We start from the raw sequence: 72,089 nt of genomic DNA, 5'->3' as shown, positions 1-72,089 counted from the left end.
TAAAACCAGTCAGCTTGGGAGCCAGGGTTATACGTTTAACTCCACTTTCATTTTTCAAGTCAGCAGTTAAAAGATTTTTAATTATGTTAGAATTTTCTTCTGTTTGGTCTAGAAATGCACCAGGTTCCATAGCTACATCCTTTGTAGGAGCAGCAGTTAAGACTGGTGCAATCTCCCCTGTGGTGTGCTTGGAGCCAGCTTTTGCACGTTTGGATTTGCCTGTTACCAAGAAATAGTTAAGCAACGGATTCCAATACTAGAGGTGGGTAGTCAGTATATAAGACTAGGGCTGTTCTTTATGATCAGAGAGCACTAGATTCTAATACAACTACTGCTTTACCAGTATGTGAGATGGTGGCTGTACTAGTTGAGGTAGTTGGCTTCTTCCTTTTTACAGCTGGCTTTCGCTGAGGTCCCTCCCCCTCAGCTGGTGTAACACCAGAGGCAGTCGGTTGGTTCACTCCACCTCGAGCAGCAAGATACTCAAGCATTCCTGGTGTCAAGGCATTATATGGAGCAGCAGGAGCATCTTTTGGCATTCCCCCTTGTTTTAGAGGCAAGTCGAATGATTCATCAGCAATCTGCTGGTAAGCTTCACCCAGCTCATTTTCAAAAACATGGCTCAAAAACCTTGGAAATGGGATTAAGTGTGTTCATTTGGGTGCAAGCACCATTTCCCTTAGCCTTAAGTAAATTTCATCGGCATAATCAATATTTTGATTGAACAGCATCCCGTGACCAATCTTCAGCTCAAAATCGGAGCACTGATCAAAGCTCCCGGACTTCTGACTGATGCAATGAGTCAGCAAGCCAAAGAAGTAATTCCACAGAGGTGGCATCTGCTTCCTAAAGGGCGTATGAGCCACTTGTCCATCAAACCCTATAATTTCCAGTACTTCTCTTCTAAACTCATCACTGGTTGGTGAATTAACAAATGGACCAATATGTAATTGGAGAGCACGTCGGATGGCATCAGCAGTGATGGAGCAGGGTAGGGTTTCAGTCACCATGCCACGAATACATGGAATGTTCTGTTGAGTGGTGGCCGTGGTGGCAGTATACGAGAATCTGGTAAAACAGACCGGATAAAAACGAGAAGGAATACCGGTAATAGCTTGAGCCAGTGGTGATTGTCTTATGTAATTGATAAGCGTATCATAGCCCATGTTGTCTTTGGATTTAGGAATTGAAAGGGCATGAGCAGCATTGCCTCGCGATAGGCGAATGGAAGAGTGTTCTGGTGCATTTGTAGCCCTAACATGGTTTGGGTGTAGGTTGAACAAAGGGCCCTGCACCACTTGTTCTTCGATGACCGGTGGTGGTTGCTGTTCCAGTTGTTGTTCCTCTAGCTGGTTTGTAGCAGGTGGTGATTGATGTTGTTGTTGTTCTGCCATTGATGATTTCGTAGAAGATGGATGTATGAATTGATTTGAAGATTTGGGGATTTTTAGAGAGAAGAGTGTGAATTTGAAAACTGAATAACCGAAGGTTATTATGGAAGATAAAACACTCTTTTAACCATTGTGATTGGATAAAAAAGGCAGGAGATAGAAAAAGGCAACTGCTGTTATCAGGCGCGTGGGCAGATGTGACAGACTGGCACACTTTTGAGGGGACACAGACTGTTGATTTGATGTATATATGGCTTAACCACTCATACCTCCCATTCAGCATTAAATGCAGCAGGTTTTAATTCAAAAAAATGATTTAAAAACCACAAAATAAGTTTTGTATTAAATACAAAATACTTGGTTACATTTAATATGTTATGAATTTAATTTAAATCATTGGGAGTAAATGAGTTTCAGATTTAAGGAATCATTTAATTTTGTGAGCTATTTATTATTTCAATTAAAAACATTTTGAGTAACCAAAGTATAAAAGACCTTGTTGTACTGAGTGTTTTACATGTAGGCAGTAAGTTAACAAAAATGACTTACTGGTTTGCCCTACATGTTGTAGAGCCAGCACACCAACAAAAATTGTCTTTTATTTAAAGTTCAAGCATACCCAGCTCAGAGATGAGATAGTTAAAACGTTTCTCATCTAAGGGCTTTGTGAATAGATCTGCTAACTGCTGGTCTGTTGAAATAAAATGTAGCTCCACATCTCCTTTTTGAACATGATCCCTTATGAAATGATATCGAACGTCAATGTGCTTTGTTCTTGAATGCATCACAGGATTTTTGGTGATAGCGATTGCACTCGTTTTGTCACAGTAGTTTGGAGTCTTTGTAACATGAACACCATAGTCTTTCAGCTGGCTTTGCATCCACAGTACTTGAGCAGTACAACTACCAGCAGAAACATATTCCGCCTCAGCAGTAGATGTGGACACAGTATTTTGCTTTTTACTCGTCCAGCTGACTAGCCTACCACCCAGTAACTGGCAACCACCAGTAGCACTTTTCCTGTCTATTTTACACCCTGCAAAATCAGCATCTGAATACCCAATTAGCTCAAAATTCTGGTCTTTGGGGTACCAAAGACTACGTTTAGCAGTAGCTTTCAGATACCTAAATATCCTTTTGACTGCTAGCAAGTGTGACTCTTTAGGATCAGCTTGATATCTGGCACAGAGACATGTGGCAAATATAATATCTGGTCTGCTGGCTGTGAGATAAAGTAGGGATCCAATCATACCTTTATATTCAGTGATATTGACTGGTTCACCACTGGGATCAGCATCTATTTTAATAGATGCTGCCATTGGGGTCCCTATATCTTTTAATAGGTTAGACCATATTTCTTTAGCATATCTTTGATATATTTATCCTGACTTATAAAAATTCCATCATCAAGTTGTTTAATTTGCAATTCCAAAATGTATTGCAAATCTCTTTGTAAGCTCATTTCATATGTCTTTGACATAAGTTTTGAAAAATCTTAACAATGTTTCTCATTTTTAGATCCATAAATAATATCATTCACGTATATCTGTACCAGCAAGAGATCACCATCTGTCTCTTTTGAGAACAGAGTGGTATCAATTGTACCAACTTTAAAACCTATGCCAGTGAGATACACATGAAGTGTCTCATACCATGCTCTTGGAGCCTGTTTGAGGCCATAAAGAGCTTTGTCTAACTTGTAGACATGGTCTGGATATTTACTGCTTACAAAACCGGGAGGCTGTTTGACATAAACTTCTTCTTGCAGCTTCCCATTTAGAAATGCAGATTTGACATTCATATGTGTGATGACCCGGAAATTTTTGAACAAATTTAAACTTTAATCTTTATATTATTCCGACACGATAAGCAAAGTTTGTTAAGTTGAATCTCAAAAATTTTAAACTATGTTCATACATTCATTTAACCTCGACCAAATTCCAATGATTCACGAACCATTATATGAACGGACATGATTATATATGTATATGTGTATATATTATAACTTGAAAACGTTAACAAAGTATTAGACGTATAATACTTTACACGAACGTATTTGTTTCGATATAGGTTTAATATAATTATCAATGGAATTAAAAGATAATATCAAATGATTGATTTATCAGATACATTGTATGATCGTGAGTCTCTCAATAGAGGTCCACTTTGATTTAGGAAACCTTTCTTTTTTAACGATATTCGGAATAAATGGTAAAGTGACCTACAAGTAAGAACAAATATGTCAATTAACGATTACTGGACAAAGGTTAGTAGAGATTAACTTTCAACACAATGATTGTCTCGTGTCTCTTGATAAAGTTAATTATTTAGTTTTCTTAATATTGAAAACGTTTTACGACATAGATGAAACCTTTTAAAGAATAATTTTGAATATAACTAATTCTGGAAAAACTAAATTATATTTATTCGATTTAGTTCAAATATATGAAAGCGTTCTTTGAAATAATAGATTTTTAATTATTATAACGTTTCGATAAAAAGATGTGAATGTTATTAGTTTTAAAGAACTATAGTTATTCGATTTAGTATGGACACGTTTTTCGATATAATAGAATTTGATTGTTAAAATCTTTTTATTAATTTTCAATGATATGAAAATGAAAATAAAGATAAAATAAAGATTTCTAATGAGCACTAAAAGACTACAACATTTCATCTCAAGATTTCAAGTTAAAATGATGGAAATCACTAAACCTGCGCACTTGCACGAGAAAAATCATAACTAAATCATACTGACTCGAAAAAGGGTGATTCCGGTGTCCAGACGTCCGTAACTCAAAAATCTACAACTTTCATGAAGACACTATACGCGGAACGCGTACCTATCTACGCGAAACGCGTAATGTTTGTCGACATAAAAAGTTTGTCGACATAAAAAGTGATGGCTGCTTACCTTTTTATTATTATTATATTATATATTATATTATTATATTATTATTTTACATATATATATATATATGAACGAAGTACTTATTAGGAACTTAAAAAAACACGCACACACTCACATAAATAAATCACTCTGTATATTTTCTAGCGTAAATTTTTAAATTAGTAGTATGGTACTGTAACAAGTGATACACGGGTATTTTAATTCGGGTTACAAACCGATTATAACTAAGGAAACTATGAGTTATTGCCAAGGAGGTTATGGGTAATATTCGGGGATACATTTATGAATCAAACCTAATGTTTATCATCTCCGTTACGTCTACGTACTTTCCTACAATATTGAATCTCAATATTGATATGTTGAGATCTACGATTATTTGATAATCCGAGTTTCGGTCACATTACGATGAACAACTTTATATGCTGCTAAGGTGAGTTTCATATGACCCCTTTTACCCTTTACATTTTTGGGCTGAGAATACATGCAAATGCTTTATTAACTGTTTTACAATAATTATATGCGTGAGTTTCATTTTCTCCCTTTTTAAATGATTTTGCAATATATATTTTTTGGCTGAGAATACATGCACTTTAATTTAAATACAATGGATACAAGTACATACTAAATTCTACACTGAGTTTGAACCGAAAATTCCTTAGCTTTGGTAACTAGTAACTGCCGGTTATAAGAACTGGTGGGCGCGAGTAGTAGTATATGGATCCATAGGGCTTGATATCCCCGTCCGAGCTAGAGCACTAGCCTTTTAACGGACGTATGCTATTTGAGAAGCGTACACATTGGTTTGCGTGTACTATTAAGATGATTATACAAAGGGTACAAATTATTAAACGTTAAGTTTAGTTACCAGGGTGCTCAATCTTGTAGAATATTTTGATAAACATTTCTGGATTAAACAACTGAAAACTTGTGATTCACCTTTATAAACAGATTATGCATAACACTAAAACTATGAACTCACCAACCTTTGTGTTGACACTTGTTAGCATGTTTATTCTCAGGTTCCCTAGAAATCTTTCGATGTTTGCTTATATGTTATACAAGCCATGTGCATGGAGTCATACATGATTTATTCAAGAAAACGTTGCATTCACAAAATCATCACCATCCATCTTATTTTGACTGCATTGTCAACGGAAGTACTATTGTAAACTATTATTTACGGTGATTGTTTATATGTAGAAATCATCAGATGTCGAAAACCTTTAATTTAAATATTCATATATGGTGTGCCTTTTCAAAAGAATGCAATGTTTACAAAACGTATCATATAGAGGTCAAATACCTCGCAATGAAATCAATGAATGATGTGTTCGTCCATATGGATTTGGAGCGATCGTCACAGTTGGTATCAGAGCGTTGGTCCTAGCGAACTAGGTCTTGCATGAATGTGTCTAACTGATAGTTGTTAAGATGCATTCGTAAGTCTGGACTTCGACTGTGTTTGCATGTCAAAAGTTTTGCTTATCATTTCTTGTCGGAAATTAACTGCTTATCATTCCTAGTCTAGACACGTCTTACTGCATTTATTGCATAAATAGTGTATAGACAAAAATTCATATCTTAGCGTATCTGTTACTATAAACTTTTCCTGACATCTTTCGGAAATTTCTCCGTGATTTATGAAATTTGATATTATATATACATATGTAAATTATGTATCGAAGAATACCAAACTAAATTCTATAATCTAATTCATATCAAAAATCATCTCCCTAATTATACAAGATGGATCCCGTATCTAGTTCAAATTCCTTAAACTCCGACAGCTATTCCGATATGGATATTCACCTGAATTCTGAAGATAGTGTAACCGGAATGGATCAACCAATTAGCCATCATCTATTCTGGATGAATTGGGGATGGGTTCGTAGTCTACTTAATCATTGGAGACCAGAAGAAGGTGATCCCTTCCATCCACCACATTGTCCTCTTGGCGAAGAACCTGAAGCACTTACCGGCGAACCTGTTCGAGACACCATTTTCTCTCTCATTTCCAGAGTATCTCGTCATGAAAATATACTATCTCAAATTCTGGATCTTATTCATCCACTCGTCCGAACCGCCAATCATCCCGGTGTAGTAGAAGAAGTCAACGAGCTTCGCGCTCGGGTAGTGGCTTTGGAGAATATGGTGCAAAGGTTACAAGCACCAGCAGCATCACCGGCATCAACAGTACCACCGACAACAACACCAACAGTACCATTACCACCACCAACAACATCCGCATTGCAAACCTCAACTTCACAATCTGTTCCACGAGCATCAATGTCATACGTACCGTAGTTACCAAGAAATACCCGCAACAATAACCGATGAAGTATTAACTCATTTTCCCTGAAGACATTTTATGTATATTTAATATATATGAATTTTGAAATCAAAATAAATCTTTTCGTACTAAGCTATTACGTGTGAATCTTAACTAGTAGGTACTACCCGGTTAGTTCATATTACTAATATGCAATGATGTACATCCTTCCTTAACAACTTAACCATCGTTAACTACAATCTCTGTTTCAATCTAATGAATTTCATTTCATAATAAACCAAGTGTATTATTCAATTACATAATTGATTTTACATTTTCATTTTCGATGTACTCGAAACTATCCAGAAAACATCATATGTGACTTGTAAGGTTCACAAGAATTTCACGAGCATCAACATCCTTCACCAAGGAATATCAATAAGAATAAATAATGAAGTATTGATTTCATTAGAGAAATACTCCACAAAGATTAAGTAATCTTTAATATTTTAGAGATTATTCATTTCTAATTCCAGCCAAAAATCAAATGAGCTTAATATGATATTAACTCATTAAATCTGTATTACATCTGAAGAAAATATACATACATATATTTTCATAAAAACGGTAATAAAAATTCTTTTGTACAAAGTATTAATTGTGAAATCTTTAACGGGTAGGTAATAATCGGGAAATATATAAGTTCACAATTAATATGTTATATTGTACATTCTTCAACTTTGATTCAAAAATTATTAACTATGCTCACAGCGATATACAATCGTTTTCATACAAATTCAATTACATATTCTGATATTGACGGATCAGAATCCAAGCCAAGATTTAACGGGTGACATCATTCTTAGATCTCTATATCTTTTAAAGCTATACTTTGACTTCAAAAAAAATGTGAAAGATCCTTTAGCATTGTTATTACCGAAAATAATCTTACAATCCCTTTTCAAAGTATCCAGTCTTACCACACTTCCAATCAGTCAACTTCAACTTTTTAGATTAAGCCTTATTGTAATCTTGATATATACGTTCTTGTTACTGGGGAACCTTTTATGTTCCACCACATTAGCAGTAAATTTACCAACAACTTCATTGATCCTTGACCTTCCGAAAAATCCTTATACTCATTGAAACCCTATCATGTACTCATCTACATCTTCTAACGGTAATTGCCATACTAACTACCGGGAATTAGCAATCAGTATTTCGAATTTTGAAGCAATTCTACGCCAACAGTTATATATAAACATATAATGTCTATCTCCTAGACTTACATACTTCGAATGTGAAGTTTCTGAAAAACACCCCAAACTGTGAAACTAGTCCTCCGAATTTTGGAAAAATGCTGATGAAGCAGCAAAAACTGTAAACGACGTTAACAGTCAAAAGTTTAATGATAAAGAATAGTATGGTGGTAAAGCTGAAAAAAAAAGAGAAGGTTTGGAACTGGAAAACGGATTGAGCAAACCATGAAGGAGGCTGTGGACAAATCACAAGGATGAAATCTACCTTCAAAGGATCCAAATGATTCAGTGTCTGCTAAAATCATTAGCAAACACCTTACTCCTCATTCTAAACCTTCACAGACAGATTTTCCGCATCATCCTCTGATAATAGAAATTCTAAGATATCATCGTATCTCTCATTATAAATATCCTCGATATTTTTGGAGATATCTTCATAACTATTCTTATCTGAAATCATTCATCTCTTCGCGCTATCTGTATTACATCATAAAAGAAACTATTTTAGTTTCTAAATTCTGAAACCTTCAAGTTTAAAATATGAATGTTTTGAAGTAGTGTTAGGAACTGAAGCATGAATTAGTATAATATAATGACACTTGATCAACGTGATTATATTACAGTAAGTCATGCTGAGTTTCTAATGGAACGTGATAAAGGTTCACAGATTTCACCCTCATCATGAACCATGTTACATAACTCTTTCATTCTATATAATCTCTAAATATATCAAGAAAATATATTTCTTGATGATTCGGTCTTTTCCGGATATTATGGTAATTTGATAAATCAAGATCGTGCCATTACAATTCCCTTCTTAGAACATTAACTATGTTCATTTCAAAATCCATACCTACGAATTCTGGACCATTATCCGCTTGACTTAAGGTCGGGAAGAGAAATCGAAAGCATGAAGCTCTGAAATATAATGGAAAATATAAAGCCCGATAACAACCCCGAAATTTACAAACCGTGTATATCGATGCGTATAGCAATATAAAGACACGGGAGAACGAAAAACACTATAACTCCAAGGTAATAGTAGAAGAAAATAACTTCCTCTGGTGGCAGATGAAAAAGAAGAATGAAGGATACGATAGCCAGGAAAATATCAATAATCAGAACTGGATTAAATATTTTCACAATCTATTGGGATGTTTGAAATAAGGAAGAAGATTATAGGAGTGGTGAAAATAAATGAAACGGAAGAGGTCAATTTATAGCGAAATATCAGACATAGCAATCGAGGCAGATTACGCATTTAATCAAAGGAAATCTTAATTTCCTTAAATTTTGAAGAATCAAATCTTATTATGAAGATTTTCTATTCCTTAAATTTCGAAAATCAATCATTACTACGTCAAGAGATAAGACGCATCTCTATTCTCTATTTCACTTTATTACAATAACTTCCCTTATACGCTTCGAGTAATTGGATTGTTTTATCCATATTATTCAACGGTGATAAAACTTTATTTATCGACTCATATTCGTCATAAAAACATTTTTATTGTTAGCCATGACGACCTCACTCAAATTTCGGGACGAAATTTCTTTAACGGGTAGGTACTGTGATGACCCGAAAATTTTTGAACAAATTTAAACTTTAATCTTTATATTATTCCGACACGATAAGCAAAGTTTGTTAAGTTGAATCTCAAAAATTTTAAACTATGTTCATACATTCATTTAACCTCGACCAAATTCCAATGATTCACGAACCATTATATGAACGGACATGATTATATATGTATATGTGTATATATTATAACTTGAAAACGTTAACAAAGTATTAGACGTATAATACTTTACACGAACGTATTTGTTTTGATATAGGTTTAATATAATTATCAATGGAATTAAAAGATAATATCAAATGATTGATTTATCAGATACATTGTATGATCGTGAGTCTCTCAATAGAGGTCCACTTTGATTTAGGAAACCTTTCCTTTTTAACGATATTCGGAATAAATGGTAAAGTGACCTACAAGTAAGAACAAATATGTCAATTAACGATTACTGGACAAAGGTTAGTAGAGATTAACTTTCAACACAATGATTGTCTCGTGTCTCTTGATAAAGTTAATTATTTAGTTTTCTTAATATTGAAAACGTTTTACGACATAGATGAAACCTTTTAAAGAATAATTTTGAATATAACTAATTCTGGAAAAACTAAATTATATTTATTCGATTTAGTTCAAATATATGAAAGCGTTCTTTGAAATAATAGATTTTTAATTATTATAACGTTTCGATAAAAAGATATGAATGTTATTAGTTTTAGAGAACTATAGTTATTCGATTTAGTATGGACACGTTTTTCGATATAATAGAATTTGATTGTTAAAATCTTTTTATGGATTTTCAATGATATGAAAATGAAAATAAAGATAAAATAAAGATTTCTAATGAGCACTAAAAGACTACAACATTTCATCTCAAGATTTGAAGTTAAAATGATGGAAATCACTAAACCTGCGCACTTGCACGAGAAAAATCATAACTAAATCATACTGACTCAAAAAAGGGTAATTCCGGTGTCCAGACGTCCGTAACTCAAAAATCTACAACTTTCATGAAGACACTATACGCGGAACGCGTACCTATCTACGCGAAACGCGTAATGTTTGTCGACATAAAAAGTTTGTCGACATAAAAAGTGATGGCTGCTTACCTTTTTATTATTATTATATTATATATTATATTATTATATTATTATTTTACATATATATATATATGAACGAAGTACTTATTAGGAACTTAAAAAAACACGCACACACTCACATAAATAAATCACTCTGTATATTTTCTAGCTTAAATTTTTAAATTAGTAGTATGGTACTGTAACAAGTGATACACGGGTATTTTAATTCGGGTTACAAACCGATTATAACTAAGGAAACTATGAGTTATTGCCAAGGAGGTTATGGGTAATATTCGGGGATACATTTATGAATCAAACCTAATGTTTATCATCTCCGTTACGTCTACGTACTTTCCTACAATATTGAATCTCAATATTGATATGTTGAGATCTACGATTATTTGATAATCCGAGTTTCGGTCACATTACGATGAACAACTTTATATGCTGCTAAGGTGAGTTTCATATGATCCCTTTTACCCTTTACATTTTTGGGCTGAGAATACATGCAAATGCTTTATTAACTGTTTTACAATAATTATATGCGTGAGTTTCATTTTCTCCCTTTTTAAATGATTTTGCAATATATATTTTTGGGCTGAGAATACATGCACTTTGATTTAAATACAATGGATACAAGTACATACTAAATTCTACACTGAGTTTGAACCGAAAATCCCTTAGCTTTGGTAACTAGTAACTGCCGGTTATAAGAACTGGTGGGCGCGAGTAGTAGTATATGGATCCATAGGGCTTGATATCCCCGTCCGAGCTAGAGCACTAGCCTTTTAACGGACGTATGCTATTTGAGAAGCGTACACATTGGTTTGCGTGTACTATTAAGATGATTATACAAAGGGTACAAATTATTAAACGTTAAGTTTAGTTACCAGGGTGCTCAATCTTGTAGAATATTTTGATAAACGTTTCTGGATTAAACAACTGAAAACTTGTGATTCACCTTTATAAACAGATTATGCATAACACTAAAACTATGAACTCACCAACCTTTGTGTTGACACTTGTTAGCATGTTTATTCTCAGGTTCCCTAGAAGTCTTCCGCTGTTTGCTTATATGTTATACAAGCCATGTGCATGGAGTCATACATGATTTATTCAAGAAAACGTTGCATTCACAAAATCATCACCATCCATCTTATTTTGACTGCATTGTCAACGGAAGTACTATTGTAAACTATTATTTACGGTGATTGTTTATATGTAGAAATCATCAGATGTCGAAAACCTTTAATTTAAATATTCATATATGGTGTGCCTTTTCAAAAGAATGCAATGTTTACAAAACGTATCATATAGAGGTCAAATACCTCGCAATGAAATCAATGAATGATGTGTTCGTCCATATAGATTTGGAGCGATCGTCACAATATGGAATACCCTAAAGTTCATCTTAGCAGTATATGCCAAGAACAATCTGATAGCTTCCATCCTAGCCACTGGAGTATAAGTCTCTCCATAATCCAATCCTTCTTCATGTTTGAACCCTTGAGCTCCCAATCTAGCTTTGTTTCTGATCACAATATCATCTTCATCCATCTTGTTCTTGAAAACCCACTTGGTACCAATGATTTTCTTAGTTTCATCATCAGGTTTAGGTACCAATGTCCAAACTTTATTCCTATCAAACTGGGAGATCTCTTCTTGCATAGCTCCTACCCAGCTTGGATCTTTGATTGCTTCATAAGGACATTTAGGTTCAATGGTAGACACAAAATTTACATGCATACAGAAATTGCTGGTTGCATGCCTTCTTGTTTTAACACCACTAGCCAGATTACCAATAACTTGCTCAATTGGATGCTCTTTTGTCCATCTAGTGTTATGAACAGGTGAGCTTGTCGTGGAACACACAGCATCTTGATCATCAGCTGGTTCAAAGGTATGAGTAGTAGTTGGAGACAGCTGTTCAGTATTAATGTAACCAGTACCAGCTTGTGATCCTTCAGAACCAGTAGACCTATGCTCAAGTTGTAGGACTTCAATAGAACCAGTAGGTCCACTAGGTTTAGACACATATGGAACAGAATATTCCATCTCATCATCAGAGAACTCAGCAACATGGATTGGTGAGGGATTTGCAGCTGGTTCCTCTTCATCATCAAGAGCTTGCTGAGTAGGCTCTTCAAACAATAACTCTTCATCTTCTTGACTGGGAGATGAGGTTGGAGCAGTTTCATCAAATGTAACATTAATTGATTCTTCAAAACAACCCCTTCTTTTATTGAAAACCCTATATGCCTTTGACATGTTGGAATATCCCAAGAATATACCTTCATCAGCCTTAGCATCAAACTTGCCCAGATGATCCCTATTGTTTAGAATGAAATAGGGAGTGCCAAATACATGAAGAAATGAGATTAAGGGTTTTCTTCCTTTGAGAACTTCATAAGCAGTTTTCTGATGTCTTTTCACTATTAAAGATCTATTCTGGGTAAAACATGTAGTGTTCACAGCTTCTGCCCAATATGAATTTTTCAGCCCAGACTCAGCTAACATAGATCTTGCTGCTTCAATGAGAGTTCTGTTTCTTCTTTCTGCAACACCATTTTGTTGAGGTGTTCTCACAGCAGAAAAGTTCTGTGAAATACCTTTATCAGCACAAAATTATTCTAATGTAGCATTTCTGAATTCTTTACCATGATTACTTCTTAGCTGTTTTACCAGTTGCCCATTTAAAAGCTCCATTCTTTTGATAAAATTGATAATTTCATCAGCAGCTTCACTCTTTTGCTTCAAAAAGAATACCCAGGTGTATCTGGAATATTCATCAACAATAACCAGTGTATACTTCTTTCCACTACAGCTGGCTACATTAACAGGACCAAAAAGATCCATATGAAGTAAATGAAATGGTTTCTCAACAGATGAGATTTGCTTTGATTTGAATGAGGCATGGTGATGTTTTACTTTTTCACAACCAGGACACAATCTTTCCTTTACATAAGACATGGTGGGTAGCCCAGACACCAAACTTCTACTGGATAATTTGTGAATATCTTTGAAGTTGAGATGTGAGAGTCTCTTATGCCATAACCATTTCAGGTTGTCTGCTGCCTTCGAATAGAAACAAGTATCAGTTGTTGTGACAGCTGTGTTCATGTCAATTTGATACATGTTTTCATGACGTTTTGTGAAAGGACCCATCCTAATCCATCCGGACGAAGTCCATATCGATTATAAACGATTCACAACAGTTGATTTCATCGCGAGGTACTTGACCTCTATATGATACATTTTACAAACATTGCATTCGTTTTTGAAAAGACAATCTTTCATTACATCAAAATTTGATGGCATGCATACCATTTCATAATATATCTAACTATAATTGACTTAATAATAATCTTGATGAACTCAACTACTCGAATGCAACGTCTTTTGAAATATGTTATGAATGACTCCAAGTAATATCTTTAAAATGAGCAAATGCACAGCGAAAGATTTCTTTCGTACCTGAGAATAAACATGCTTTAAAGTGTCAACCAAAAGGTTGGTGAGTTCATTACTTTAACACAGATAATCATTTCATAATTTTAATAGACCACAAGATTTCATATTTCCATTTCTCATAAACATACGTCCCATGCATAGAGACAAAATATCATTCATATGGATTGAACACCTGGTAACTGACATTAACAAGATGCATATAAGAATATCCCCATCATTCCGGGATCCTCCTTCGGACATGATATAAATTTCGAAGTACTAAAGCATCCGGTACTTTGGATGGGGCTTGTTGGGCCCGATAGATCTATCTTTAGGATTCGCGTCAACTAGGGTTTCTGTTCCCTAATTCTTAGATTACCAGACTATATAGGGTGATATTCGATTTGATAATTCAACCATAGAATGTAGTTTTGATCACTTGTGTCTATTTCGTAAAGCATTTATAAAAGCAGCGCATGTATTCTCAGTCCCAAAAATATATATTGCAAAAGTATTTAAAAAGGGAATAATGAAACTCACAATACTGTATTTCGTAGTAAAAATACATATGACGTCATTGAACAAGTGTAGGGTTGGCCTCGAATTCACGAACCTATATCAGTTATGTATATTAAAACACTTAATCATAATCAAACAAGTTTATATATTAATACTTTAATAATTTTTATGTCATGTTAATAAATAGATAAAGTGTAACCATTTTATATATATATTATATATTAAATTCTTATTAGAGTATTTTAATGTATATTATTTATTACAAATATTATATAATGTTTTAAAGTTAATATTTACCTATATAATTACATATACCCAAAAATATTTATATATGCCATGTAAAATAATTAATGTTAGATAATTGTAGATAATAACATTTTAAAGAAAATAGCATGTAATATTAATATAGTCATGATATATGTAGTAAAATATATTTTTATATAAGTATCTTTTGTTTGTTAAAATAATAATTATAATAATACTAAAATAATAATAATACAAATAATAAAATGTTATATGTTAATACCTATCATAATAATAATTATAATAATAATAATAATAATAATAATAATAATAATAATAATAATAATAATAATAATAATATTAAAGTTTTAAATTAATAAAAATATCATAAGTAATACTCATAATAATAATAATAATAATAATAATAATAATAATAATAATAATAATAATAATAATAATAATAATAATAATAATAATAATAATAATAATAATACTAGTTATAATACTTATATTTATGATAATAATAATAAATACAATTATGATACTTATAATAATAAATATAATACTAATAATAATAATAACAAAAATAATCATAATAATAACAATACTAAACATAATAATAACTAATAATGATAGAAATAAAATAAAAGTGTATACCCTCTCCAAGTTTTTTTTTTTTTTTTTTCTAAAAAGAAATATCCCAGATGAGACTCGAACCCACGACCTCTCATTCGCACAAACTCTCCCAAACCACCTGCTCTATCTCGTTTTTTCTGAATTAACCCTGAATTTATATAATATAATCTTATGTAATCGTAATTCCCTCTTCTTCCTCTAAAATTCGGCCCAACTGAGAAACAATACTCAGCCCAATCATAAACTCGGCCCAACTATTAATTAATCAAGCCCAAGTACTTAATCGGCCCAATATTAATTTGATGACTAGTTTTGCAAGTGAAATAAGTTGACAAGAAAAAGAAGTGGTGGGGTTCGTCTGGATACCAAATACACGCATCATCATTTCATCAATCATGCTAATCATTATCATCATATAATCACCAACATAATCAATGATCATGCATCGTACTTTTTCTTTAACATCATCATAACAGATTAGAGCCGACAAGTACATCGGCAGTGATGACGTTTTGAGTTTGGTTAAAGTAAAGAAACAGAGGTGGTAATAGTAGCATAACAAGTTGCAGGTTCGGTGTTGATGGTGGTCTCGTTCGGGAAAAAAATAATGAGTAGTAGTCGTAGTCTCATAGTTACTAAAAGAAACGGTTGTAGTGGTAAATAAATGATGATTTAAATGGTATTTTATCGAACAAGACAGGAATAAGTTTGTGTTGCTTGATCTAACACAGAAAATAGAAATTGTTTGTAGTAACGATATTCAACGGCGGTTTAAATAATGGTGGTGAGCTCCGGTTGCTGTGGTTCATAATCGAAATAGTTACAGTTGACGGATTGTGATGTGATGGTGATTATTGGTTTGAAGTGGTGATGGAGGGTTGTGATCTAGAGGGTGATAGTGGTGATGGTCCGTTGGATTTTTGAGGTGGCGATTGGTGTTTGTCGAAGTAAGGAATCAAAAGAAGGAGATGGTGGTTTTCGAGTATCAATAATAGAGAGAGATGGTTGTAGGGTGTGGCATTTTGGTGAGGTGGTGTGGGTCGAACAAACAATACAGAGAATGACCAGATTGCAATCGTGATGGGTTTAAGGAAGGTGATGGTTCTCGATGGTTTCTTGTGACGGGATGATGATGTTGCAGATGGTAACCGAAGGTGAATTGTATTGGTGTTGGGTTCATCGTGTAGCAGTGTCCCGAACCAGAAACATAATCAAAACAAAAGTTTCAATGGGATCTTGAAATCATGCAGGAAGTAGTAGTAGTACTAAAGTGGGTGTTGTATGTGCCTATATCTATATGTATATATATAATATTGTTATATATGCTAATATGATAAAATTACAAACAGACATGTTAAAATAATTTGGCCCCATGTTTTAAAGTAGCCACTAATTCGATGTTAATGGGAACAGAATGTTAAAAGTTAAGTCTCATGCATTGAATATGTTTGTATATCTATAATACTAGTAATTGGATAGAATCAAAACACAAATTGAATACACAGTAACTTTTACTTTAATTATTAAATAATTAATTATGATTAACAACATGTGAAGAAGAAAAAAAAAAAAAAACTCGCAGCCAATTGATTGTCAACATAAATTTTTAGTTTAAGGATTCAAATATCGTGCTCCTTGCTAAACAGTTACGGATAAAATTATTCAAAAAAATCCCATATTTTTAAATTAAGATCATTTATTTATTTTGGTCATTATGGTATAAAATTCAGTCATTAATTTAATAAATAAAAATTACATCAACTGTCCCTCATTTATGGGTAAAATATAAAAAGTGTTAAAACTTAACAAATAGTTCCTAAATACCTTTTTAATAAGTCTAAAATTTATAGAACTCATTTTCGTATCACCGTTTATTTTAAAATTACATAAGTTTGAATTTAACTTGCTTAATATTAATCGGAACATCAATGAGTATTACAATCATTTGATACTTATTTTTAAAATACTTTATTTATATATATATAAATATATTTTAAATAATAATCATAATAATGTCCTATTTTTATTTTATTAATTTAATAACAACAACATATAATACTTCAAATTATTATTTATATATATACACATATATCTATTTACAATTAGTTGTTCGTGAATCGTCGAAAACAGTTGAATGGTAATTCATATATGAAAATAGTTCAAAATTTTGAGACTAAGTTAAATAGACTTTGTTTATCTTGTTGAAACCATATAAAGATTAAGTTTAAATTTAGTCAGAAATTTTTGGGTCGTCACAGTACCTACCCGTTAAAGAAATTTCGTCCCGAAATTTGAGTGAGGTCGTCATAGCTAGTAATAAAAATGTTTTCATGACGAATATGAGTTGATAAATAGAGTTTTATCATCATTGAGTAATATGGATAAAACAATTCGATTATTCGAAGAGCACGAATGAAGCTATCACAAAAGAGTGAAATGAATAAATAAAGTTTCATCTTAACTTTTGACGTTGTCTTGGTTGAATTTCGGAATTCAAGGGATTTAAAGAAAATCTTCTAAATCTAAAAGATTTGATTCTTCAGCGAATAAGGAAATTAAGATCTCTATAATTAAATACGGTGCTCTGCCTCGATTACTCTGTCTGATATTTCCATTATAAATTAAACTCTTCCATCTCATTATTCTCACCATTCCTATACTTTCTTTCTTAGTTCATACATCCAAAAGATTGTGAAAATGCTTAATCCAGTTCTAATCCTTGATATTTTCCTAATTATCATTTCTGTCATCCTTCTTTTCAATCTTCCACCAGAAGAATCTGTTTACTTCTACTATTACCTTGGGGTGATACTATTCTTAATTATACCGTGTCTTTATGTTGCTATTCGTATTAATATCCACGATTTGTAACCTCCGTGTTATTATTGGGCTTTATATTTTCTCTTATATTTTGGAGCTCTTTGCCTTTTTATTCTCTTCTAGACCTCTAGTAAAGTGAGTGATGGTCCAGAATTCGTAATTATGGAGCTTCGAATGAACTTAATGTTCCAAACAAGAAAGAACGTAATCGCACGATTTGATTTGTTGAATTACCTAAATCACTAAGAATAGAACTATCAAGGATATATTTTCTTGATATGTTCAGAAGTTAAGCAGGATGAAAGAGTTATATAACCTGGCACTTGATGACGTTATGATCTGTGAATCATCACGTTCCATTAGAAACTTAGCATGACTTACTGTAATATAATCACGTTGATCAAGTGTCATTATATTATACTAACTCATGCTTCAGTTTCCAACATTACTTCAATAACATTCATATTTTAAGCTCGAAAGTTTACAGAATATAGAAACTAACAGTTTCTATATGATGTAACACTGATAGCACGAAGAGATTAATGATTTCAGATAAGAATAGTTATGAAAAAAAATCTTCAGAAATATGGAGGATATTTATAATGAAAGATACGATGATATCTTGGAATTTCTAATATCGAAGGATGGTGAAGAAAATTTGTCCGCAAGAGTTTGGAGTCAAAAGCAAGGTATTCGCTAAAGATTTCATCAGAAACAGAATCATCGGGATTCTTAATGTACAAGTTTAGTCCTTGTGTTTTGTTCAGAGACTCCTTCGTAGTTTGCTCAATCAGTTTTTCAGTTTCAAACTTTTTTTGAGCTTTGCCAACATACAATTCTTTATCATCAACTTTTGGCTGTTGAGGTCATTTACAGTTTTTGTTGCTTCATTCAACTTTTCAAAATTCAGAGTATTAATTCGCAGATTGGGTGCTTTTCAGAATTTCGGAATGGAAGATCATAGTTCTAAGAGATAAATGTTATATGGATACATATAACTGTTGATGTGGAAACGTTGCGAGACTCACAATATAGATTTGCTGATTCCCGGTAATTGGTATGGCAATTCTTGTTACAAGATGCGGATGAGTACATGATGAGACTTCAATAGATAAATATAGTGATTTGTCGGAGGGATTTAAACCAAGGAGCGACGAGGTTGCTGGTACATCTGCTGTAATATGGTGGAATATAAAAGGTTCTCTGGTAATAATAAAAGAGCACGCGTATATATCAACGTTATAATAAGGTTGTTTTTGTATAAAAAGTCGAAGTTGTCTTGCTGGAGCTGTGACAAAACTGACTATCTCGAACAGCAGATGCAAAGTTATTTGTGGTAATAATAACGCTAAAGGAAATTAGCACAGCTACGTGTTAAACGTTTACTCAGATTCCGAGTGTCTTCAGGTGCATAATTATATGCATCAATCTTTTCTCCCGTAAATGAAGTGCGGTTGATTCATCCTCTCGATTGAGGTGTTTTCAAGAATCATGAAAGGTTTGAACGCAGAATGTAATCGTGAAGATACAAATGATGTTTAAGACGAAATCAAGTGGCAAACTTGGAGAATTGTTTAGTTTCATATGTTATAGTCAATATTTTAATTCATTTTAATTGTCCAATGTTATTAGTCCACAGTCGATAGTCCACAGTTAACAGTCCAATAATTCATATATAATTGAATATATAATATTTGAATTAATAATTATGTATCGTGACTCGATATTTAGAGTGCGTAAAATAAATAACAGAAAAAATAAATGACGATAAATAAAGTGCGTAAAGTAAATAACAGAAATTAAATGACGATAAATAGAATTGTGATAATTAAATTGCGATAAAATAAAATGTAATTCGGAATTAACAGTTAGCTAGGAACAGTTAGCTAGGATTTTGTTAGCGTGGTTTCTTAATAAAAATTTAATATTGTTAATTAGTCTGTTTCTAATCAATTTTTATTGTGTCCATTATTTCTTCATTATGCCACTTGTTGGATTCTGATAGGTCAAAATCCAAATATGAAATTGAATTTGAATGAAAATAGTTATTCTTTGGTGAACGGATACGTATCTCGATGGTTGTAAATAGGATAGTGAATAACTATTGAATCAGATTCGAAGAATATACAGTGTAACTTATTAATGTGAAATTTAAATATTCCTCGGGTATTACCTACCCGTTAAAATATTTTCACCATTAACAGTTTGTACAAAAGAATTTTTAATTACAATCTTTTCGAAAACACATATACATATATATTTTCTTCAGATGTAATCATGGATTTAATGAGTCAATATTATATTAAACTCATTTGGTTTACCGATATAACTAGAATACATAATCTCTAAAACATTTAGAGATTACTTAATCGCCATGAAGAACGAAGATAATCAATGTAGAACAATACGTAGAACGATGATTATACTCGAGGTACAGAATGAGATGTTGAGGCATGGATTGCTGATGGTACTGGTGCTGTTACTAATGGTACTGTTGGTGCCGGAGATGTTACTGAAGCTGGTACATTTTGCACCATATTCTCCAAATTTATTTTTCGAGCACGAAGTTTGTTGACTTCTTCTATTATCCCGGGGTGATTGTCGGTTGGAACAAGCGAATGAATAAGGTTTAGAATTTTAGATAGAATATAATCTTGGCAAGATATTCAGGAAATGAGAGAGAAAATAGTATTACAAACAGGTTCACCGGTAATTGTTTCAGGTTCATCGCCAAGAGGTAAATTCGGTTGGTGGAATGGAAAGGATCACTTTCTTCTTGTCTCTGTTGGTTTAGTCGACTACGAACCCATCGTCAATTCATCCCGAATTGGTGATGACTAATTTTGTTGATCCATTCCAGTTATACTGCTTTCGAAGCTCAAGTGTGTTTCCATATCAGAATAGCTGTCGGAATTCGAGGAACTTGAACTGGTTGAGGGATTCATTTCGTACGATTAGATGAAGAATTTTCGATAAGAATTAGATGATAGGATGTAGCTTAGTATCCTGCTATACATAATTTACATATGCATATATAATACTAAAATCCCATAAGTTACGGAGGAATTTACGGAAGTTGTCAGGTAAAGTTACAGTAACAGATACGCTAAGATATAAAGTAGCAGATACGCTAAGATATGAATTTTGTCTATACACTATTCATGCAGTCAATGCAGTAAAACGTGTCTAGACTAAGAATGATAAGCAAGTGATTCCCTAAGAATGATAAGCAGGAAATTTTCGACACGAAATGATAAACAAAACTTTTGACATGCAGACACGGTCGAAGTCCAGACTCACTAATGCATCCTAACGACTTATCAGTTAGACACACTAATGCAGACATGGTTCACTAAGACCACCGCTCTGATATCAACTGAAAGGACCCATCCTAATCCATCCGGACGAAGTCCATATCGATTATAAACGATTCACAACAGTTGATTTCATCGCGAGGTACTTAACCTCTATATGATACATTTTACAAACATTGCATTCGTTTTTGAAAAGACAATCTTTCATTACATCAAAATTTGATGGCATGCATACCATTTCATAATATATCTAACTATAATTGACTTAATAATAATCTTGATGAACTCAACTACTCGAATGCAACGTCTTTTGAAATATGTTATGAATGACTCCAAGTAATATCTTTAAAATGAGCAAATGCACAGCGGAAGATTTCTTTCGTACCTGAGAATAAACATGCTTTAAAGTGTCAACCAAAAGGTTGGTGAGTTCATTACTTTAACACAGATAATCATTTCATAATTTTAATAGACCACAAGATTTCATATTTCCATTTCTCATAAACATACGTCCTATGCATAGAGACAAAATATCATTCATATGGATTGAACACCTGGTAACCGACATTAACAAGATGCATATAAGAATATCCCCATCATTCCGGGATCCTCCTTCGGACATGATATAAATTTCGAAGTACTAAAGCATCTGGTACTTTGGATGGGGCTTGTTGGGCCCGATAGATCTATCTTTAGGATTCGCGTCAACTAGGGTTTCTGTTCCCTAATTCTTAGATTACCAGACTATATAGGGTGATATTCGATTTGATAATTCAACCATAGAATGTAGTTTTGATCACTTGTGTCTATTTCGTAAAGCATTTATAAAAGCAGCGCATGTATTCTCAGTCCCAAAAATATATATTGCAAAAGTATTTAAAAAGGGAATAATGAAACTCACAATACTGTATTTCGTAGTAAAAATACATATGACGTCATTGAACAAGTGTAGGGTTGGCCTCGAATTCACGAACCTATATCAGTTATGTATATTAAAACACTTAATCATAATCAAACAAGTTTATATATTAATACTTTAATAATTTTTATGTCATGTTAATAAATAGATAAAGTGTAACCATTTTATATATATATTATATATTAAATTCTTATTAGAGTATTTTAATGTATATTATTTATTACAAATATTATATAATGTTTTAAAGTTAATATTTACCTATATAATTACATATACCCAAAAATATTTATATATGCCATGTAAAATAATTAATATTAGATAATTGTAGATAATAACATTTTAAAGAAAATAGCATGTAATATTAATATAGTCATGATATATGTAGTAAAATATATTTTTATATAAGTATCTTTTGTTTGTTAAAATAGTAATTATAATAATACTAAAATAATAATAATACAAATAATAAAATGTTATATGTTAATACCTATCATAATAATAATAATAATAATAATAATAATAATAATAATAATAATAATAATAATAATAATAATAATAATAATAATAATAACCCTGAATTTATATAATATAATCACCTGCTCTATCTCGTTCGCACAAACTCTCCCAAACCACCTCTCATTCGCACAAACTCTCCCAAACCACCTGCTCTATCTCGTTTTTTCTGAATTAACCCTGAATTTATATAATATAATCTTATGTAATCGTAATTCCCTCTTCTTCCTCTAAAATTCGGCCCAACTGAGAAACAATACTCGGCCCAATCATAAACTCGGCCCAACTATTAATTAATCAAGCCCAAGTACTTAATCGGCCCAATATTAATTTGATGACTAGTTTTGCAAGTGAAATAAGTTGACAAGAAAAAGAAGTGGTGGGGTTCGTCTGGATACCAAATACACGCATCATCATTTCATCAATCATGCTAATCATTATCATCATATAATCACCAACATAATCAATGATCATGCATCGTACTTTTTCTTTAACATCATCATAACAGATTAGAGCCGACAAGTACATCGGCAGTGATGACGTTTTGAGTTTGGTTAAAGTAAAGAAACAGAGGTGGTAATAGTAACATAACAAGTTGCAGGTTCGGTGTTGATGGTGGTCTCGTTCGGGAAAAAAATAATGAGTAGTAGTCGTAGTCTCATAGTTACTAAAATAAACGGTTGTAGTGGTAAATAAATGATGATTTAAATGGTATTTTATCGAACAAGACAGGAATAAGTTTGTGTTGCTTGATCTAACATAGAAAATAGAAATTATTTGTAGTAACGATATTCAACGGCGGTTTAAATAATGGTGGTGAGCTCCGGTTGCTGTGGTTCATAATCGAAATAGTTACAGTTGACGGATTGTGAAGTGATGGTGATTATTGGTTTGAAGTGGTGATGGAGGGTTGTGATCTAGAGGGTGATAGTGGTGATGGTCCGTTGGATTTTTGAGGTGGCGATTGGTGTTTGTCGAAGTAAGGAATCAAAAGAAGGAGATGGTGGTTTTCGAGTATCAATAATAGAGAGAGATGGTTGTAGGGTGTGGCATTTTGGTGAGGTGGTGTGGGTCGAACAAACAATACAGAGAATGACCAGATTGCAATCGTGATAGGTTTAAAGAAGGTGATGGTTCTCGATGGTTTCTTGTGACGGGATGATGATGTTGCAGATGGTAACCGAAGGTGAATTGTATTGGTGTTGGGTTCATCGTGTAGCAGTGTCCCGAACCAGAAACATAATCAAAACAATAGTTTCAATGGGATCTTGAAATCATGCAGGAAGTAGTAGTAGTACTAAAGTGGGTGTTGTATGTGCCTATATCTATATGTATATATATAATATTGTTATATATGCTAATATGATAAAATTACAAACAGATATGTTAAAATAATTTGGCCCCATGTTTTAAAGTAGCCACTAATTCGATGTTAATGGGAACAGAATGTTAAAAGTCAAGTCTCATGCATTGAATATGTTTGTATATCTATAATACAAGTAATTGGATAGAATCAAAACACAAATTGAATACACAGTAACTTTTACTTTAATTATTAAATAATTAATTATGACTAACAACATGTGAAGAAGAAAAAAAAAAAAAAAACTCGCAGCCAATTGATTGTCAACATAAATTTTTAGTTTAAGGATTCAAATACCGTGCTCCTTGCTAAACAGTTACGGATAAAATTATTCAAAAAAATCCCATATTTTTAAATTAAGATCATTTATTTATTTTGGTCATTATGGTATAAAATTCAGTCATTAATTTAATAAATAAAAATTACATCAACTGTCCCTCATTTATGGGTAAAATATAAAAAGTGTTAAAACTTAACAAATAGTTCCTAAATACCTTTTTAATAAGTCTAAAATTTATAGAACTCATTTTCGTATCACCGTTTATTTTAAAATTACATAAGTTTGAATTTAACTTGCTTAATATTAATCGAAACATCAATGAGTATTACAATCATTTGATACTTATTTTTAAAATACTTTATTTATATATATATAAATATATTTTAAATAATAATCATAATAATGTCCTATTTTTATTTTATTAATTTAATAACAACAACATATAATACTTTAAATTATTATTTATATATATACACATATATCTATTTACAATTAGTTGTTCGTGAATCGTCGAAAACAGTCGAATGGTAATTCATATATGAAAATAGTTCAAAATTTTGAGACTAAGTTAAATAGACTTTGCTTATCTTGTTGAAACCATATAAAGATTAAGTTTAAATTTGGTCAGAAATTTTTGGGTCGTCACATTTTGCAGTCAGCAGTGGCTTCCCTGTCTTATCAAAAATAGTGTCAATTTTCCTTCTGAATTGGACTATCTTATTCTTACTTGTCAGTTGGCTTATGCTGAGTAAATTATGTTTAAGCCCAACGACATATGCAACATTTGAGAATGTGACATTCCCATTAGTCAAAGTACCAAAACCCTTTGTGTAACCCAACGAATTATCTCCATACGAAACAACTGGACCATCTTTTTCTTGATAGTCCATCAGCAGGGACTTACATCCGGTCATATGTCTCGAACAACCACTATCGAGATACCAGATTAGCTTGTTTTGAATGCCCTGCACAGTAGCTAAGAGATTAGTTCTTTTTGGGAACCCATCCAAGGATGGGTTCTGGAAGGGTCATCTTTGATGATCTCTTCCTGTCTGCTGGTTTGCTTGAAGAAGCAGCAGCAGATGGGGTTGGGGTAAAAGGACACCGGTTGGCTAAGTGAAACTTGCTGCCACATTTGTTGCATTTTCTCACATTTGGTATCGGTGACTGGTCATACACAGAGTAAAGGGGTGCAGTAAGATCGGGTTGATTTTTGGTTACTGCCTCAATTAGCTGGTCAAGCTTGACTGTCATAATCTCAGTGATAGACAGCTCTTCATTCGAGTCCACTTTTGCTTTTTTCTTATGAGCAGCTTTCTTCTTGGAACCAGTACCATAGTCATGACGTATTGCTTTGTCTTTATCATTTGACGAGCCAGTGTGGGAAGTTACTGGCTTGTCTACTGAAACTGATGAGCTAGAGGAAGTTTTTCCTGCTACCTTGGACTTGCCATTATTACGTTTGACTGGCTTGTCTACAGCTACTGGTTGACCAGTAAGTTTGTCATCAGCTGGCTCAGCACAATTGGAACTCAAGCACGAAGGGGAATCAGTAGGTTTAATTTTTCTAAGATTATTTTTAGTGATTTCCCTTTTGATACGTCTTTCTTTTGGAGTCATGTAGTAGATGCTTGAGGGGTCAGTAGTCTCATCAATTGAGGTACTGGCTTCTCTTGCTCTAACTTCATCCTCCAAAATATCTTTCATGGCAGGTGGTGGGGACACAGTAGGTCTAACAAACTTATTTATCAAGACCTTTTTACCCTTAACTATCTTGGCAAAAGTATTTGGCAAGACAGCTTCAGGATTTGTTTCAAGAATTAGGTCCATGAAAGTAACTTCTGCAATAGCAGCAGCAGTAGCATAGTCACTAGCAAAGAAAGCTTCAACTTGGGAAGACACCTGCTCGTTAACACACTTTGCTGTGCGTTGAGCAGATGTACACCATGAAGCGACAACCTTTTTAATATTATCCAGCTGGTTCTTAACTTCTGCTGCCTCAATGTGAAGAGACCTTAAAGCAAAGTTTTGTTTTTCAAGTTCGGAAATTTCATCTTTCAAGATTTTAATTTCATCATTTTTGCTTTTAAGTTTCTCATTTAAAGATTTGTTGTCAGTTTTCAAAACTTCTTCACGTTTGCTGCCTCTACATAAGTCAACTCTTAGGTAGTCAAATATTTCGGCTTTTTCATCATCAGTATAAGTTCGAAAGTTATCAACCTTATACATCAATTCAGTTTTCCATTGAGTTGAATCTCTTTTCTAATCAATTTCCCTTATATCAGCCAAAAACTTACTACCACTATGATCCTCATCAGACTCCTTGACCTCCTTGGCCATTAAACACAGCTTCTTTTCTGGAGCATAACCAGCACCATCATCATCAGTATCACTATCAGAGGAAGACGACGAGGTGGTTTCATCCCAATCATGATGCTCAGCAACTAGAACCTTTTCTGGCTTTTTACCCTTCTTATCAGTCTTAGCACTTTCCTTCGTCTGAGCTTTCATAGCTTTGACCTTGTTCTTGTACTTGTCAGCTTTTGAGAAAGAGTTAGCATGTGAAGTTGAAGGTTTCTGGACATGCATTCAGCAGCAAAATGTCCAACCTTCCCACAATTATAACACTCAGATTTAGGACCCTTGACGGACTTGCTGCTATACCTAGCACTCGGTTTCTTACTCCATTTGTATGACTTGCTGGTTCTATTACAATTGAACCTTTTGAACTGCCTAGCCAGCAAATCCATACCTTCAGTAAACCCTTCTGCATCACTTTCATCATCACTGATTTCTTCAGACCCAGTACCACTATCCACTTCACTCTCAGCTGTCTCTTCTTCTGCCATCAACTTTTGAACCAGTAAAGCCTTTTGAGCTTTCTTTTTAGCAGCAGCAATAAGAGCAGTATCATCTGTCTTAGAAGATTTTGAAGTGGTGGGGGCAGACCTAAAGTTTTCTTTCAAGTTAAGTTCAAATTTAGCCTCTGCCTTCTCATGGTTCCAAAGTGAACTGTAGAGAGAAGACATGTTAAAGTTCTTTAGGGTCTGAGTGGTCCTTAAAGGGTCAGTAACAGATTTCCATTTAGTAGGCAGTGAATCTATGAATTTGTTCACTTGTTCAAACTCAGTATAGGTGACATTCAAAGTGATCAGGTCAGCAATCAAGGAGTTAAACCTAATGAAGGTTTGCTTAAGGGTTTCATTCTTGTAGGCAAAGAACATTTCATATTCACGTTTTAAAGCAATCATTCTGTTCTGCCTAACTTCTCCCATACCCTCATAGGTAACATCTAGATAGTCCAACATAAGCTTGGCATTTTCTTTTCCCTTAATCAGTTTGAACAGTGGGTTAGGCAAAGTTATAGCTAACAAGGTTCTGATTTTAGGGTCAATTCCAACACGACGTTTATCCTCAGCATCCCATCTAGAAGGGGTGAGAATAACCTCTCTGCCAGGAACAGCAGGAGTGTCAGCTGTAGCTGGTGCACTACCAATAGTCTCAGTAGGTACAAATGGACCATCTGTGGTAATACCATGCATGAGTGGGTCAATAGACTCAAGGTGAAGCATGAATCTTGCCTTCCAAGTTTCATACTCATCTTCATCAAATTTGGATGGTCTATTGGATGAGCCATTTTCAAGGTAAGCTGTATTAGAATATGCAGCCATGAGAGAATTCAGATCCAAGATATTAATTATCAAGACTGAAGCTCTGATACCAGTTGTTGGTCCCTTGATAACAACAGGAGTATTGTAGAGGGGGGGTGAATACAATTCTTTTTAAAATAACTTAACAGTTAAACTCGATTAGTATTCAAGCATGCAAATAAATAGATTCACATGTAATTTTCAATAGTTATTCTTTATTGATTGAATCACAAAGAATCACAACTATCCTTGGCGGAATGATAGTTGGTTGATACAGATTACCTAGATTATAGCTAAGAGGTTAACTAACAGCTATTACACGTTTTGACTCTAAAAATAAATCCACACCGCTAGTTGTTACAATAGTAGATACAACAATTTATAGTAGTCCTATTATCCGTGTAATGGTTCTATTGTCCATTGGTACATAGGATATCTGTACTTGTGGGGATAACTATATCAGAGAGCATGCTCTCCTCTTTCCTCTTTGGTAGCTATTTGCAGGAACACCCCAATTCGGTTTGGCACCACTATTTGATTATACAAATAGAATGTTGTGTTCCCTAGGTGTTGACAAAGTATAACCTATGTCTGCACATGCGTTAAACTTCTGCATTCCCACGTGGTCTTGTAAGGTCACTTGTCAGCCGCCGACGCATGTCCTTTTCTGTTCAACTTTGTCTTAGACTTCTATTAAATAGTACCATAGATGTAGACCACTCGGAAAACTACTATGCTTATAATGGAGCATAGCTATCTTGTGTAGTAAGCTGCATTCCAGCTGTGCTGGTTCTTCATTGCTGAGCCACTTCATGTTCTTGATTTGCTGAGTACACATCCTGTGCTGATTGAAGAACACTGTCTACCTTGTGCTGGTAGACAGAGCAGCAAACTAAACATTCGACACAGCAATATATGCTGTCTATACATAAACAAACTTGTGCTGACTGCACATAACATTTTATTGCAAATAAATTACAGTTTTGTCATAATTAAATCCTTAATTATTTTGGGGACTCAACATATACGTCCGTTAAATGCTAGTGCGACTAGCCGAACGGGAATTTTAAGCCCTATGGATCCATATATATCGCCCACTAGTGTAAAAACCAATAGTTACTAGTTACCAAAGCTAAGGAATTTTCAGTTCAACTCAGCGTAGAATAAAGTAAAGTAAATGAGTAAGTACTTGTGTCTATTGCGTCAAAGAAAAATATATGTCTTCTCATCCCAAAAATGTAAAGTAAAACGGGACTACAACTCACCTTGAAGCACAACAACAGTTCAACAATAACGTGTGCTCTAGTAATCACGACAAACAAAAGTAACCACCTAAATAAGTACAAGTTGATCAATCAATATCTAACATAAAAGGTCAGGTCATAATATCACACAATCCTAATGTTCATGACCGACACGCAAAGGTCAAGAAAAGTAAACCCAAACAGTCAACTCAGAAGTCAACTGATTTTAAATAGTAAAATACACTTCTAATAAAATTTAACTAATGACAGTGCTTAATAATGTGATTATATAGTTTTGACTTGTATCACACCACACAATACAACTTCTAAAAGTTATAAGACTCGTTTGAATCAGCCAAGTAGCAAGAAAAAAAACTGTAATTTGACTTTACACATCTAACTAGTTCCAAAGTATCACAACTTACATTATTAATAATTGTCTTTTAAAGTTTTACAAAATTTAATTCGGTTTAGCCATTAAAATACACGATTTTTATAAATAAATAAATATCACTAAAATATACATAGTCACTTGAAATAGTTTAGTTTATAAGTGAAATATCCATATAAAAATACTCAAGTCTCAAACCTTGGCCATTATATATAAAACAATTTTTGTTTGCAAAAACACCGATTTAAAAGTACATTTACAACAACAACTTTCAGATTTTCTAGAAAAATCATCTTAACTCAAATACAGTCACGGCCAATTGGAGAATAGTTGTTTTTCAGTCAAGAGTCACCCCAATTTTTTTCATAACCTGTTTCGACTTAGAACAGTCCCAAAAGCCCCATACGTTTAACAATCTAAATCAATTTTTCAGGTATCGTATTCTAACCATAACTTTTGATTCGTTCAACCGAATCGTACAATATCTATATGAAAAATTAACTACTTTTCGAGAGCAATTAATTTATGAACATATTATGAACATATAATAAACATAATCCATTTCATACTTTTCCAGATCTCAAAAATCAATTACTATATTTTAAACCAAAATAAAAATAGTCATATCTTTCACATCGTACGTCGAAAACATGTGATTTCTAAATGAAAAGTTATTAATTTTTTGAAAGCTTTGCAACTACATACAATTTATAATCTGAAAATATAGAATTCATTCAGTAGGTTAAATATTAAATTCGAAATTTAATGACAAAACCCTTTTCGGACAAATTAACGACTAAAACACATCACACAAACATGGACACGAGCACTAGCATTGATTATACAGGTTAACTGAAGAAAAATTAGAGACCTAAAAATTAGGTTTCTTAGATCTTACCTAAATCAAAAAATTGGACGGATAGTTGTATAAAGCTTTACGCGTAGAACACGAATATATAATTTAATTTAGGGCAAATGGCCCGAAAAGATAACCTATAATGTCAAATTTGACAATCAAGGTAACCTCCAATTCACTGAAGCCATAAAAGGATTCTGTTTAAAAAAAACTTTGAAGAAAAGGGAGCTATCGTCAAATTCTTTAACGATCGTTAGTCATGAATACACGATTGGTCCCTGAAGTTTGTTGAAAATTGTACCACTAGTCATTATCATGTTCATCATCAACTTCAACTGTTACTGTATACATTTATAACCGAAGCTTAACAGTTACAAAAGCAAAAACAGATCTGAGTTCTACTTTAATAACCGAAGCTTCGTGAATCATGTATTTCCATTAACAGTTACAAATTTAGAGTTTTTGATCTATGTTCTTCATTTTTTGCTGAAAAACACAAATGATGAATCGAACATAGATCTATAATCCTCATGACTTGTTTGTGATTCATGAATCATAAAATCGGATGGAGAAACAACATAAATTCAAAAATCTCAAAGTCAATGTTCACATATTTTCGGTTAACAAATAAATTGAAAAGATTCTCTAATTTTCAGGTGAAGATGATGGATGTCGAGTGTTCTGTACATGATTTTGAGCATGTTTCATGTTTACATCATCATTTAAAGAAGCCTAAATCAGTAAACCGGATTTCATGTTCTTATGAACTTTCTGGTCCCTGTTCTTTATTTATGATATCTTGGATGTTGGTATCAATCAAGAACGAGTCCATAAACACTTCGGCTATATGTTTTTCAAACACTTGTGGTACTCATTCCCTTAAATTCTCTATTTCTCACTCTGATTCCGATTGGATTTTTGATAATAGATCTAATTCTTCATAAATATTTCTTGATAACGAATAGCAGTGACGGACATTCATCATATTTATCATATTCTAGTACTGAAAACGGTTCATAATTTATTGATTTCATAAACCCTAATAAATTCTTCCCTAAACAAAAGGAAATAAATATACTTTTGGGATGATTCATGTAAGTGGTTGCATAATGAGAAGATGAGTGATGTTAATTGCTCGAAACTGAAAATTTTGATGGAGTAATGAAGATGAGTCCTAGAAATGAAGATGATATGTATTTTTGTATTGTACAGGGACCAATTTTGTACAAGGACCAATTTGAGTACAGGACATATGGTGCAATTTTTTCTCAAATTTCAGGGACCAATTTTATATTTCTGACTAACGACCGTTAATGCATTTGACGACGATTACCTCAATTTTTAAATTTTTAACGCATATTACCTCAATTTTAAAATTTTTGAACACGTAATCCTTTTATTGAGAAAAAAAATTAAATTACAGTCCTTTTTGGGCTTGTACAAATTGGAGGTTACCTTGATTATCAAATTGGGTAACATATGTTACCTTTTCGGGCCATTTGCTCTTTAATTTAATGTGCAAGCAATTAAAGATGATGATGATGATGATGATGGAAATTGACGATGGAGATGGTGGTAATAGATGTGTCGACTGGAAAGAAAAAGTGAGAAGAAAAATTGGGCAGTGATTAATTAAATTAGGTTTAGGTTATTACCACATTTAAATATCTAACAACGATCAAACAAATAAACAAAGCCCCATCCCTTCCTTCCCTTTCTTGGACAATCGGCCCATATGTGACCAAGGGGTCTCGGGCTTTTATTTTTCTTAACTCGTGGCCCGTTTATGTAAAAGTCTTGCGATTCACAATCTCGTAAAAGTTAAATTGCTAACGGTCTCTAACGGCCGTCGGGTCTTAAATCAATAGTAATTAAGAATAAAATAATTTAATAAAACTATAAATCTTAATAAGTATTAAAATTAATATTTGTCAAATAAAGATAACATAGAAATGTTATTTTCTCAAATCGTGACTTAAAGTCAGTTAACAATCGTTAAATTTCAGCGTAATGAAAAATAGAAATTATTTCCAAATATAACATGTAAATATTATAATTAATATTTATAATTTAATATAGCATAAAATTGTTATCTACTTCACGTATGACACAAAAGTCGATTAACGATCGTAAAGAATTAACGGGAAAAGTTAACGGAAAAAGGAGTGTCGTTACAACTGCGACCGTACAACGCCATCTTCTAGATTAATAATGTGGTTGAAATGAGCTTAAAATATATGGATGGTCTATTAAATTGATTAGTACAAGAATGAGTGGCACTTTTGAATGCTAATTGATTGTAGTTGCAACGGGAATGCATTAATATATTCTGATCACATGCATGATATGAAATTACCTATCTTTATCCAAAATCTCAGCATATTAAATGAATAGTTCATCAGTAAACATATTTGTTTAAATCTAGTTGTTGCTCTAAATTACTTGCTTGCTTTTATTTTAAAGTATTTTGAATTAAAATCTTATCTTTCAGTAGTTAATTTGCGTAGTGGTGTTTATAAATTTTATTACATGATTTCACAACATCAACCGCCAAAAGAACTACCCGGCAACGGAATCTTATCCCCTAACCACACCCTCACGGTTAGATTTAGCGGCAAGATCCGATAAAAAAAACGTTGTGAAGGAAACGATCGATAACATAAAGGTCCGAGATTTCATTCACGTTAATTATAAAAGAACTCGTACTTAAATTATTTTTCACGTCCTTAACAACATCACGAAACGGATTGGAACTGTTCTATGACTTAACATTTCTATGACTTAACGGATTGGAAATTCCTTCATTTATATAATGTTCATTCCTTCAAAATGTTGGTGGATTTTAATTCTTTCCAACATGAATCTATGAAAAATCAAAACATCCTCAAATATTTACGTTGATATTTTACGTGCATTTCGACTCGCCTTTTTAACGTGCGCTCTCCCAGCGCGTTCTCGTCACACGTTCTCGAGGCGCGTTCTCATTTGCGAATCTGATAACTTCAATTAGAAACACGAGTTGAAAATAAAAATGAAAATGAAAATGGAAACGTAATTTTTTTTTGTATAACTTTTAAGTTATTTTATAAAGTGGAATTCAATTCCATTTCAAGTCAATAAAAACACATTTTTTCACAATTAGAGTATGTTTGGTAAAACTAGCTGGTAGCTAGTAGTTGGTAGCTTTTAGCTTTTAACTCGTAGCTGATAGGTTTTAGGTGATAACTTTTAGCTGATAGCTGTTAGTTTTTTAGATATTTTTTGGTTTGGTAAAGTAGCTGAATCTGTAAAAAAAACAGTGTAATGACAAAAGTTAAACGCTAGTTCTAGTAGCTTTTAACTTTTTCTCTATGTCTAATAGTTTTAAACTCCTTTAAACAAACAAAATTTTTTATTAAATAAGAGTTCATTTATAAACACTAGAAGTTAAAAGTTTCACGCTATACATACCCTTCATTGAATTTATCGATTCCAATTCTTTCGATTCTAATTTCGTTGAGAAATTCTACTCATAAAAAAATATTCTTCCAAAATCAAATGAGGCTACAAAAAATATTCTTCCAATCAAATGGGCCTAAGTATTTTAACTCTAAAATACCAAATCTTTATCACTAATTCCACGCGTTTGCTTAAGCTAACAAAATTTAAAAGCAAACTACACTTATTTTTCTTCTTTCACATACTTTTAAAACTCAAGGCTACATAGAGACAAATGAATATAATTATAATAAATATAAATAATTATATTCTATAAAAGCAATAAACATGATCCACGTTTAGAAAAAAGTCGTTATCTTTGGGCACTTTGCGAGTACGAAGAATTAAAGTTGTTTTAGTAAAAGATAAACCAAAAATTGTATATTTATCTCAAACTTTTTGCGTATATTCATAAAATTAATTACTCGTAATTAATTAGGTGATGCTCCGTCGTAATCAATAGCAAGCGATACTAAAAAATAGGTGATGCTAAAACGTCGTAATTAATTAGGTGATGCTCCGCGTATATTCATAAAATGCGTTGCAAGGGTGTATAAAAAATCGTGCAAAAAATGTAATTTGCAGTTTATATTGATATGTAAATAGCAATACTAAAAAATAGAAAAAATATAAGAATTATTTAAGAGTCCGTGGTGTTGACAAATTTTAAAAATTCTTTTGAGTTTAAGAGCTCGTGGTGTTGACAAATTGTAAATTTCTTTTGAGTTTAAGAGCCCGCGGTGTTGACGAATTTTAAAAGTTCTTTTGAGTTTAAGAGTTCGTGGTGTTAACAAATATTAAAAGTGGTTTTGGGTGTTGACAAGTTGTAGGGTGTGTTTGGATGAAAGTAGCTGGAGCTGGAGCTTGTAGCTGGAGCTGGAGCTTATGAGATAGAGCTGGAGCTGGAGCTTATTATTTTTTATAAGTGTTTGGTAAACTAGCTGGAGCTTATTTTCCAGTTCATAAGCTCTACTTTTTTTCATAAGCTACTAAAAGTAGCTTATTTTTTTAGAGCTTATGATTTTCATAAGCTCTACTTTTTTTCTCTACCAAACGAAGCTTATGACTTGGAGCTTATTAAAATCATAAGCTCAAGCTCCTATAAGCTCCCATAAGCTCCAACAAGCTCCTCACCCAAACACACCCGTAGACATTAAGTTACTAACACCACCTAAAACTACTTTTAAAATTTTGTCAACACCTCGGCTCTAAAACTCAAAAGAACTTTTAAAATTTGTCAACACCACGAGCTCTTAAACTCAAAAGAATAATTGTTTAAAAAATCAATTAATTTTGCACGATAATTTTTAAGAATAATTTTTCACTGTGCAACGCATAATTTTTAAAATTTGTCAATACCACGGGCTCTTAAATAATGTTTATATTTTTTTATTTTTTTTAATATCTCTTTTAACTGTTATAACAAAAGTGATATTAGCAATGCAGCTTCTCAAAAGTTGACATGGCAAAATAGTAGCTTTTAGATCAAATCAAAAAGCCAATTTAAATCATGACCATTAGATAGATCTATTTCCTTGATTTATTTGCAAATAATTCAAAGCCTTCGGGCCTGTTTGCTTTCAGATTAATGGGCTTAATAGTCCATAAGTCTTATTCGGTCACCAGATCCCGTTGTTTACTTGCGACTTATTTACTTTGCTTAACTGAGCGAACACCTTTCTGATTCACCCTCCAAACCTGTGCCCTCCTCATCTTACCATCCTTTTTGTCCATATTGCCCTCAACTCATTTTGCTTATTTAACAAATCATGCGTATAATCTCCAAAATTTCCACGAATTTCCATTTTCCATTTCGAAGCTCCGGAGACATCATAAATCACCAATCAAACACATTTTTAATTCTTCAATTTGAGTTGGAAGACCTAATTACGCACATTTTATAGATTAAATTGAGTGAATGATGATGAACACTTGGTGCATAATTGAAATAATTAAATTAGGGAAATAATTAAATATGACTTGCGGTGGATGTGGATAACGTAGATGAGGAATTTGCAAAACTTGAGATGAATGGATGTAACCGTTGGTGGCGCAGAAGATGCCGAAGGGGGTAAGCAAGTGAAATTTGGTGGATGTAAAAATTGTAGTTCTTGCGACAATGATGAGTAATCCTGCTAACGTGGTCTTGTAGTATTTGATGTCAAGTGTCTGGAACATAAACAGATGGCATTGTGGTTTTATTAGGAATGGATGGATAATAATTAGGAACGTTCTAGATTCCTTGTTAATATTACAATAATAATAATAATAATAATAATAATAATAATAATAATAATAATAATAATAATAATAATATACTCCGTGATATATTTTATACTAACAATTTTTTTTATGTTTATTGATAAAAAAAATTAATTATATATGTGGATAAAATAGTTAATTTTGTCATTCAGGCTATTTATTCAGCATAAAATGTAAACAACATTTATCATTCAGTTATTTTATTCGTACTGTCATCTATATTCATACTGCCATCTATACCCATACATAACTTAATAGAGAAAAAAATAAACATGCCCTTTGTTTAAGTTTTCTGATTTATGTTGACTATGTATACGTATACATATACAAATTTCAAAATATTATATCCTACAAACAGGGATGTGATATATGCTAGCTTTTAACTTTATTTGTTTTAATTTATCGTATCCTTATTTGCCCTTAAATTACAGAACCATATTATAACTTATTCTTTACAACAAATATATCATCAGCTTGAGGATTATTCAAATAAATCTAACTTTTAAGTTGAGATCTAAGGAACTAATCAGAATGCGATATATGGCGCGACAATCACATGTGATTGAAAAAAATTAAAAAAAAAGATTCGAATTTTTTTTCGAAATTTTTTTTCAATTTTTTTTATCAATCACATGTGATTGGATTTGACATGCAGTAAATCACATGTGATTCTGCATGCCAATAACATATAATTGTAAAACTCAATTACATGTGAGTCTGCATGTCAAATCAAATCACATATGATTAAAAAAAATTTACTTTAAAAAAAATTGAATTTTTTTTCAATCACATGTATTTGGATTTGACATGCAAAATCACATATAATTGGGTTTTACAATCACAAGTAATTGGAATTGACATCCTAAATTTTAAAGATTTTTTTTTCCAAAAAGAAAATTTCGATTTTTTTTTTTAAAAAATTAATTTTATTTTCAATCACACGTGATTGTCGCGCCATATTTCGCGCTTTGATTGGTCCGTTGGTGTAACAACCCTACTTTTTCCGTCACTTTCTGATTAACTGTCTGTTAATCGTTTTAACGGTGATTACTTGAATTTATATGTGTTTACGTGTAATAAATGCATACTTGATCCCCGGAGGGTTACGTGAATTAATATGGTTTAATATTAATTGATAAACTTATTTCGCTTAATGAAATACGATAAAAACGATACGGTTTAAATAACTGCAAAATTACTTTTCGAGTAACAAAACGCTTGGGTTTATTTTTAATAATTTTTAATAATTATTAACTTTGTAAAATATTTAATTTATTGGTATTTTAATAAATTAAACGATTGGTTGCGTTTTAACGATCGGTTTAGCGTTTCGGGCATTCGGTACGTTTAAACGGTACTTGAAACGGACCACGATTACGCGTAAATGGACAACACGAGCCCGGGCACCCCTAGTGGGCCCCATTCGGCCGAACCCCCCCATCCCCCCCCCCACCATTTTAATTCTATTTTGGGCTTATACTGGGTACTAGTATTTGTTTTACGCCCTAAACTAAATTAGATAAATAACCTAAACTGCTCATTATATCCCTAAAACCTAAAACAGTCGACTTCCCTCTCCTCCCTGCCTCTCTTGGACGTCGACTTCCATCACCACACACACCATCAAAAATTAATTTTTAGATCAAGTTTTCAACACAAACGTTGCAATTCACGTCGGTAGCTATGCGTTGGTATAAACGATTTAGTGATCTAAGGTATATTTCTCTAAATCCCAATTGATATAGATCTGGTTTTGTTAGTGTTTGATAGTGTAAGAGGTCTATTGCTCAAGTCTATATGTGTTATCGTTAATTGCTTGAGTTAATTCGATTGTTTGATGTGGTTAGGGTTAATCACGAATTTGTTTTGCATGATTATAAAAACTTGACTTTATTGAATGTTAAATATTATTACATATTTGAAATCCTCTCGAAAAAATAATGATTTTAGGCTTTGGATTTGCGTATTTTCGTTAACGTATGCGTAAGTTACGATTAAATGAAGTTTTGTTGATGAATATGTGATTTATTCGAATTTTGGAAAAATGTGCATGGAATTAAGTTATATACTGATCATTAATGTGTAGAGAGTTCAAAAACACTCAAGTTAGACTAGGATATCATGTTATTTGAAGTTGTAATTCTCCCGTTATGCTTAAATGAGTGTTCATTACAAAACTGATTTGCTCGGTAACTTAAAATAAATTTTAAAGGCAATTTAAAATGGGATATTGAATCAAGTGTTTGCATATTGTAACACCCTAGGAAAATCCCACATCGCCCAATGACATGAGTGATCATGGGATTATAAGATAATACTCACGCTTAAATGACACAACGCGTTTTGGGACCACATGCAGAGCGGGTGTATGAGTACGTTGTGGTTAAGTGTGCTCGTGCGAGAGCACTACCAGGATGGGTGACCTCCTGGGAAAGTGCTTCTCGTGTGTGGTCGCCAAGAAAAAGTCGTGCGCCTGCGGTCAAAGCGGAAAATAGTGTGGTCATGTTAAGCTGGGGTGTTACAGAATGGTATCAGAGCCACTCATGTACCGTTGGGGGTGGTGGGGCAAACCTCATCGAGGACGATGAGTCCCTAGGGGGGTTGAATGTAACACACTAGGCAAATCCCACATCGCCCAAGGACATGAGTGATCATGGGATTATAAGATAATACTTACGCTTAAATGACACAACGCGTTTTGAGACCACAGGCAGAGCGGGTGTATGAGTACGTTGTGGTTAAGTGTGCTCGTGCGAGAGCACTACCAGGATGGGTGACCTCCTGGGAAAGTGCTTCTCGTGTGTGGTCGCCAAGAAAAAGCCATGCGCCTGCGAGCAAAGCGAACAATATTGTGGTCATGTTAAGCTCGGGTGCTACACATATCTGGAAAATTCATATGTTGTACATAACTTTTCATCTAGGCCTTATGTTACATGGATTTGTATAGCTTGAGTAATGTGCGTGCGAAAACGGTAACCTGTATTCTGTCCAAATCTGCTACGTATGCACCTTTAGCCCTATAAGTTGACTTGTGCATGGTTTGTGAACTTGATCTTCATGATATTGAATCTTTGTATGTTATGTGATAAACGTCTAGCTTATAGCAAACCTTGAAACCTGATACATTGTGCACAATAAGGCCATAGTTATGATGACTACTGAATTGAGCTGAAACAGAATGTCTAACTTGCATGAATAAACTGTACGAATTGGCTAAACAAAAATGTCTCATCTTTTTATATGTGGTAATTTGACTTGTCCTTGAACTATGTCCACTGACCTTTCATTAATTGCATGTCCCTAGCTCCGGTTATGACTATTACGAGATTGGTGCGCAGTCTGAAACTGATTTGGTTTACCATAACTGCACCTATACTGAAACCCGACTTGTAGACACTGTATGAGACCATGGCTATGTTTTTTGGAAACTTTTATGAGTGTAGTTGAGATATGGAATTTGCCATATTACCATGATTTATGTGCTAAGAATTATGTGCGTTGTTTGCAACTTGTGCATGAATTTTATGCTAAATGATAAATTGTGAACTCGTACTTGACAAACTGTGAACTAAAACATGAGAGGTGACTTAGGATTGACAAGTTGACCAAGATTGCATGACCTACTGATATGGTTGACTTTAGTTGACTACTTTGACCAAGTTTGACTTTTGGTTTGACCTTGGTTGACTTTTGTTGACTTGGATGAACTAGTTGACTATGTGTTGACTTTTACTTTGAAACGAGTCGAGTCTGAGCAATAGGACAACTTACTCTATGAAACCACTATTGTATAAGACATATAAAGATTGACCAACCTAAATACGTATACTTAGGTTGTATTACTCGGCGGTAAACCGTACAAGCTATTTCGCTTACTTTTCATTCCGAGCTTTTCAAAGGTGAGTCTACAGTCCCGATTTTTACATATTTTCAGGGATGAGAATACACGCTGATTACTTTTACATTTTTACAAATGCTTTTATGTTTGACATGAGTACTTATTATACATATTGAGTTATTGTTCACAAAACCCCTAAATTGAATACTTTTATTACCTTCAGGTAAGCACAATTTAGATGCACGTATCCGTTAGATTAGACAAACCTCACCCAACTATAACTGTGGTGCATTTACTTTGAACTGTTTGTACACTCGAACAAGTGTATACATTTTTTTGGGGGTAAAGGAGGTCTTTATGCTAGTATTCAGGTGCTCATGGATTATGTAACATTTTGCAACGTCCAGTTGTGCTTATTGAAATCTCATGGTCAAATGCAAATGAATTATTTTTCTGAACTCTGTTTTTCAGATACTGTTTACATATTTAAACCTGTAGATTCACCAACATTATTTTTGACCTGTTTTTGCGTGTTTGTATTCTCGGGTCCATAAGAGGTATAGCTTCCACTGTTTGTTTGATGATTGGTCTGGCCGTGGAGTCAGCATGATTTAATAAAGACAATTATTACTTTCGCATTTAAACTTTTGCATCTGTTTAATACTGTTGTCTTGTGGTTACGATCACAACAGTGTTACTTATTTTGGTTTATCGACTTATGTTTTGAAAGTCAACTGTTTTTAATAAAACTAAATGCGAATGTTTTGAAACGTCTCATATAGAGGGCGTAACTGTTAGCTGTGGGACCTATGATTAACACGCAGTCAGATGAGAATTTGGCGGGGTGTTATAGTTAGATTTCAAGCAAATTATTGAATTCAAGAGATTACAACTCTCATCAGCTTTAGTAATTTTCAACAAAATTTAATATTACTCCGTAAACATCACAAATTGATCAATCTATGTTTATTTTCTTATGTAAGTCCTTGAGTTTCTAAAGTCGGTAACCATTGATCTGTAATTCCATCATTAATGTATTAATGTATAATAATCATACTTAAGTTACTTGACCTCGAGGTTATCAGTATGAAAAAACTAGAAAGGAGCATGTCCTCGAAGAGTAAAGAAAAAGTTATCGTGAGCGAATCTTTGATATTAGCGATTGTATACCGCATGTCCATCCATATATATTTAATTTAATATCAACTTATAATTGGGTCTTATAATTTATGCACTTTATATAAATCACGATCATCATAGCAATGAAAAAAGATTACTTTACATGCTTACACCATTATGTATTAGTATTTGACAATCTTGTCGCATTTTATCTTTTAGTTAAAACTAAAACTATTTTCATGATTTATATAAATGTCTTTTTTTTCTCATACTTTGTATTCAATTAAATTATTAACATCATTTAAATGTAATTATATATCTACTTTTATAATATTAACTCATATTTAATCTCGTGAAATCACAGATTATAAACTAGCAATATATAAATATAAATATAATTAAATTGAGTATACAACTGTACTTTTGTACATTATAAACCACATCTCAAATTGTTTTCACACCCACGGTCCAACTTAACAAAAAAATTATGTCATTTAATATGACACTGGAAAACACATTAATGAAACAGAGTATAGAGTTTTGATTTGTTTAATTATTTATTGAGAAAAATATCTTGATAGTCCATGTCGTGGTGTTAATTGGAAGTAATATTATAATTTATGTAGTGACCCGTCCTAATTCATCTGGACGGATACATTACATTTGGTTAAATCGCGAGGTACTTGATCTCTATGTGTGAAACAACCCAACCCGTATTCCATACGATAAATTTTTTTTTAAAAATAATACACATTTACGCGCCAATTAAATATGTAAGCCATTCCACAAGTTCCATTTAAACGTACAACAATTTAAATGTTTACAAAAGGCACGAAAGCCATTAATTAAGTTTAATACAAGTTTGACCCACTACAAATGATAGTTTATAATCCAAACGACACTCGAGCATGGTTTGGGGCTAAACTACCCAAAACGTTAGGCCAACTTCAAAAGCTAACCCAAAAACACCCCCTGTCAAAATAAGCGGGAGACAAATAATCCAACCGTATGCCCTTACCCTTGTCCAAGCCGGAACCTATAAAATGGTAAACAACGAGAGGGTAAGCAAGGCTTAGTGAGTGCAACAATTATACATACACATATATAACTTACTTACATACAAACACTTACCAAATCTGCATACATACTAGTTACATAATTAGCATACCTTTCACATGTATAACGCTAAGTACCACGATAACAAGGCTAGTATAACAATAGCATATAACATAACAATACAATATGCTACAACACAAGTATAACGATGATGTTCACAACATCCATAGTACTCAAGATCTCAAGGCTAGACCAACGAATGGTATCGTCAACATCGAACTTAAATCCCATTCGCCTATATTAATGTGGTATCGTCAACACCGAATTTTAAACCCACATATTAGGTATCGTCAACAACGAACTTTAAACCCTCATCAACGTCACTACAATAATCGTATGGCATCGTCAACATCGAACTTTAATTCCATACGTATGAGGTATTGTCAACAATGAACTTTAAACCCTCATCAACAACACAATATACTCTAGGGTATGGTATCGTCAACAACGAACTTTAACCCCTACCTCACAAGTAAATAAATTATATACATGCATATATAATTATTCCACTCACCTTAACACTTCGGTGGTGATTTAAATGCTTCCGTATACCTCGAGCAAAGTACCTAATACATAGGTACACATTCAATACACAACTAATGGCATTTACCACATTACTTACACTTTGAGCATTTAATGACCCAATTCGCATTAAATGACTCAACCACACCCAAAACCGCCCTTAAATGGCCAAGACTCGACTTTAATCACTAAGGCTAGTGAATTAAAGTCTACTAACTTCAATTAACACAACTTAGGGTAATCCATACCCATTTCATCTAATTAGGTTAACTAGTACATTTTGACCCATTTTATATTACTTAGACTCACAATCAAGTCAAACTTACCCATTAACACTTCTTTCATTAATCTAAAAGTGCATTAGTGACTAACAACGCCATTTGACACTTACAACCTCAAATCACAAGGCCAAAACCCTAGATTGTGGCTATTAGGGTTTCATTACAACAACATAACCCGAATTCAACCATTTTACCCTCAAATGGGTCATACAAGTCTCTAGTAACCAAAACCCTAGCCATTAACCAATTAAAACTTAAAACATAAAGTTATAACTTACCAAGAATATCCTCTTGTAGCTAGTAAGAAGGAGAATAACTTTAATTCTTGCTCCTAGGTTTGATTCACAAATCTCCAACTCCAAATCTTAAGTTTAATCTAAATGGGTTTTGTGTTTTGGGAGAGAAAATGGAAAGAAAAGAGAAAAGGAAATGAAATAAATGGATAAGTGGCTGTGATTTAATGCTCCAATCTGATCTACACACAAAAAGACCAAATTACCCCTAAACCCCTTTTAAAATTGAGTAGAAATCGGAGTCAGACCAGCAGAGATGTCGCAGCGCGGCCCATTTGTCGCGACGCGATATATCGAAGGAAAAACGACCCCTGTTAACATGCTTTCTGATATGGAATTGCTTTATGTGTCGCGGCGCGGTCCCGCCCGTCGCGGCGCGGTGTTTGCCTAGGCCTGGTCACTTTGACAAATTAACACAAATCGATGGTTCAAACAACTAGCACACCTCATTCACTCTTCCTATGCACGACTAAGCTTCAACCTTAAGTCTCACACGACTCAATTCCATTGCGACACATACATATACACGCTCACGCACGCATTCTCAAATATATATATACATATATATATATATATATATACACACACACACACACATATGCACTAACTCATAAACTAACACTTTGGCGCATTTAATCACATAAACGAACAAGTTATAATCGTGCTAATAATTAAGTTTGTACCTTTAAACGCGCACGGGAAAATGGGGTGTTACAACTCTCCCACTTGAATCGGAGCGCGTCCTCGCGATCCAAGCCGCATGACAAGAGGGAAGATAAACCAACACAAACTCTTCGGGCTCCCAAGTAAACTCGGAACCCTTACTACGACGCCATTGAACTTTAAAAGTCCTAACCTCTTTATGTCTCAACCTTTTGACCTTCTCATCAAGTATGGCAATCGGTTCCTCAATATACTCTAACTTATTATTTAGCTCAATATCGTCTAATGGCACCCAAGATGAATCATCCGCAAGACACTTCGGAGATGAGAAACATGAAATGTATTATGGATCCCCGCAAGCTCTTCAGGTAATTCCAAACGATACGCGACTTCACCAACACGAGCTAAAACTTTAAATGGTCCAATAAACCGAGGAGCTAACTTTCCTAGTTTTCGAAATCGAATAATACCCTTCCATGGCGAAACCTTAAGCATCACCATGTCACCTTCTTGAAATTCAATCATTCGTCTACGCTTGTCGGCATACGAATTTTGCCTATCTTGAGCCTTTTTCAAATGTTCTCGAATCATATCAATTTTTCTATTCGTCTCTAAGACCAAATCGGTACTCCCGATTTCCTTTTGTCCTACTTCACCCCAACAAATCGGGGTTCGACACCTACGCCCACAAAGCATCTTATAAGGTGGCATCCCAATACTAGTATGATAACTATTATTGTACGAGAATTCCACCAAAGGTAAGTGCTCATCCCAACTACCACCAAAATCGATAATACATGCCCGTAACATATCCTCCAATGTTTGATTCGTACGTTCGGTTTGACCGTCCGTTTGATGATGATACGCCGTTCTCAACTTCAATTACGTACCCATATCTTCATGAAACTTTTCCCAAAACCGAGATGTAAAGCGAGTATCTCGATCCGAAATAATAGATATAGGAACACCATGTCGAGAGATGACTTCCTTGATAAACAACTTAGCCAAGGTCTCCGACGATATCGCTTCCTTAATGGGAAGAAACAAAGCACTCTTCGTCAGTCGATCAACTATAACCCAAATCGAATCAAACTGGGTTCTCGCCGTTTTAGGTAACTTTGTGATGAAATCCATGGTAATGTGCTCTCATTTCCATTTCGGGATTTCCAACGGTTGTAACTTACCATACGGCTTTTGGTAGTCGGCCTTAACTTGAAAACACGTGACGCATTGCTCAACATACTTCACAACAACACTTTTCATGCCCGGCCACCAATAATCTTTCCTTAAATCAAGATACATTTTTGTCGCGCCCGGATGAATGGAATACTTTGACTTATGTGCTTCATCGAGTAGCACTTGTCAGTAATCACCCATCTTAGGCACCCACACTCTTCCTTGAAAAGACAACAAACCACGCAAGCCCATAGTAATGAACTCCGATTATCCCACAATTCGCTCCGCATGCTTGTTGTGAACGTAAGCCTCTATTTGAATCACACCGAGTTTTTCAAGAAAATCGTTAGTAATAATCATACATAACAATCCCAATCGTAACGCCGGGTGATGACTCTTTCGACTTAACGCATCCACGACCACATTCGCCTTGCCCGGATGATAAATTATTTCACAATCATAATCTTTCACCACATCCATCCACCTACATTGATGATAATTCAAATCTCGTTGATTAAAGAGATGTTTCAAACTCTTATGATCCGAATAAATCGTACTCTTGACACCATACAAGTAGTGGCGCCAAATTTTCAATGCATGTACCACCGCCGCCAACTCAAGATCATGAGTCGGATATCTCGTTTCGTGTTCCTTTAATTGTCGAGAGTCATAAGCGATGATTTTACCTATTTGCCTTAGAACACACCCGAGCCCATTTAACGAAGCATCACAATAGACCGTCATGTCTTCCACTCCTTCTGGCAACACTAACACCGGAGCTTGACACAACTTCTCTTTTAACAGTTTAAAAGCAATTTCTTGCTCGTTCTCCCAATTAAACCTCGCGTTCTTCCTCGTTAATTTCGTCAACGAAGAAGCGATCTTAGAAAAGTCTTGGATAAACTGATGATAATAATCGGCCAATCCGAGAAAACTTCGAATTTTCGTAGGCGTAGTCGGTTGTCTCCAACTCTTCACCGTCTCTATCTTCCCCGGATCTACTTGAATACCGTCTTTGTTCACAATATGGCCAAGGAATTGAACCTCCCTTAGCCAAAATTCACATTTGAAGAATTTAGCATACAACTTCTCCCTTCGTAATGTCTTCAATACTTCCCGCAAATGACGTTCATGTTCGTTCATACTCTTTGAGTAGACTAGTATGTCGTCAATGAACACAATCACCGACTTGTCCAACATAGGTTGGCACACTCGGTTCATAAGATCCATGAATGCCGCCGGTGCATTCGTAAGACCAAAAGGCATTACTACAAACTCAAAATGCCCATAACGCGTTCGAAAAGCTGTTTTCTCAATATCTTCCTCACGGACCCGCATTTGGTGATAGCCGGACCGTAGGTCAATCTTTGAGAAATACGTCGCATCTTGGAGTTGATCAAACAAATCATCAATCCGAGGCAATGGATAACGATTCTTGATCGTCACCTTATTCAACTCCCGATAATCGATGCACATCTGCATACTACCATCCTTCTTTTTCACGAATAAAACCGGAGCGCCCCATGGCGAAGCACTCGGTCGAATAAAACCCTTCTCAAGCAACTCTTGGGTTTGATTTAACAATTCTTGCATTTCCGTTGGTGCTAAACGATAAGGAGTTTTAGCAATGGGAGTAGCTCCCGGAACCAACTCAATGCGAAACTCAACTTGTCTTTCCGCAGAAACACCCGGTAACTCGTCCGAAAAAATGTCTTCGAATTCACTAACCACCGAAATTTCACGAATGGGTGGTGGCTCATCACGAGTATCAACAACATGGGCAAGAAAAGCCATGCCACCACTAACAAGAAAACGACGTGCCCGTGCAAAAGAACATATCGGCACAAGTCTTCTTCGTTTTATCACCGAAAATAATTAACTCTCCCCCACTAGGGGTCTTCACACGAATAAACTTTTCATGGCATGCAATATCGGCTCTATTTCTATCGAGCCAATCCATACCAACAACGATATCAAAGTCGCCCAAAGTCATCGGGATAAGATCAATTTTAAAGTTCTCGGCACCAAACACAACATCATAATTTTTACACACATCAACCACTAGCATCGTCTTGCCGTCCGCTATTTCGACTTCTACCGGACGACTTAACTTAGCTAACGGTCTATCAAGTTTAGGCACAAATTTTGGAGACACAAACGAAAAATTTGCACCGCTATCAAAAAGAATCCTTGCCGGATTAGAATTAACCAAGAAAGTACCTGAGACAACTTCGTTGGATTGCTTGGCTTCGTCATTAGTCATCAAATAGTTTCGCCCTCGAGCCGTACCCGCCGCCTTCTCTAGCCTTTTAACATTATCGTTGTTCAAATCGGGACACTCTGACTTTCGGTGTCCTTCTTTGCTGCAATTAAAACAAGTGAGCTTGTTTGTTGAAGATGGCTTCGGACAATCTCGAGCCATATGTCCACGTACCCCACAATTGTAGCAAGTAAGGACAAAGTTCCCAAAACCACTGGTAGCGCCCTTCTTCACACTATTGACACTTTTGGAACCCTTCTTGTTCTTGTTCTTCTTGTTTGAAAAGTTAGAATGACTAGAACCTTCAAACTTTCTTTTAGAAAAAACGAAATCACTCTTTCTTGGAACCTCCGGCTCAAAACCCCGAGCCAAATCAAATAACTCCTCAAAAGACTTAGCCATACCCCGACTAATCTTACCCTTGAACTCATCATTCAAAGTGCAGTAGAAATCCTTCATTAGCTTGTGATCATCACCCACATAGTTCGGGCAAAAACGGGTCTTTGCCAAGAAGGTAGACTTGAGAGTAACCAAGTCCATTGACCCTTGTTGCAAATTGTGCAACTCGTCCCGGATTCTATCAAGATCAGAAGAAGTTCGGTATTCTTGGAAAAATTCCTTCTTAAACTCATCCCATGTCAAGCTCATGCATTGCTCTTCACCATATAAATTGATTTTATCGTCCCACCACAATTTTCCTTCTTCACGTAACATGCTAGACCCATACCTCGTCTTCTTCTCGGGAGGACACTCCGCGGTACGGAACGCCCCCTCGATATCGGAAATCCAACAAGTGCTTTTCAATGGATCCCTCACCCCATTAAACATCAGAGGTTGAGTATCCTTGAAGTTTTTGTAGTGGAAGTCCCGCCTTCCTTTACCTCTTTCACCACGAGGATAAATGTTTCTAGCGTTAAGAGCCTCATCGACAGTGGCCTTCATTCGTTCATTAATTAAATCGGTTATCTGCTCGTCAACCGATTCCTTGAAAACTTTTCTCACGCTAACAAGAAAATCCTCCTTGTAGTTCTTCAAGATGGCCTCAACTTTGGCCGTGAATTCGGGGTCCTCGCTTGTACCACCGATATCGTTATCGTGTCCGTTTCTCGTCTTCATTCTATAAAACGGAAAAGGTTAAACCATGAACGAAAGGCATAACACGTAAGTATATACATGCGCACCACACTTCTCCATCTTGCTCAACAATCGTCGTACATTACTCGTTTGACACGATTTGCACCCGTAACAATGGTAGCTAATCATTGTTACGCGAGCACGTCGCATTAACTTGCTAGTACAACGTCCTTCTTGCTTGATGATTGATAAACACAACACAAAAAAATTAGCACAAGGTTAGTTCACATAAACCAAAGCACTAACAAATTCCGATTAGACCCAAAGTCCTACAAGTCCCGCATAAAGCGCTCACACAATAAAGTCTAAGTCTAGACACCTATCTCGAGTCGCCTAAATCCCTTAGACCATGCTCTGATACCACTTGAAACAACCCAACCCGTATTTCATACGATAATTTTTTTTTTAAAATAATACACATTTACGCGCCAATTAAATATGTAAGCCATTCCACAAGTTCCATTTAAACGTACAACAATTTAAATGTTTACAAAAGGCACGAAGGCTATTAATTAAGTTTAATACAAGTTTGACCCACTACAAATGATAGTTTATAATCCAAACGACACTCGAGCATGGTTTGGGGCTAAACTACCCAAAAAGTTAGGCCAACTTCAAAAGCTAACCCAAAAGCACCCCTGTCAAAATAAGCGGGAGATAACTAATCCAACCGTATGCCCTTACCCTTGTCCAAGCCAGAACCTATAAAATGGTAAACAACGAGAGGGTAAGCAAGGCTTAGTGAGTGCAACAATTATACATACACATATATAACTTACTTACATGCAAACACTTACCAAATCCGCATACATACTAGTTACATAATTAGCATACCTTTCACATGTATAACGGTAAGTACCACGATAACAAGGCTAGTATAACAATAGCATATAACACAACAATACAATATGCTACAACACAAGTATAACGATGATGTTCACAACATCCATAGTACTCAAGATCTCAAGGCTAGCCCAATGAATGGTATCGTCAACATCGAACTTAAATCCCATTTGCCTATATTAATGTGGTATCGTCAACACCGAACTTTAAACCCACATATGAGGTATCATCAACAACGAACTTTAAACCCTCATCAACGTCACTACAATAATCATATGGCATCGTCAACATCGAACTTTAATTCCATACGTATGAGGTATCGTCAACAACGAACTTTAAACCCTCATCAACAACACAATATACTCTAGGGTATGGTATTGTCAATAACGAACTTTAGCCCCTACCTCACAAGTAAATAAATTATATACATGCATATATAATTATTCCACTCACCTTAACACTTCGGTGGTGATTTAAATGCTTCCGTATACCTCGAGCAAAGTACCTAATACATAGGTACACATTCAATACACAACTAATGGCATTTACCACATTACTTACACTTTGAGCATTTAATGACCCAATTCGCATTAAATGACTCTAACCACACCCAAAACCGCCCTTAAATGGCCAAGACTCGACTTTAATCACTAAGGCTAGTGAATTAAAGTCTACTAACTTCAATTAACACAACTTAGGGTAATCCATACCCATTTCATCTAATTAGGTCAACTAGTACATTTTGACCCATTTTATATTACTTAGACTCACAATCAAGTCAAACTTACCCATTAACACTTCTTTCATTAATCTAAAAGTGCATTAGTGACTAACAACACCATTTGACACTTATAACCTCAAATCACAAGGCCAAAACCCTAGATTGTGGCTATTAGGGTTTCATTACAATAACATAACCCAAATTCACCCATTTTACCCTCAAATGGGTCATACAAGTCTCTAGTAATCAAAACCCTAGCCATTAACCAATTAAAACTTAAAACATAAAGTTAGAACTTACCAATACTATCCTCTTGTAGCTAGCAACAAGGAGAACAACTTTAATTCTTGCTCCTAGGTTTGATTCACAAATCTCCAACTCCAAATCTTAAGTTTAATCTAAATGGGTTTTGTGTTTTGGGAGAGAAAATGGAAAGAAAAGAGAAAAGGAAATGAAATAAATGGATAAGTGGCTGTGATTTAATGCTCCAATCTGATCTACACGCAAAAAGACCAAATTACCCCTAAAACCCTTTTAAAATTGAGTAGAAATCGGAGTCAGAGTAGCAGAGATGCCGCGGCGCAGCCCATTTGTCGCGGCGCGATGTATTGAAGGAAAAACGACCCCTGTTAACCTGCTTTCTGATCTGGAATTGCTATATGTGTCGCGGCGCGGTCCTGCCCGTCGCGGCGCGACGTTTGCCTAGGCCTGGTCACTTTGACAAATTAACACAAATCGATGGTTCAAACAACTAGCACACCTCATTCACTCTTCCTATGCACGACTAAGCTTCAACCTTAAGTCTCACACGAATCAATTCCATCGCGACACATACATATACACGCTCACGCACGCATTCTCAAATATATATACATATATATAAATATATATAAATATATACACACACATATATGCACTAACTCATAAACTAACCCTTTGGCGCATTTAATCACATAAACGAACAAGTTATAATCGTGCTAATAATTAAGTTTGTACCTTTAAATGCGCACGGGAAAACGGGGTGTTACAATATGATACATTTTACAAACATTGCATTCATTTTTGAAAGACTAACTTTCATTACATCGAAAGTTGATGGCATGCATACCATTTCATAATATATCCAACTATAATTGATTTAATAATAATCTTGATGAACTCAATGACTCGAATGCAACGTCTTTTGAAATATGCCATGAATTACTCCAAGTAATATCTTTAAAATGAGCAAATGCACAACGGAAGATTTCTTTAACACCTAAGAATAAACATGCTTTCAAGTGTCAACCAAAAGGTTGGTGAGTTCATTAGTTTATCATAAATATTCATTTTCATCATTTTAATAGACCACAAGATTTTAGATATTCAATTGTACACGTAACCCGAGTACATAATAACACGCGTAACCCGCGAATTAAAAATCATTCATATGGTGAATGCTTGATAACCGACTTAACTTTAATGCATAGAATATCCCTAAAACAGAACCTCTCGTCTGTATAATAATAATAATCTCGAAGTACTAAAGCATCCGTACCCCGGATGAGACTTGTCGAGGTCCATAGATCTATCTTTAGGATTCGCATCGATTAGGGGCCATACCCGTTTCCGAATCATTAGGTTACCAAGCTAAAAATGGGTGATATTCAATATTCATAATCCAGCCATAGAATGTAGTTTTTGATCACTTGTGTCTATTTCGTAAAACATTAGTAAAATCAGCGCATGTATTCTATGTCCCAAAAATATATATAAAATGGGAGTAATGAAACTCACAGTATTGTATTTTGTAGTAAAAATACATATGACGACATTGAACAAGTATAGGGTTGACCTCGGATTCACGAACCTGTATCATTTATATATATATTAACACATTATAATATTAATCAACTAAGTTTATATCGTATTAAGACTAATATCCATATATATATTCATATTAATACTTATAATATGTTATAATATGTATATGATATATAATTTAATTAATGTTATCTTTACTATAAATGATATTACATTAAAAACATGATATTTATGTGATATTAGTATATTTATGATATAGGTATTAAATATATTTTGCATAAATAATATTTGTTGTAATAATAATAATATTAATAGTAATATTAATAATAATAATGATAATGATAATAATAATAATAATGTTTAAAATATTAATAATAATAATAATAATATCAGTTATATTAATAATATTTATAATAATCCTTAATAATGAAAATGATTAGATTTTAATAAGGATAATGATAATAATAACAGTTTTGGTGATAATAATAGTAGTAGTAATAACAATAATAATGATACTTAATAATAATATCCATTTTTACTACTAATGATAATAATGATTAATGATAATAATAATAATAATAATAATAATAATAATAATAATAATAATAATAATAATATTACTACTACTAACAATAATGATAATAATATTAATTGTATAAATGATACAAATAATTATATTTTTAATATTTGTAATAACCTAATAATAATAATAATAATAATAATAATAATAATAATAATAATAATAATAATAATAATAATAATAATAATAATAATAATAATAATAATAATAATAATAATAATAATAATAATAATAATAATAATAATAAAGAGTAATAAGTAAACTACCTCAAAAAAATGCTCAAATCCAGGTTTGAACCCGCGACCTCCCACTAACCCGATAACATCCTTAACCAATGCTCTGTATGTTTCTTTTCTGATTCACTTAATACCCAAATTCTTTTAACCCGTTATTATTTTGATTTCCTCTTCTTCTTAAATACTCGAACAGATACAATTAACCATCATCATCACTTACACCATCTATCATGATTATCTAATATCATTCATCAATGTATCATCTATCATGATTCATTATCATCATGCGACAATTATCTTAACCATTACCATCGTATGTTAACAGGAACCATATCGTTTACTTATAAATAATGTTATAGAATCGGATAAACAATTATCTTAGAGGCCCACGCTTAACACTTTAATCCAATACAATTAATTTATAGTTCCTGTCAACCTCCCTTCCATCATTATAACAATTATATTATAAATAAAAGAATCCTTAGCGTGCACTAATGTTTCCTTTTTCTATTCATCTCCACAACAACAATTATAAAGGGTAAATTGGTTTTGGTGAGTTTTGAATTGATAAAAATAGAATATTGCAGCTGTTCAGCAAAACAGACATGTTACCCTTTAGTTTTTATGATCACGTTTGATTAGGAACAGAAAAAGGAATGTACAGCTAGAATATCATAACGAGTTGCAGGTGTAGTTCAATTTTGGTGATGGAGGCGGTAGAGGTGAACAAAGGTGGTTTGATGGATTTGTTTAAAATACCAACAAACAGTAGCAGCGTGCCTAAACAACAGAACAGTACGATTACAACTAGACAAATGGGTTTTTCACGGGTTTTTGAGGGTTGTTTGTGTCGTTGAACTAAACTAGAAAAGAAGCTGTATCAGTTTGTTTTGGTGATGGAGTTCGAACATAAGGTTGGGGTATAACAAAACAGGAACATCAACAAGTGAGTTTGGTTTTGGTCTAGTGCAGCAGTTCATGTGTTCATGATAAAAAAAACATAACGATGGTGGTGAGGTAACCAGTGGTGAACTAGGAATGGAGATAGCTAATGATGGTCAAGGTGTTGTGGTGGTTCACGATGTGGTGGGTTCAAGGTGGAGACGTGGTGATCACTAGTGGTGTTCATCTAATGATGATGAAGTGGTCGTTGGTGGTGGTAATTACAACAAAAAGAAGTAGCAATAAATGTGGCGTGGTGGTGAAATGTGACGACCCGAGAATTTCCGACCAAATTTAAACTTTTATCTTTATATTATTCCGACATGATAAACAAAGTTGTTAAGAAAACTCTCAAGAATTTTAAACCATGTTCATACAATCATTTTACCTCGACCAAATTTCCGACGATTCACGAAACAATGTGTAAATAATTATGTGAATAAATATATACATAAGAGTATATATAATAATTTAAATTGATAAGTATACATTATGCAATTAGAATTAAAAATGTAAGATAACAAATAAAATAATTAAGTTATTATTATAATAAACATATGTAAATAGATATATAATATTATAATGAATCTATATAAATAAATGTATAGATATATATAAAAGATTTCTATTAATAACTAATATATTGTACCATGTATAAAATATATAGACACTAAATATTCACTTAAGATATTATATAATATAAGTAGCTCATAATTAACAACATATTAGAGCCAATCATATAAATAGTTATATTGTTATTACTTTCAATATTAATATTAATATTAGCATTATTAATATTATATATAAACTATAGATGCAAAATTGTTATATATAAATGGTTGTAGTATTATTATTACCAATATTGTTAACATTAAAAATATTATTATCATTTACATTAATATGATTATTAATATATATCTATATACATAATTATATACATTTAATTTCTAATATTATTGTTATCATTATTATTATCAGTATTATTATATATAATAGTAAAATTTAAAATGTTAGATATTATTATGAATATTATTATTATTATTACTAAAAATTATCATTTTCATTTATAATTTATATTATCATTACTTTATTACTTTTAACATTACTCTTATTATTATTACTATTATTTTGATATTACTTCTAGTATTATTATGTGTAATATTTTATTGATATTATAAATTATTTATATCATTTATTATAAATGGTATTATTATTATTATTAATATTAATATATTTATTATTATTAATATTTATTAATTATAAATCAAACGTAGGTAATTACAAAAATTGCTACAAAATCTGTATCTGATCCTTTTAATTCATGTAAAGTCGTGGATTCTAGTTGTAAAACAAACCAGTTCTGTTAAATCACGATCATGGTTATTTATTTATTTATATATTTTTGTTCATGTTGGGATTTTTTTTATATGTCGATATCTACTCTAACTACAAACAAAATCAATCAAATCATATTCAACAGCATCAATTGTATGACTTCTATCTATATCTAATGCTAACCTTAACTGCATATCTGAATTAAAACCAAAAATCAAGAAAATAAACGTGTGAACTCTGTTCTTGGTTTTTTTTTTCTCAAACACTTTAAATTCGAATGCCATTTTAAAATTCTTAAATATAGATATGTTAGAAATCTTTCTTTTAAACTGTATGTAAAGTTCTAGAACTCAATTTCTAATATCGGGTTCGAATTTCTGAGTCAAACCTGTAAGATAAAAGGTCAACCATATTGTTCTTGATAAAAATTCGAGTCTATGATGTTGTTTCCGGTTAAATTGAGGTTATAGAAAGATTATAGGATGTATTTAGCACCTATTCTATGTTATAATTATAACCTGTAAGTGTCTAGATTTCAAAATCAAAGATTGAGTTCAAAGTTGTTCTTCGCGAACTATTTTGCTGCTGAATAAATATTTCGGTCTTTATTTTAATCTGTTGATCACCAAAATCCAAATTAGGTCGATTATGTTTCAACTTCATGTATAAATCAAGTTATAAATCAAGTTCTTATAATACTGTTAAGATTGATCACTGATCGGGCAGTTTGAGTTATGAAGAAGAAGAGAAAACAGTTGATAAAACAGGTTTTAATTAAAAGGAATCGTAAATAATCAGAAATGGAAGAGTGATGGGATGGTCAAGGGTGTTAGCGGGTTTGCGAGAGGTCACGGGTTCGAGTCCTGTTGCGGGCGGTTTATTCCTTTTTAATGCTACTAAGGTATTAATTGATATTATTATTATTATTATTATTATTATTATTATTATTATTATTATTATTATTATTATTATTATTATTATTATTACTAATATTATAAATATTAATATTATTATTATTAGGATTGTTATTATTGTAATTGTTATTATTAACTAGTATTATTGTTAAATGTAAGTATTATTATCATTATTTCAAATATTATCATTTAACTTAGTTATTATTAATAGAATGTATTATTATCATTATTATGATTGTTATTATTAGTGTTATTATGAAAGATAACACAAGTTATTATTATTCTCATTAATAGTAGTATTAATATCATTTTATAAGTATTAGTATTATTATCATTGAGTGTTATAAATATATTGGTTACTATTATTATTATTATCACTAATAGTTGTATTATTATTATTATTAGCATTATGATTAGTATAATTATTATTATTATTATTAAACAAAAGTATCGCTATTAACAATATCATTATTATTATTAATATTATCATTTTAATAAAGTTATTATTAATATTATTAATAAATTAATTTATCAAAACTAGCATTTTTAAACAGATAAATATTTTGTACCTAAAATATACTTATTACATATACTAAAATTATATTAAAATTTCATATAACTACATATATCAAATTTATTAATATTAGTTACATAAATACATACAAATAACAAAACTATCGATTTTTAAGTATAACATTTAAACAATCACGTATATAAATATGGATATATTAATATAACTATATGAATATTAACCATTTTAAATATATATACAAATTAAATATATAAAATAAAGATATAATAAATAAATTTGTTCAGTTACGATTATGTGTATTAATAAATATACAAATGATATAGGTTCGTGAATCCGAGGCCAACCCTGCATTGTTCAGTTGTTCAATATCGTCATATGTATTTTTACTACAAAATACAGTATTGTGAGTTTCATTTGCTTCCTTTTTAAATGCTTTTGCAATATATATTTTTAGGACTGAGAATACATGCGCTGCTTTTATAAATGTTTTACGAAATAGAAACAAGTAATCGAAACTACATTCTATGGTTGGATTATCGAATCGAATATCACCCCTATAGCTTGGTAGCCTAAGAATTAGGGAACAGACACCCTAATTGACGCGAATCCTAAAGGTAGATCTACGGGCCCTAACTTCCCCCATACTGGAAAATGGTATGCTTTAGTACTTCGAGTTTATATTATACAGATGGATTTCTGTTTTGGGGATATTCTATATGCATGATGTTAATGTCGGTTACCAGGTGTTCAATCCATATGAATGATTTTTAAACACTTGCGAGTGTATGATTATTGATTAAAGGAAATCTTGTGGTCTATTGTATTATTGGAAATGATTGTTTATGATAAACTAATGAACTCACCAACCTTTTTGTTGACACTTTAAAGCATGTTTATTCTCAGGTATTAAAGAAATCTTTCGCTGTGCATTTGCTCATTTTAGAGACATTACTTGGAGTCATTCATGACATATTTCAAAAGACGTTGCATTCGAGTTGTTAAGTTCATCAAGATTATTATTAAGTCAATTATAGTTGGATATATTATGAATTGGTAGGCATGCTGTCAACTTTCGATGAAATGAAAGTTTATCTTTTTAAAAAACGAATGCAATGTTTGTAAAATGTATCATATAGAGGTCAAGTACCTCGCAATGTAACCAAATGTAATGTATTCGTCCAGATGAATTAGGACGGGTCACTACAGTTGGTATCAGAGCGGTGGTCTTAGCGAACCAGGTCTTGCATTAGTGTGTCTAACTGATAGTTTCTTAGATGCATTAGTGGTTCTGGACTTCGACCGTGTCTGCATGTCAAAAGTTTTGCTTATCATTTCGTGTTGAAAATTACTTGCTTATCATCCTTAAGGTCTAGACATGTCTTACTGCCTCTATTGCATAGACAGTGTATAGATAAATTCATATCTTAGCGTATCTGTTATTGTTACCTTTGCCGGACAACTTTCGTAGATTCCTCCGTAACTTATGAGATTTTAGTATTATATATGCATACGTAAATTATCTATTGCATGGTACAAATCTACATCCTATAATCTATTTCTTATCGAAAATCCTTCATCTGATCGTACGAGATGAATCCCTCAACCAGTTCGAGTCCCTCAGATTCCGATAGCTATTCCGATAGTTATTCCGACAGCTATTCTGACATGGATGTTCACCTAAGCTCCGGAAGCAGCGTCACCAGAATGAATCAACCAATCATCCATCCCCAATTCATTTGATGGGTTCATGATCTACTTAATCATTGGAGACAAGAAGAAGGTGATCCTTTCCACCCATCGAATTTCCCTCTTGGCGAAGAACCTGAAGCACTTACTGGCGAACCCATTTAAACACCATTTTCACACTCATTTCCAGAATATCTCACCACGATTATATTCTATCTAAAATTCTAAACCTTATTCATCCGCTCGTTTCGACCGACAATCATCCCAGAATAATAGAAGAAGTCAACGAGCTTCGCGCCCAAGTTGTAGTCTTGGAAAATATGGTGCAAAACATACCAGCTTCGGTAACATCACCGACACCAACAGAACCTCCAGCAGCAGCACCCGTACCATCAACACTACACGCCACAATATAACAATCTATACCCCAAGCATGATCTTCGTTCTACGTATCATTCTACATCATTTATCTTCGTTCTACATGGCGATTATGTAATCTCTAATGTTTTAGAGATTATATAGATTCTGTTCTAACGGTAAATCAAATGAGTGTAATATCATATTGACTCATTAAATCCATGATTACATCTGAAGAAAATATATATGTATATATGTTTTCATAGAGATTATAATTAAAAATTCTTTCGTACAAACTGTTAATGATGAAAATATTTTAACGGGTAGGTAATACCCGAGGAATATTTAGATTTCACATTAATAAGTTACAATGTATATTCTTCGAATTTGATTCAACGGTCATTTACTATCCTATTTACAACCACCAATATACGTATCCGTTCACCGCAGAATAACCCTTTTCATTCAATTTTATATTTGGATTTTGATCTATCAGAACCCAACAAGTGGCATAATGAAGAAAACATTGGACAAAAATAAAATTTGTTAGAAACAAACAAATTAACCATGAAATTTTTTTGTTAAGAATCCACGCTAACAAAATCCTAGCTAACTGTTAATTCCTTATTACATTTTATTATCGTAATTTATTTATCGCAGTTTATTTATCGCAATTTATATTCTCGCAATTTTATTTATCGTAATTAATTTCTGTTATTTATTTTACGCACTTTATTTATCGTCATTTAAATACTGTTATTTACGCATTTAAATATCGGGACACGAATACAAGGTTTTGACATATCATATCGACGCATCTATATATATTATTTGGAATAACCATAGACACTCTATATGCAGTAATGCTGGAGTTAGCTATACAGGGTTGAGGTTGATTCTACAATAATATATATACTTTGAGTTGTGATCGAGTCTGAGACATGTACACGGGTCACGATACGTATTAAATAATTCGAGTATTATGTATTAAACTATATATGAATTGTTGAACTACAAATTGTGGACTCCTAACTATGGACTAATGACATTGGACAATTAAAATGAATTAAAATATTAATTATAACATATGAAACTAAACATTTCTTCAAGTTTGCCACTTGATTTCATCTTAAACCTCATTTGTATCTTGATGATTACAATCTGCGTTCAAATCCTTCATAAATTCTTGAAAACACCTCAATCTAGAGGATGAACCAACCACAATTCATCTACGGAAGAAAAGATTGATGCATATAGTTATGCACCTGAAAACACTCGGAACCTGAGTAAACGTTTAACATGTATCTGTGTTAGCTCCTCTGGCATTGTTATTACCGAAAATAACTTTGCATTACCTCTACAAATTAGTCAATTTTGTCACAGCTTCAGCAAATCAACTTCGACTTTCATTCGGATTAACCTTATTATAACCTCGATATATACGTTGTCATTTCGTCATCATTACCGGAGAACCATTTATATTCCACCATATTAGTAGTAAACTTACCAGCAACTTCATTACTCATTGACTTAAGTCTCTCCGAAAAACCATTATATTTGTTCGTTAAAACCTATTCATATACTCATTCACATCTTATAACGAGAATCTCCACATCAATTACCGGGAATCAGCAATCAGTATTTTGAATCTCGTAGCATTTCCACGTCAACAGTTATATGTATACATATAACCTTTATCTCTTAGAATTATGACCTTCCATTCTGAAGTTCTGAAAATCACCCAGTCTATGAATAAATACTCTAAATTTTGAAAAAGTTGATTGAAGCAGCAGGAACCGTAGACAACTGTAAATGACCTTAACCGTCGGAAGTTTGATGATAAAGAATAGAGTGTTAGAAACGCTCAATAGAAAATTTAGTACAGAAAAGCGGATTATGCGAAACTATGAAGGAGGCCGTAGATAATTCACAAAGGCTAAACATGCCTTCAAAGAATCTAAATGATTCAATATCTGCTGAAGTCATTATCAAATACCTTGCTCCTTACTCTAAACCATTGCGGACAAATCTTCTTCATCATCCTTCGATATTAGAAACTCTAAGGTATCATCGTATCTTTCATTATGAATACCTTCCATATTTCTGAAGATATCTTCATAAATATTCTCTTACGATATTAATTATCTCTCCGCTCTATCTGTGTTATATCATAAAAGGAAACTATTTTAGTTTCTATATTCTGAAAACCTTCGAGTTTAAATTATGAATGTTTTTGAAGTAGTGTTGGAAACTGAAGCATGAGTTAGTATAATATAATGACACTTGATCAACGTGATTATATTAAGTAAGTCATGCTGAGTTTCTAATGGGACATGATGATTCACAGATCATAACGTCATCATGTGCCATGTTGCATGACTCTTTCATTCTGCTTAACTTCTGAACATATTAAGAAAGTATATTCTTGATAGTTCTATTCTCAGTGATTCTGGTAATTTGACAAATCAAATCGTGCTATTACGTTCTTCCTTGTTTAGAACATTAGGTTCATTCGAAACTCCATACTTACAAATTCTGGACCATTACTCGCTTTACTAGAGGTCGATAAGAGAATAAAAAGGCAAAGAGCTCCAAAATATAAGAGAAAATATAAAGCCTAATAACAACCCGGAGGTTACAAACCGTGGATATTAATACGAATAGAAATATAAAGACACGATATAATTAAGAATAGTATCACCCCAAGGTAATAGTAGAAGTAAATAGATTCTTCTAGTGGAAGATTGAAAAGAAGAATGATAGAAATGATAATTAGGAAAATATCAAGGATTAGAACTGGATTAAGCATTTTCAAAATTCTTTTGAATTTGAAATTTGATATAGGAATGGTAAAAGTAACGGAATGGAAGAAGTTAATTTATAGTAAAATATCTGATAGAGAAATCAAGACAGATCTCCGCATTTAATTAGAGAAATCCTGATTTCCTTATTCTCCGAAGAATCAAATCTTTTAGATTTAGAAGATTTTCTTTAAATCCCTTGAATTCCGGAATTCAACCAAGACAACGTCAAAAGTTAAGACAAAACTTTAGTTCTCATTTCATTTCTTTTATGATAGCTTCACTCGTACTCTTCAAGTAATCGAATCATTTTATCTATATTACTCAATAGTGATAAAACTCTATATACCAACTCATATTCGTCATAAAAACATTTTTATAATTAGCCATGACGACCACGATCAAATTTCAGGACGAAATTTCTTTAACGGGTAGGTACTGTGACGACCCGGGAATTTCCGACCAAATTTAAACTTTTATCTTTATATTATTCTGACTCGATAAACAAAGTTGTTAAGAAAAATCTCAAGAATTTTAAACCATGTTCATACATTCATTTTAGCTAGGCCAAATTCCCGACGATTCACGAACCAATGTGTAAATAATTATGTGAATAAATATATACATAAGAGTATATATAATAATTTAAATTGATAAGTATACATTATGGAATTAGAATTAAAAATGTAAGATAACAAATAAAATAATTAAGTTATTATTATAATAAACATATGTAAATAGATATATAATATTATTATGAATCTATATAAATAAATGTATAGATATATATAAAAGATTTCTATTAATAACTAATATATTGTAACATGTATAAAATATATAGACACTAAATATTCACTTAAGATATTATATAATATAAGTAGCACATAATTAACAACATATTAGAGCCAATCATATAAATAGTTATATTGTTATTACCTTCAATATTAATATTAATATTAATATTAGTATTATTAATATTATATATAAACTATAGATGAAAAATTGTTATATATAAATGGTTGTAGTATTATTATTACCAATATTGTTAATATTAATAATATTATTATCATTTACATTAATATGATTATTATCAGCATTATTAATATATATCTATATACATAATTATATACATTTAATTTCTAATATTATTGTTATCATTATTATTATCAGTATTATTATATATAGTAGTAAAATTTAAAATGTTAGATATTATTATGAATATTATTATTATTCTTACTAAAAATTGTCATTTTCATATATAATTTATATTATCATTACTTTATTACTTTTAACATTACTCTTATTATTATTACTATTATTTTGATATTACTTCTAGTATTATTATGTGTATTATTTTTATTGATATTATAAATTATTTATATCATTTATTATAAATGGTATTATTATTAATATTAATATATTTATTATTATTAATATTTATTAATTATAAATCAAATGTAGGTAATTACATAAATTGCTACAAAATCTGTATCTGATCCTTTTAATTCGTGTAAAGTCGTGGATTCCAGTTGTAAAACAAACCAGTTCTGTTAAATCACGATCATGGTTATTTATTTATTTATATATTTTTGTTCATGTCGGGATTTTTTTTATATGTCGATATCTACCTAACTACAAACAAAATCAATCAAATCATCTTCAACAGCATCAATTGTACGACTTCTATCTATATCTAATGCTAACCTTAACTGCATAACGGAATTAAAACCAAAAATCAAGAAAATAAACGCGTGAACTCTGTTCTTGGTTTTTTTTCTCAAACACTTTAAATTCGAATGCCATTTTAAAATTCTTAAATATAGATATGTTATAAATCTTTCTTTTAAATTGTATGTAAAGTTCCAGAACTCAATTTCTAATATCGGGTTCGAATTTCTGAGTCAAACCTATAAGATAAAAGGTCAACCATATTGTTCTTGAAAAAAATTCGAGTCTATGATGTTGTTTCTAGTTAAATTGAGGTTACAAAAAGATTATAGGATGTATTTAGTACCTATTCTGTGTTATAATTATAACCTGTAAGTGTCTAGATTTCAAAATCAAAGATTGAGTTTAAAGTTGTTCTTCGCGAACTGTTTTGCTGCTGAATAAATATTTCGATCTTTATTTTGATCTGTTGATCACCAAAATCCAAATTAGGTCAATTATGTTTCAACTTCATGTATAAATCAAGTTCTTATAATACTGTTAAGATTGATCACTGATCGGGCAGTTTGAGTTATGAAGAAGAAGAGAAAACAGTTGATAAAACAGGTTTTAATTAAAAGGAATCGTAAATAATCAGAAATGGAAGAGTGGTGGGATGGTCAAGGGTGTTAGCGGGTTTGCGAGAGGTCACGGGTTCGAATCCTGTTGCGGGCGGTTTATTCCTTTTTAATGCTACTAAGGTATTAATTGATATTTTAATTATTATTATTATTATTATTATTATTATTATTATTATTATTATTATTATTATTATTATTATTATTATTATTATTATTATTATTATTATTATTATTATTATTATTATTATTATTATAAATATTAATATTATTATTATTAGGATTGTTATTATTGTTATTGTTATTATTAACTAGTATTATTGTTAAATGTAAGTATTATTATCATTATTTCAAATATTATCATTTAACTTAGTTATTATTAATAGAATGTATTATTATCATTATTATGATTGTTATTATTAGTGTTATTATGAAAGATAACACAAGTTATTATTATTCTCATTAATAGTAGTATTAATATCATTTTATAAGTATTAGTATTATTATCATTGAGTGTTATAAATATATTGGTTACTATTATTATTATTATTATTATTATCACTAATAGTTGTATTATTATTATTATCATTATGATTAGAATTAGTAATATGAAAATAATAAAAGTTATCATTATTTTAGTATTAATATCACTTTTGTAACTATTAGTATTATTATTATTATTATTATTAAACAAAAGTATCGTTATTAACAATATCATTATTATTATTAATATTATCATTTTAATAAAGTTATTATTAATATTATTAGTAAATTATTAATATAAAATCTAGCATTTTTAAACAGATAAATATTTTATACTTAAAATATACTTATTACATATACTAAAATTATATTAAAATTTCATATAACTACATATATCAAATTTATTAATATTAGTTACATAAATACATATAAATAACAAAACTATCGATTTTTAAGTATAAAATTTAAACAATCACGTATATAAATATGGATATATTAATATAACTATATGAATATTAACCATTTTAAATATATATACAAATTAAATATACAAAATAAAGATATAATAAATAAATTTGTTCATTTACGATTATGGTATTAATAAATATACAAATGATATAGGTTCGTGAATCCGAGGCCAACCCTGCATTGTTCAGTTGTTCAATATCGTCATATGTATTTTTACTACAAAATACAGTATTGTGAGTTTCATTTGCTCCCTTTTTAAATGCTTTTGCAATATATATTTTTGGAACTGAGAATACATGCGCTGCTTTTATAAATGTTTTACGAAATAGACACAAGTAGTCGAAACTACATTCTATGGTTGGATTATCGAATCGAATATCACCCCTTTAGCTTGGTAGCCTAAGAATTAGGGAACAATGTAACAACCCAACCCGATAACCGACCATAAACAGTCCCAAAAAAAAAAATTTAAAAGCTGCTGGACAGGGGAGTGCGCGGCGCGCATCCCCTGTAGTGCGCGGCGCGCACAGTGCTTTCCAGCTTTTGTCCGAACTATTTTTAACACACAAAAAGATGGACCACTTCCCGACATTTTTAGGCCGAACGCTTTTCACAACAAACTTATATATGTAAAACTAACACGAACCAAACATAAAAATGATGTTTTACAAGCAGGGCCCACACGACCCAAAATACAAGTTTAATACAAGTTTAGAGTTTCGACCACCAAAAAGTTTAAGTTCCAAACTACACAATGAGCATGGCGTTTGGGATTAAACTACCCAACTACCGGTCAAACTCCAAGAGCTACTAAAGCCAAAAGCGTCCCCTAGCATCAAGCGGGATCTCTAGTCCAATACGATGCCCTTACCCTTGTCCAAAACCGAACCTATAAAATGGTAAACAACGAGAGGGTAAGCAAAGCTTAGTGAATGCAATAATTATACGAATACATATATAATTATACCTACTTGCATACACTTACACAAACCGCAAACATGCTAGCAACACAATTAGCTTATCGTCACATTAACAAGCTATAATCTCCAATACCACAAGCTAGCAACAACCGCATAATAATATAACTCGAAATGATATAATATGCTTACAACACAAGTAACCATGGTCGACCAATAGTATAAGGGAACGGCGCTCGCGAAAACGCCATCGGTGTTCATAACATCCATTAGGGCACTTAACACCTCGCACCACTAACCCCTAGGGTGGCACCTTAACACCTCGGCACATCACCCCGAGTGGCATCTTAACACCTCGATGCAACACTCATTATTTTACGGAGTGGTGTCTTAACACCTCGACACTACACTCCTAGGTGGCATCTTAACACCTCGATGCTACACCCGAGTGGCATCTTAACACCTCGATGCTACACCCTTCACGTGAAACGTGGTATCTTAACACCTCGACACTACACCTTTCACGCTACAACAAATAGATACATTATATACATACGCATATAATTATTCCACTCACCTTAACAATTAGATGATGATTTCAACCTCCACAAGCTTCAAAGCAAAGTACCTAATATAATAAGTACTTGATCAACACACAAGCTAAGTGGACTTAATACTAGCACTTACACATGAGCATTTAATGACTTAATGTATTAAATCGCCCAGTTATACCAAAACCGCCCAATTAAAGTCAAGACCACCACTAATCACTTAAAAGCTAGTGATTAAGGTCCAACAACACCAACTAATACATAATTAGGGTAATTCATACCCATCTTTCCAAACTAGGTCAATTTATTATCTAAATAACCATTTTAAGACAACACACCCATTTCGGGTCATCCACTAACTAACCAACACCCATTTACTAAATAAGTAGGTGTGTTAGCAATTAACTCACCAATTAGGGTTCATAAACATCATTTAATACTTTGAAACCCTAGACTAGTCACCAATTAGTATTCAAGACTCAATTTTACCCAAGAACACCCAAAATCACCAATAATGGGTTTTGTGTTCATCATTTACTCAAACCCTAACCCTTACACTAAATCAAAGTAAGGAAAATAAAATTAGAACATACCACAACTACCACAACGAAGCTAGAGATAAGATGAACGACTTTAATGCTTGAACTTTAACCCAAAACAAGCTCCTTCCTCTTGGATTTAAGCTTTCTCTCTCAAAAATCACAATCTCTCTCTAGAATTAAAGTTAAAGTGATAAGGTTGTTGATAATGGAGTAATGGTGCTCCACAAACTGACCTATCTGTCTTTAACCCGTTCATAAGTGAATTTACCAAAATGCCCATCAAAATATCTGATTTAAAAAGCTGGAACCCGGCTACAGTAAGGGTGCGCGGCGCGCTCCCTTTAGTGTACGCGGCGCGCACTAGGCTCAGCTCACTCAGTGACTTCTGTTTAACTGCACAACATTACCCACACTCTATGTAACATATTTACACTGCTGTACAAACTGATTAGGGTCTTACAAACAAACACCCTAATTGACGCGAATCCTAAAGGTAGATATACGGGCCCTAACTCCCCCCATACTGGAAAATGGTATGCTTTAGTACTTCGAGTTTATATTATACAGATGGATTTATGTTTTGGGGATATTCTATATGCATGATGTTAATGTCGGTTACCAGGTGTTCAATTCATATGAATGATTTTTAAACACTTGCGAGTGTATGATTATTGATTAAAGGAAATCTTGTGGTCTATTGTATTATTGGAAATGATTGTTTATGATAAACTAATGAACTCACCAACCTTTTGGTTGACACTTTAAAGCATGTTTATTCTCAGGTATTAAAGAAATCTTCCGCCGTGCATTTGCTCATTTTAGAGACATTACTTGGAGTCATTCATGACATATTTCAAAAGACGTTGCATTCAAGTCGTTGAGTTCTTCAAGATTATTATTAAGTCAATTATAGTTGGATATATTATGAATTAGTAGGCATGCTGTCAACTTTCGATGAAATGAAAGTTTGTCTTTTTAAAAATGAATGCAATGTTTGTAAAATGTATCATATAGAGGTCAAGTACCTTACGATGTAACCAAATGTAATGTATTCATCCAGATGGATTAGGACGGGGCACTACATGAAAGGTGTTGTATAGCTATCGAATTAAAACTAGGAAAATGATGGTTGTTTGATGGTGAATCAAAACCGAAACGGAGCAGTGGTAATTATCGATCAAATTATGTTGTTTATGGTGATCGATTGGTGTTGAGGAAGAAAATTTAAGGTGGTGATATGCATAGTGATGATCAAAGAAGAAATGGGTTGGTGTATGTTATGTTAGTTATTATAGTCGGGTAGAAACAAAGGTAGATAAGTGGTTTAAATGGTGGTTTGTTGTTTGGTTGCTTAATACAGAAAAATAGAAAAAGGGTTCGAGATTGAAGTGATTGAGGCTGTGATGGTGATAAGGTGGTTATGAATGTAGTCATTTATCATATATGTATATATAATTATAAGTATGCAAATATTAACAATAATAATATAATAATAAGAAATAAATCATTCGTGAATCCAGTTGTGATTATATGATCATGCATGTGTAAGTTTTCAAGTAATAAGACAAATAGTGGTGTGTTTGTTTCATATTCCCTGAATGCAAAAAGTATATGTATATTCAATTGTCAAGTTGAAGAAAGGAGACATTATACATATCCGTGATTCTTAATTTCAATCTAAATAATAATAATAATAATAATAATAATAATAATAATATAATAATAATTATAATATAATTTAAAATATAAATGTGTAAATTGTTAGCCGTCGTCTACTTTTTCATTCACGGACTAAAATTCGTACTCCGTTGCTACTCAGTGGCGGACAAAAGTTCACAGAAAAATCCCAAATTTTTATATTAAATTCTTTTATTTATTTAAGTCATTATTGTATAATTAACTATTTAAAATTATCAAATTAACTCAACGGTCCGTGCTCGATCCTGGGTAAAAATATAAAAAATTCTAAAATTTAACAGATAGCTCTTAAATACATTTTTAATAAGTTTATAATTTATAGAACTCATTTTCGGATCACCGTTTATTTTAAAATCACATAAGTTCGAATTTAACTTGATTGATCATCATCGAATGGCCATTAATTATTACTGTCATTTACTAAATAGATTTGAAATCAAAAAATATATATATATATATATATATATATATATATATATATATATATATATATATATATATATATATATATATATATATATATATATATATTTAATATACTTTATTTATATAGATATGTCTTAAAATAATAATTATCATAATATCTTATTTTTATTTTATTTTACATAATTAATTTTAATATCAATAACATATAATATTTCAAATTATATTTAATTATTATATATATATGTATATATACACACATATCTATTTTCAATCAATTATTCGTGAATCGTCGGGAACAGTCGAAGGGTAATTGCATATATGAAACAGTTCAAAATTTTTGAGACTTCAACTTTACAGACTTTGCTTATCGTGTCAGAAACATATAAAGATTAAGTTTAAATTTGGTCGAAAATCTCCGGGTCATCACAGTACCTACCCGTTAAAGAAATTTCGTCCCGAAATTTTAGTGGGGTTGTCATGATTAACAATAAGAAAGTTTTCATGACGAATATGAGTTGAGAAAATAGATTTTTATTACCATAAAGTAATATGGGTAAAACAATTCGATTTCGCAATGAGTATGAGTGAAGTTATCACAAAAGATTGATATGATAAATAAAGATTCGTCTTGACTTTTGAAGTTGTCACTGTTGAATTCAGGAATTCAAGGAGTTTAAAGAAAATCTTTGTAATCTATATAAGATATGATTCTTAGGAATTTAAGAAAATTAGAATCCTCTTTAATTCAATGCGGTAATCTGCCTCGATTTCTATGGTTGATATTTCACTATAAATTTACCTCCTCCGTTCTATTATTTTCACCATTCCTTTACTTTCTTCATACTTCCAAAGATTGTGAAAATGCTTAATCCAGTTCTGATTCTTGACCTCATTCTGAGTATCGCAACAATCATCCTTCTATTCCAACTCCCACCGGAGGAATCTATTTACTTCTACTTTGCCCTTGGGATAGTGGTTTTCATAATCCTTCCTTGTGTCTGTCTTTCCATAATTATTGACATTCACGGTTAATGATCTCTCTATTTGCTGTAATTTATACTCCTATTTATATTTTGAAGCTCCATGCTTCTGTTTTCTCTTCCCGACCTTAAGTAAAGCGATTAAGACGTCTCAGATTCGTAGGTATGAAGTTTCGAATGATCATAATATACTATGCAGAAAAGAAAGGTAATAGCACGATTTGATTTGTCAAATTATCAGAATCACGGAAAGATAGAAATATCAAGAAAATATGTTCTTGATATGTTTAGAGGTTGAATAGAATGTAAAGTCGTGTAACATGGCACATGATGACGGTATGGTCTGTGAATCATCACATTCCATTAGAAACTCAATATGAATTACTGTAATATAATCACGTTGATCAAGTGTCATTATATTATATTAACTCATGTTTCAGCTCCCAACACCACTTCAAAAACATTCATATTTTTAAACTCGAAAGTTTTAGAATTTAGAAACTAAAATAGTTTCTTTTATGATGTAATACAGATAGCGCGAAGAGGTAAATGATTTCAGATAAGAATAATTATGGAAATATCTTCAAAAATATGGAGGATATTTATAATGACAGATACGATGATATTTTAGAATTTCTAATATCAGAGGATGATGAAGAATATTGTTCGCAGGGGTTTAGAGTCAGGAGTAAGGTATTTGTTAATGACTTCAGCAGACACATAATCATTTGGATTCTTTGAAGGTAGATTTTATCCTTGTGATTTGTCCACAGCTTCCTTCATGGTTTGCTCAATCCGTTTTTCAGTACCAAATCTTCTCTTATTTTGAGCTTTGCCAACACACTACTCTTTATCATAAAACTTTGTACTGTTAAGGTTGTTTATAGTTTTTGCTGCTTCATCAGCATTTCGAGAACTAGTTTGCAGTTCAAGGTGTTTTTCAGAAACTTCACATTCGAAGTATGTAAGTCTTGGAGATAGACGTTATATGTACACATATGACTGTTGGCGTAGACATGCTGCGAGATTTTAAAATACTGATTGCTAATTCTCGATGATTCGTATGTCAATTCTCGTTACAAGATGCGGACGAGTAAATGATGGGGTTTTGATAAATATAATGATTTTTTCGGAAAAAAAATCCTAAATCATTACAGTTGCTGATAAGTTTATTGATAATGCGATGGAATATAAACGGTTCCCCGGTAACGATGACGAAAGACAAACTTATAATAGAGGTTATTCGAATGAAAAGTCGAAATTTATTTGCTGAAGTTGTGACAAACTTGACTACTTTGGAAAGGGATTGCAAAGTTATTTTCGGTAATAACAACGCCAAAGGAGCTAGCACATATACATGTTAAACATTTACTCAGGTTCCGAGAGATTTCAGGTGCATAACTATATGCATCAATCTTTTCTTCCATGTATGAAGTGCGGTTGGTTCATCCTCTCGATTGAGGTGGTTTCAAGAATTATGAAAGGTTTGAACTTAGATTGTAATCGTCAAGATACAAATGAGGTTTAAGATGAAATCAAGTGGCAAACTTGAAGAAATGTTTAGTTTCATATGTTATAATCAATATTTTAATTCATTTTAATTGTCCAATGTCATTAGTCCACAAGTTGTAGTCCACAATTAGTAGTTCAACAATTCGTATATAGTTATATATATATAATATTCGAATTAATTAATACGTATCGTGACCCATTGTATACATGTCTCAGACTCGATCACAACTCAAAGTATATATATTATTATAGAATCAACCTCAACCATGTATATCTAACTCGATCATTACTGCATATAGAGTGTCTATGGTTATTCCAAATAATATATATAGATGCGTCGATATGATATGTCAAAACCTTGTATACGTGTCCTGATATTTAAAGTGCGTAAAATAAATAACAGAAATTAAATGACGATAAATAAAATTGCGAGAATATAAATTGCGATAAATAAAATGTAATCAGTTAGCTAGGAACAGTTAGCTAGGAGCAGTTAGCGTGGATTCATAACAAAATTTTTCTCATAGTTAATTTGTTTGTTTCTAACAAATTTTATTTTGTCCAATGTTTTCTTCATTATGCCACTTGTTGGATTCTGATAGGTCAAAATCCAAATATGAAATTGAAGGAAAATGGTTATTCTATGATGAACGAATTC

This window comes from Rutidosis leptorrhynchoides, chromosome 8 (genome assembly GCF_046630445.1).
Source record: "Rutidosis leptorrhynchoides isolate AG116_Rl617_1_P2 chromosome 8, CSIRO_AGI_Rlap_v1, whole genome shotgun sequence".
Classification (NCBI taxonomy): domain Eukaryota; kingdom Viridiplantae; phylum Streptophyta; class Magnoliopsida; order Asterales; family Asteraceae; genus Rutidosis; species Rutidosis leptorrhynchoides.
Note: the sequence above shows the minus strand (reverse complement) of the source record.